General features: G+C 46.2%; 2 protein-coding genes across 2 annotated transcripts in view; both read right to left on the reverse strand.

The window, feature by feature from the left end:
• Positions 1-583: 583 nt before the first annotated feature.
• ERGIC3 (ERGIC and golgi 3) lies at positions 584-35,897 on the reverse strand. The gene is made up of 13 exons (XM_073559374.1): positions 35,738-35,897; positions 22,668-22,738; positions 20,143-20,230; positions 17,302-17,421; positions 16,298-16,394; positions 16,055-16,220; positions 15,427-15,484; positions 9,999-10,030; positions 2,857-2,953; positions 2,541-2,605; positions 1,782-1,918; positions 1,633-1,688; positions 584-1,247 (listed from the first exon to the last, which is right to left on the reverse strand). Exons 1-13 carry the CDS (start codon positions 35,868-35,870, stop codon positions 1,168-1,170), a joined length of 1,200 nt encoding a protein of 399 aa, XP_073415475.1. The 5' UTR covers positions 35,871-35,897; the 3' UTR covers positions 584-1,167.
• A 16,980-nt stretch (positions 35,898-52,877) lies between these two features.
• LOC141069676 (uncharacterized) overlaps positions 52,878-72,089 on the reverse strand; it is a 46,802-nt gene continuing 27,590 nt past the window's right edge. Inside the window, exons 8-13 of the mRNA XM_073559451.1 lie at positions 72,028-72,089; positions 71,022-71,111; positions 65,449-65,508; positions 61,844-61,873; positions 59,505-59,554; positions 52,878-53,025 (exon numbers count right to left, since the gene is read on the reverse strand). The exon at positions 72,028-72,089 is cut by the window's right edge and continues 13 nt beyond it. Of these exons, the coding sequence (XP_073415552.1) occupies positions 59,509-59,554; positions 61,844-61,873; positions 65,449-65,508; positions 71,022-71,111; positions 72,028-72,089 (288 nt within the window). The 3' untranslated portion in view covers positions 52,878-53,025; positions 59,505-59,508. The remainder of the gene's footprint in view (positions 53,026-59,504; positions 59,555-61,843; positions 61,874-65,448; positions 65,509-71,021; positions 71,112-72,027) is intronic.

Below are 72,089 nucleotides of genomic sequence, written 5' to 3' on the forward strand. Positions count from 1 at the left end.
CAGGAAGCACAAGTACGTCAAATGTCGTGAAATTAAATAGAAGGGTATTATACTCGTAAGAAAGCCCCTTTTACAGCTGTAAAAGTGGTCCTCACCAAGTATTTGTAGAGTTCTGCAGAGCAGATCTGTCTAGTTATGTTTGGGAGGCTGCATAACCAAGAGATATTCTATTCAGACACCTAAGAAAGCTGGTTAAAATTCCAAATGTAACCATGTCTTCTAGGAGACTGAATTTGATAGTAACAACTGCTTGGAGCAATGAAGAACATTCAAGCACAATACTATAATCAATATCGAGATCTCCAGTCACACAGGCACACCATGACATTAGCGGTAACGCTTGCAAAATTAAAAAAAAAAGTCTAAGAATTAGCCTGTAGCACGTAACAAATCATAGGCAAAGCTGGAAAAAGATTCCTGATAAGAGGCAAATCAGGAACAAAGTACAGGGCTGGCAACACATTAAAAAGTATAACAATGTTTTGTTGCTGCCCATTTTGTGCAATGTCCAAACACAAGAGAACTAAAGAGCCCCGTTGCAAATATTGTACATGTAAGCAGTAATTTTTTCCATACAACGACATAAAACAATCATTCTGTTAATTTAATGGCTGTACAGTAATGAGATCCACAATCACAGTCACCTCCATGATGCAAGTCATTGGTTTAAAAAAATATGGTACATCTGATTTAGTGAGAAGAACAGACGCTTCTTGTAACCCACTGAGAAATATAGTGGGCGCATAGAGCCATTGCCATAGCTAGGCAGAGGTGGCCATTCTCAGAGTGGAAGGATGAGAACAGCGGTGGAGTCTTCCAGTTACAGATAAAAAAAAAAAAAAAAACCACGAGTACTGTCCACCAAGACATGACTGGAGAGAGCTGCCTTCATCTCCCACCTTAGAGGACCACCGGGGAGGATGAAATTAAAAAGTAGAGCAGACCTCACCAGTGATACAGAATGAACCAGCCGTACGCTGTCCTAGTACACTGCACGTTATGCATAAAATATTTCCGTGGGAAACAATGCAGGCTCCAGCTAAAGGCGTCTTCAATCTGTTTCATGGCGGTTCTTCCCAGAGAGACAACACGTCCCCTTCCCGATGACCATTGTGCAGATATCCCAGTCTCAGTCCTGAAGATGGCAAGAACAGTTTCTCTCCACCATTATGTCGTTTTCCCAAGTTCAATTTTTTTCTGAATGGCACGTGTGGAGTGGTAGATAAGTGAATCAATAAGTCCAGCAACTGTGTCATGAAAGCAAAGAAAGTAAAGTGTAAAGTATACAAGAACATCCATAAGTGCCATAGGGTAGGGAATGGTTTTCACACCCAACTTTTTATTTATTTTTTTTTTAAAGCACATTGTATGGTCTAATAAAATGCATACTCACCAAACAATTCCCCACTCCCACGCTGCCTCACCAGTGATTACCTGTAGCAGTCATATGCCAGGCAGACAAAAGGAACCGTGGACACCATCTGGGATCCACGCGCCAATGAAAGTGGAGTAGGAGGAGACTGGTAATCTACTATGCTTTTATTATTTTATTAGACCATGCTGATTGTGTTTAAGAAGGCGGAAAGCCTTTACCTGGTAACCACCAATGACATGATATATGGCAGCACTTACCTGTGAACACTCCTCCGATAATGGCGCACACTCCAGTTAGAAAGTGGGTAAATGATCTAAAAACAAAACATCATACATGCTTAGCACCAGAACGTACATGTCACATTGCTAGACAGAAAGATCATATGCAGGGCCAGGAGGTCTCTCACCTGTGCTTCTCTGTCAGTTTTACCATCATAGGAGAAAGCTCGTAAAGGACAAACACCCCTGGTAGACCCTGATCACCGATCAAACCGTTTGCAATCTTTTCATGTCTAGTTACTGAAAACTGATTGGTGCGCAATATCTAGGAAAGAAAAATGGGAATATCACAAGTTATCCAGTTATTCATTGAGGGAAGAACAGGATTGTCAAGGCTGCTTAATAAAAAGTATCATTGGTTGATTCCATTCATACATATTAGCTGTCCTCTCCAAGATACCAATATATTGTTCTTGGTGTTATAACAAACAGCCCCATCAGGTGTCACTGATTAATATATTATTTTGGGATTTAGAGCTTAATTTTTCTTTTGCAGTGCACCAAAACCCCAGCTTAGACATTGTTTTAAGTGCACCACTAGAGGGCGCTTATTGCATTCTGCCTACTTATCACATCATGCAGTAAAGCTCCCATTCTCCCTCTAGTGGTGGCTATATTTAAGGCAGTAATCTGTTTAAACCAATCCAAACATTAAAGACACAGATGATTATCTTAATTGTATCTGTCTAGTTCTTCAATAATATAAACAAGCAGACCCCAACAGAAGTCTAAGATTCTCCTTTTCCCTTTATCCATAGTCACCCCACAGACCCAAATGCATGCTCTGAAGCCATACTAAGTGGCAGACAGCATGGCATGAATGCCAACATGCAGAACTAGACCCACAAGTCACCCTTCACAACCACCCTGTAGCCCGCTTTTCTTACCTCTCCATCTACTTTCACGTATACCGTAGGAACAATTTTCACAAAGTACTGGAACATCATAGATGCTATAATATAGAGATAGAATAGATGGTGAGTCAGTAACTCTATTAGGCCCAATATGTTCTTACAAAGTCTTAGTGTGATTGTGAAGAAATAGCGCCATGTACAGTAGAGGTTACATAAAACCCCTCACATCGGACACTATATTGCTCAAGAGCCACAGATCGCAGCCCCTCATTGAATATGTGGGGGCAAATGACAGTTTACGAGTAGCTGCTCTATGTAATGTGCACACCAGAAGGAGCCTGGCACTCACACTGAATGGCAGACACACTGGTCCCATCAAGAGGATTAACGAGACCAGGATAGTCTCTTCCAAAGGAGAGGTGTTTAATATGATGCGTCATATTAATCTGTGAGAAAAAGAAAATACAAATATAAAACATATACGCATGAATCAAGCCAGTCAACGAGCAATACAGGCAACGTCCCCTCACGAGTTGGGCTCGACCCTAAAGGGAGTAAAAATGCCCTGTCACCAATTTACTCATTCCCAGAGGGAAAAACCAGAAGAGTTCAGCCAATAGATGTTATTTGTTGGCGGATCCCAGCAGTGGTATCAAAGAGCGTCCATTAAAGATGGATCTAAGGCTGGTTTCACACTTGCGCTTGCTCCGCATAGATCCGCATGTGTCACGCATACATATCTTTAACATGGTGTACGCAGGGACATGCGTTCGCATGAAAATGCATGCGGCATTTCGCGGTGTCTGCCGAACGCATCATGTTGCATTTTTTGAGGCTTCAAAAATCTGTCAAATATGTGCAGGCATGCACATGCGAATGAGTGCGTAAAAAAACAACAACACATTACTGTCTATGGAAACGCATGCGTACACAAGGAAATGCGTACACATGAGTTCAAAATGCATGCGTTTTTCACATAATTATGCCGGAGAAATGAGACACGCCCATCGGGTGTGGCTTGCGTCAAGGAAATTCTCTGAACGCATGCCCTGAAAACATGGATTTTTGTGAGTACTCACCGTAAAATCCTTTTCTCCGAGACGCTCATTGGGGGACACAGAGACTGTGGGTGTGTGCTTCTGCCGTCTGGAGGCCGACACTAAGTGTACAAAAAAAGAGTTAGCTCCTCCTCCGCCGCATACACCCTCGCCCCTAGGCCGGGCGTAACTCAGTTTAGTGCATAAGCAGTAGGAGAACGCGCCTTAAACTCAGGCAAGAAACTATATGTCTGAAAAAGGGGCCACCCTAAACCCTGTACAAGGATTTGTAAAAACTCAAAATAAGTAAATGCCAACTGGCTGATAGGGTGGGTGCTGTGTCCCCCAATGAGCGTCTCGGAGAAAAGGATTTTACGGTGAGTACTCACAAAAATCCATGTTTCTCCTTCGTCTCATTGGGGGACACAGAGACTGTGGGACGTCCTAAAGCAGTCCTCTGGGCGGGATCTTAGCTCACCCAATCCCTGCTAATTTGCGCCCCTGATTAGAGGTGCGCAACTGCTGCCTGGAGAATCTTTCTTCCCAGGCTTGCATCCGAGGATGCCTGGGTATGTACGTTATAATGTTTGACAAACGTATGTAAACTGGACCAGGTAGCTGCTTTGCATACCTGCTCCGCTGAAGCCTGGTGTCGAAGTGCCCATGAGGCACCCACTGCCCGTGCCGAGTGAGCCTTGATCCCTGCCGGAACCGGCGTGCCACTGATTTGATAAGCTTCTTGGACCGTCAGGCGAACCCATCTGGCCAAAGTCGCTCTGGACGCAGCGAGCCCCTTCCTCCGACCCTCTGGAACCACGAATAGAGCGTCTGTCTGGCGGAATGGCGCCGTCCTTGTCACATACCTCCTAAGAGCTCTTACCAGATCCAGGGTGTGCAAAGCCTTCTCTACCCTGTGCACCGGTGCCGGGCAAAACGAGGGCAAGACGATGTCTTCGTTGATATGAAACGCAGACACAACCTTCGGCAAGAAGGGGGGAGCTGGCCTTAAAACTACCTTATCCTTATAAAAGGTTAGGAACGGTGGTTTACAAGATAAGGCCGCCAATTCCGAAACCCGCCTAATAGACGTTATGGCTACTAGAAAAACGACCTTTCTGGACAGGTAAGGTAAAGAGACCTCTTGCAATGGTTCGAAAGGGGCCTCCTGAAGGGCTCTGAGCACCAAATTCAGGTCCCATGATTCCATCGGCGCCTTATAGGGGGGTACTAAATGTGCGACCCCCTGCATAAACGTCCTAACCTGCCAGACGGAAGCGACTTTTCGTTGGAAAAGTACCGACAGGGCCGAGATTTGCGTTCTGAGGGAACTCGGGGCCAACCCTGCGTCCAGCCCTGCCTGTAGAAAAGCCAGTACGTTGGGGATCGAAAAAACCAGAGGAGCCACTTCACGATCCCTACACCAACGGAAGAAAACTTCCCAAGTCCGATGATACACCCTCGCTGAGGAAGGCTTTCGGGCACTCACCATCGTGGCCGCCACATCGCGTCTGAATCCTGCCTGTGTTAACAGCCAAGATTCAATGGCCACGCCGTCAAACACAGGGCCCCTAAGTTCGGATGGCAGATCGGCCCTTGGGACAGTAAGTCCGGCCGATCTGGAAGACGCCAGGGTACGTCCACCACTAGTTGGACCAGATCTGCGTACCAGGCCCGCCGGGGCCAATCTGGGGCCAGCAGAATTGCTGGAACCTTCTCTCTCCTTATTTTCCTGATAACTCTTGGAAGCAGCGGCAGCGGGGGGAACAAGTACGGGAGACGAAACTGGCTCCACGGGAGCACCAGCGCGTCTGCTGCGATTGCCTGCGGATCGAGGGATCGAGCGACAAACCTTAGTACTTTGGCATTCTCTCTGGATGCCATAAGGTCCACGTCTGGTGTCCCCCACCGTTGGCAGATCTGCTGAAAGATCTCGGGGTGCAGGGACCATTCCCCTGCCGCGACCCCCTGTCGGCTGAGAAAATCTGCCGCCCAGTTTTCGACTCCTGGAATGTGCACCGCTGAAATTACCACGCGGTTCTTCTCCGCCCAACGTAGTACCAGTCCGACCTCGCGCATGGCTGCCTGGCTGCGCGTGCCCCCTTGATGGTTGACATATGCTACTGCTGTCGCATTGTCCGTCTGGATGCGCACCGGCCGGTGTCTCAGGAAACACTGGAAATGTTGTAGGGCCAATCGTATTGCCCGTATCTCCAGAATGTTGATCGGGAGAACTATCTCCTGGACGGACCACCGCCCCTGGGCTATGTGACTCTGGAAAACTGCCCCCCAACCTTGCAGGCTTGCATCGGTTGTCACCACCAACCATTGTTCCGGGGGAAAGGGTTTCCCCTGGACCAGAGACGAGTCACGAGTCCACCACCGGAGCGAACCCCGTACCAGTGGAGACAACTTGCACCGATGACTGAGAGACAGCAGCCTCCGGTCCCATGCTGTCAAGAGCGCATGCTGAAGCGGACGGAGATGGAACTGGGCAAACGGGATTGCTTCTATCGCCGCCACCATTCTGCCCAAAACACTCATGCCATACCGGATGGATCTGGAGCCTGGCTGTAGAAGGTTCCGTATCCCTTGCTTGATTTTTTGCGCCTTGTCCTGAGGGAGGATCACCAGCCCCCGGGAGGTGTCGAAAATCATGCCCAGGAACACGATCTTTTGGGCTGGAACTAAAGACGACTTGTTCCAATTGATCAGCCAGCCCAGACGGGCCAGGGTATCCAGAGTAATACTGACATTGTCCTGGCACTCCTGAAACGACGGCCCCTTTACCAAAAGGTCGTCCAGGTAAGGTAACACCGTTATGCCCCGTGCATGCAGGATGGCCATAACCACCGCCATTATCTTTGTAAAGACTCTGGGGGCAGTGGCCAGACCGAAGGGCAGAGCCACGAATTGGAAGTGACGTCCTCCGATCGCAAATCGCAGGAACCTCTGGTGTGGGGGGAATATCGGAATATGCAGATATGCATCCTGCACATCGATTGAGGCCAGAAATTCCCCTGGATCCATGGCTGCAATGACCGAGCGGAGGGATTCCATCCGGAATCGCCTGACCCTGATGAATCTGTTTAGGATCTTTAGATCCAGAACCGGCCTCACAGTCCCGTCTTTTTTGGGGACCGAAAAAAGATTGGAGTAAAACCCCTGCGACTCTTCGCCCTGCGGCACTGGGGCGATGACCCCTTTGTGCTGTAGCGATGTTACAGCCTGTAACAAACTCTCTGCCTGCGCATCTGTTTTGGAAAGTCGCGAACGGAAGAATCGCTGAGGTGGGCGTCCGACAAACTCTATCTTGTACCCGGACGATACAAGTTCTGCCACCCAAGTGTCGCGAGTCACTGCGACCCAAACGTGGCTGAACCCTAGTAGGCGTCCGCCCACTCTGTCGTCCGTAGGTACGGAGTGCCTCCAGTCATTTAGCTGGAGGCTTTTGGGGCCTGGCCCCCTTCGCTCTGGGTAAATGGCCTCGGCCTCTACCCAGCGGATTGGCCCTGTAAGAGACTTGTTTTTCCCTACTCTGGCCATCGTTTGCGGAGGAGTACGCCCTGGCCGAAGACCCCCCCCAGGGGCTACGAAAGGGGCGAAAACGCCTTTGCGTTTGCCTGAATGCCGGGCAACTTCTCTGCTGCGGAAGGAAACTACTTTTCCCCCCTGTGGCTTCTGAGATAAGCCTATCCAGCTTCTCACCGAACAGTCGATTGCCCTGAAAAGGCAATGAGGTTAAGGATTTTTTAGAGATAGAATCCGCTTTCCACAGTCTCAGCCATAATGCACGCCTAATGGCGATCGCATTCGCCGCCGCCACCGCCGAGCACTCGGCCGCGTCCAGTGAGGCGCTGACAAGATAATCACTTGCTCCCGACATCTGATTTGCCACCTCTAAGACCTCTGCGGGGAGATCCCTGTCCTGGAGGGCCTTATACAGAGCGTCCCCCCACGAAACCATGGCCTTAGCCACCCAAGTCGCCGCAAAGGAGGGGGCCAGAGCCGACCCTGCTGCCTCATATACCGAGCGGGCAAGCCCGTCCATGAGGCGATCAGTTGGGTCCTTTATAGAGGAAACACTGGGTATCGACAATAGCGATCTTGATGCTAAACGTGATACCGGAGGGTCCACTACTGGCGACTCTACCCAAGCCTTATGGAGCTCAGGGGGAAACGGATACTTTGCCTGCAGCGCTTTTTGCATTGCAAAACGCTTATCCGGGTGATCTCTATGTTTCTGGACTAGCTCCTCAAACTCCGGATGCGTGGCAAATCTTCTATGTGGTCGCCTGGATTTCTTAAAAGAGACCTTGTGACCTGAGACTGTGGGCACATCGTCCTCGATCTCTAATGTCTGGTTGACTGCCTCAATGAGACTGTCCACCGAATCCTGGAACCCCAGACTTTCTAGATTCCAGGCCTCTTCCTCCTCTCCTTCATCCTGATCGCTCCCAGAGCTCAGAGACGGGGAACGGGATGCCCTAATACCCGCCGCCGAAGCCCCGGAGGGTCCGGCCGACGGGGAACGAACCCTCTTGATATGAGCTTGCCTGGTACTGGAGCGACCTCTAATGGTTGGAGGATCCTGAGACGAGGACGAGCTCTCTTCCGCTGGCAGACCCCCCTCTCTGTTCCTGCCCGGGCCCTGAAGGGATTCAATTGCCCTTGTAAGGGACAGCATAGATTGCGATAAGGACACTGCCCATTCCGGGGGGTCCTGACCCCTGGGTTCAGAAACAGTGGGGGGCTCCTGGGCGCGCTCCGACTCACAGGCTTCACAATATTTACCCGCCTGTGCCTTTGGCAGCCTGACCCCACAGGACACGCAAACCGCGTAAAGGAAAGAGTGAGCTTTCCCTTTGGCAGACATACTTGCACAGGCTGAAGGCAGAGTAGAAGGAGGAGGAGGGTAACCTCTTCCCTGACAGGCAGCGTGGTTCTCCAAAACGGAGTTACACTCACCCACCGGCTCCTGTCCGCAGTCCCCTGCGTGGATGCGAGGCGTTAGGGGGACTCCGGCACCTATATCGCACGTCTCCGCATTTGCCGCCTGCCCCCGCCGCGTCAGCGGGCGGGACTTCCGGCTACCACCGGACGTCAGCGGGCGGGACTTCCGGCTACCACCGGAAGTCAGCCGGGCGGGACTTCCGGCAACTACCGGAAGTCGGCGCGCGGCCACGCGCGATTGCAGCGCGGCTGCGGCCTCCGGCCGCGCTCCGTGCTTCTGGATACACGCGGCGTGCGGAGCCCGGGTCACCAGCGCCAGCTTGCGGTGTGCTGCTGGGACGGATCGCCCCATATAAAAAAAGGTGAGCAGGACCGCCGGGGGGGAGGGGGGGGGGGGGTGCTCTGTCGGTCTTACTCACGGCCTCTTCCCCCCTTCTATCGCCGCCCCCGCTCCCACCTGCGCCTCCGATTCAGCCCCCTGGACTCACATCAAGGGGTGGACGGGGCCTCCATACTGCTGTAGTAGGAGAGGAACAACGTGGAGGCTGACCACTGGTTCTGCTCACACGCGCCTGATGAAGTTGTGGGGAAACCGAGTCCTCTAATCAGGACGCGTTGCCCCTCTTTCGATAAAAAATAGATGTCTGGAAAAAAGTCCCAGATGTGTCCCTCGGTGCGGGAGAGGACACGTGGAGGGTTACTCACACGTGGTCGCCCGTTGGTGATTTGGGGAGATCGGATCCTCTCTATAGGATCCGTCGCCCCTATCTTATCTTCATAGAAAAAAAGGGAGAAAAAAAAAAAAAAATCTAGTCTGGAACTCCAGACTGCGTGTGCCTCCATCAGACACTAAGCAAAAACTGAGTTACGCCCGGCCTAGGGGCGAGGGTGTATGCGGCGGAGGAGGAGCTAACTCTTTTTTTGTACACTTAGTGTCGGCCTCCAGACGGCAGAAGCACACACCCACAGTCTCTGTGTCCCCCAATGAGACGAAGGAGAAAAATGCATGCAAACGCAGTGTTTTTTTGCCATCAGGTGTAAGCTGATACGGATAAAAATGCGTAAATATGCGTTTGGACATGCGTTCGCGCATGCAGACGATACGCTGCGCACACAATCGCTAATGTGAACCTAGCCTTACAAATGAGATTTTCCTGAATTATTACATATAGACTTGTCAAATACGGGATTACTCACAGACAACGCTGTAACACTACACTTGATTTCTATCAGCATATGCCTCCATTAACCATTCTTGCAGCGATACTGTTTCTACATTATGTTGCCCTCAGTTGGGAAAAAAAAAAAAACCTGCTGCCAGATTCATCTTTAAGAATATGGCTGTTTTATGGCTCTGTATATTTACAGCCTTGGAGGTATTGGCTATAGCTAGGATCACTAAGTACAAGTATCTGTAGGAAACCACAAAAAGGACCACAGCGTGGAAATAATAATCATCAATACAAATGAAAGTCTACAGTCATGCAAATAAATCAGAACTTACACTGTCAAGTCCAAAGCTCTGCAGGTCATGGACTGTAAAAGAAGGGAGAATTACAAATTAGTGACAACATTCAGAAAAGGTGATTTTTTTTTTTTTTTACTGACATCCAGGCTTTTCCACTCAACAGTAAGAAATTGAGTCTTTATCTTTTTGCTATCAAAACCCCTGTGAACAAACGTGTATCTATCAGTATGAGACAGCAATAATAAATTTGCATTTTAGCATCCATATTTTAGACCTGGCGTAGTGCTAGAGTGAAAATGGGGTCACCAGAAATCCAGTGCTGAATAAGAAGTGTATAAGACAGCAGAAAGGCAGGAATATAGATTAAAAATATGAACCCATGTCATAGTGGTCTGACAGTGACCCTACTATATTCACAGGATCAAGGGGAAATTTCCCGTGATCACTTGATCAGTAAGTGAAAGAAAGCAAAGAGGTGACAAGACGACAAGAAATGTTCTCCATGTTTAGACCACATCAAGTGAACAACAACCCAATGAGAAAATCTAAAAAAAAACAACAAAAAAAACAAAAACAAATGTATATGTGTTTAAAGGCTCAATCTGGAGTCTCAAAGCCCCTCAGATAGATTACATTTGCTAAAGACAAGATCAGCCAGCGCCGCAGTTTGGTGATCAACGGAAACCAAGTTGCAGATCCGAACAGAACATAGCGCAGTAACTTTTGCAAAAGAAAAAAAAAAAAAAAAAAAATCTTATGTCAGAGTTTCTTTTCACTAACATGTATTACCAAGTGACAAACTCTACCTATACAAGAAAACCAATCCGATAACGACTCCTTCTGACACAGTTAACTTGTAGACTATGTGGACTGAGAGAATGAGTGCTACAATACAGTGACACACGACAGGCACTGGTGCAATAATGAGGTATGCAAAAGTTAAAAGAAAAAAAACAAACAAAAACACAAACTTACTCTCAACAGCATGTACTGCAAGTGGAGAAGGCGGGAAAAGAAGAGAGAAATGTGTTTTTTTTTATTATACCGCAGCACCTGCTCCTACCCAACACAGCCTCCCCCAAGACACTACTAATTCATTCCCTATGGCACGCCCTAATGAAAACTTTAAGAGGTCCCTTGTAATTTTTTCATCCCCATAGGCAAATGCTGACCACCTCAGCACTCTTTCCATGATGACTCGCATCAGGACACCACATAACCCCCTACCTAGAAAAGGGGAGATAAAACTCTGAGCAGACTGACAAACAAAAAAAATTATTTAATTAAAAAAATAAAGTTGTAATATGCACAAATAAAATAAATAATTATTACAGCACACATATCGACTACTGCTCTGCAGGGCGGAAACACAGCGCTGTCATCGAGGCCCCATGCACATGGCTCTGCTGGGTGCAGGTCACCAGTAGGAGGGGGATCTAATGCTTGCAGTATGCTTCCTTCCATGCATCAGCAGAACACAGTCATCACATTTTAGAGGAGCGGGGGCATTGCTGACAGCATTACCACCAGCATGTACAGCACCAGGGAGGGCAGCTGCGATGAATGCGCTCTGCCCTAATACATGAGGAAGCACCACTTGTACATACTACTAACATACCTCCTGAACTTCAAATTTTTTTATGTGATTTTGGCAGTGACATAATTCTTGCTGCAACTAAGGGTGTGTGCACAAGCTGCGGAATGCTCTGCGGATTTTTCCGCGCGGATTTAGTAAAATCCGTGGGTAAATCTGCAGATCAGAAGACCTGCGGTTTACCTGCGGATTAGGCTGCGGCTTTGCCCTGCGGTTTATCACCACTACAATGGAGGAGATGGTAAACCGCAGCGGAGTCCGCAGAAAAGAAGTGAAATGTCAATTCTTTCTGCCGATTTGAAACCGTGGAAAATTCCGCAGCGTCTGCACTGCGGTTTTCATTTTGCATAGAAAATAAAGGTACTGTACAACACAGCAGAAACCGCTGCGGATCCGCAGAGCCAAATCCGCTGCGGATCCGCAGAGCCAAATCCGCTGCGGATCCGCAGAGCCAAATCCGCTGCGGATCCGCAGAGCCAAATCCGCTGCGGATCCGCAGAGCCAAATCCGCTGCGGATCCGCAGAGCCAAATCCGCTGCGGATCCGCAGAGCCAAATCCGCTGCGGATCCGCAGAGCCAAATCCGCTGCGGATCCGCAGAGCCAAATCCACTGCGGATCCGCAGCAGAATCCGCAGCGTGTGCACACACCCTAACAATCACTATTCTGCCATATTTAGCTTCTTGTCCTTTTTGTTACAAGAACTATATGGTTATAATGGCAGCAGGAATACTTATTATAAAACCAAATACATCAACAAAATATAATGTGATTGTTCCTCTGCTGACAAGCTTGAAAAGGATATCTGGGAATGACAATAGAAAAATCCCTGACATCACATTTATAGGTTTTCCCATAAAAAAAGAACCGTACATTTTAATCATTAGATCTTGAAATAATAATTATTTCCACAATTGGATGTGTTTAAATAAAATGTTCCTGTGCTGCAATAATCTTATAAGTGTGTCCCTGCTGTGTACTGTGTAATGGCTGTATCTGACCGTACAGGAACATGGTCTGATCATATAACTGCTCCTGGGCAGGGAGAATACACAGACAGCACTGCACGTGATCACAGCTGATTCTTATGCGAGATGATACATTTCCCTGCCTGTTTTTAAGCAATATTTTACTTCACAGATCCTCAGCTCAGATCAAGTGCTGTCCTGTCTAAACTGTGTTCCAAATTATTATGCAAAAGAGTTTAGGAGTGATAAGGTTAGAATTTTTTTGCTTGTCATTTAAACTCATTGACGGTGATGTGTGTCAGGGCTCTTTATATCACTGAAAGCAATTGCAGATACCTGTGCAAATTAGTTTGGCAGGTGTGTCCAAATAAAGGCAAGACTACTTAAGAAGGCTGTTCCACATTATTAAGCAGCCTACATTTTTTGCCAAAATGGGAAAGAAAAAGGATGTGTCGGCTGCTGAGAAGCAACAAATTGTGGAGTATTTAGGTCAAGGCATGACTACAATCAACATTGCCAAGACACTTCATCGTGATCATCGCACAATCAAGAAGTATGTAGCTGATTCCCAGCACACACGTGTGCGTGCTGATAAGGAAAAATTGAGGACTCTTTCCAACAGGCAATTGTATCAGGTTAAAAGAGCAGCTGCAAAAATGCCTTGTCATAGCAGCAGACAAGTTTTTGAAGCTGCTGGTGCCTCCAACGTCCCCTGAACAACAAGATGCAGGGTCCTTCAGAGGTTTGCAGCTGTGCGTAAGCCATCCTGTCGACCACCTCTATCCACTGCACACAAGCAGAAACGGCTCCAGTGGGCCAAACGATACATGAAGACTGACTTCCAAACTGTTTTGTTCACCGATGAGTGCCGTGCAACGCTCGATGGTCCAGATGGATGGAGTGGAGGATGGCTGGTTGATGGACACCCCATGAAAACACGGCTAAGGCACCAACGAGGAGGTGGAGTAATGTTTTGGGCTGGAATCATGGGGAGAGAGATTGTCGGCCCCTTTAGAATCTCTGAAGGGGTAAAGATGAACTCCATAATCTATGTGGAGTTTCTAAAACAGCATTTCCTGCCATGGTTCAAGAGGAAGAACCGTGCTTTCCGCAGCAAGATCATTTTCATGCATGATAATGCACCCTCTCATGCTGCAAATAACACATCTGCATCTCTGGCTGCTATGGGAGGACAAACTTATGGTATGGCCACCATCTTCCCCTGACCTCAACCCAATTAAGAACCTCTGAAGCATCATCAAAAGTCGTGTCCTATGATGGCGGGAGGCAGTTCACATCTAAGCAACAGCTCTGTAAGGGTATTCTGTCCACATGCAAAACAATTGAAGCACAAACCATCCAAAAACTGACAAATTCAATGGACGAGAGAGTTCAGAAGCTTCTTTCCAACAAGGGGTCCTATGAGCAAATGTAACATCACCTAGAATAAAGTTTTGACTTGAAAACTGAATTCATTTTGTAATAAGCTGATAATGCTTATAATTTCACAATTGACCATTTTTTTGTTCAAAATAAAAAGTTGAAAACTCTGCTGTGCATAATAATTTGGAACATGCATTTTGAGGGTTTCTTATTTTTAAAAATATACTGTTTTCATAGGCAGTTTGTTCAAAAACACTGCAATTATACTAGAATATTAGATGACTGGAAAATAACAATGACTGCAATTCATATAGGTAATTTAGAGAAAATATGAGGAAATATTTTTTGCATAATAATTTGGAACACAGTGTATATATCGTACTCTTGTGTGTCCTCGTCTACCCAGGAGGTGTGGTATGATTAGACAGTGTCCATGTATGGTCATACACAGCACATTCTATAAAATTCTCTCAGGATGGGAATTTTTTTTTTTTTTTTTTAATACATATCCAATTGTGGAGCTTATTATTTAAAGATCTATTGGTTAATACATTGATTAAAATAAAACGTGTCATGGGAAAACCCCTTTAAGTATGTAAATACTCATAGTGCTAGTAAAATACTTTTCTACTGTACTTGCCCCTGACGACCCATGTCATCTAGGTGGTGTATCAGATGCTGATTGGATCTGCCATACACCATAGGGCAGTACAGCCAGTGAGTGATAACTAGAAAGCAGTACAGGAGAGAGCAAACTATTCTTGTTTTATGGTAGCTGATATTTATATATTTTTTTTAAACCACCTCCGGATTGTCCTACAAAAAAATAAATAAAAAGGCACAAACAAACCCTGCACACAAAATATTGACCAATGAGCTTTGCAAGTTGCACAGAGAGCAAAAAGCAATAGCACAAAATGCAAGTGTGCAAACAGACCGTTCACATTAGATACAATAATCTTTTGGGGCTTGCCAGACAATATTTTTTTTTTTCACTATTAATTTAGAATGTCCCAATTAACAAACAGTTATACTCACCTTAATTATGCCCAGACACACCTGATGACATGTCAAAACGTACAAGTGACTGTTGCAGCCAATCACTGGTTGCAGGAGTGACACTAGCGATGTCTGCATGAATCACATGTCCATACTAAAAACATCACCACTGAAGGCCAGGACACCAGCAGGTGATCCAGGTAGAGGATACAGGAAGGGGCAGATGATCTGGAACGCTAGTAATACTCCAAGTGTAAAATTATAGAAAATAAGCAAGCAAATTCAAGGGGCTGGACATCCCCTTTAATGAAAATGAATACGCTCCCATTCTCCCAGCCCACAGTCTCCTTGTTTAACTTTCTGTTCAGATCCTGTTTAACCTTTACTGTGCGATCGACACTGCAACACGCACCATTATTCTAAGCTTTACAGAAGTGCGAACCAAGACAGAACTGTAATCACATAATATTCACTGGCCTGATGACACTTATTTCTTCCAATGTAGATTATAAAATACTTACCATGAACATGTGACTGTTGGAAGCTTTTTCCAGGTGCAAAATGAAAGTTCCCAGCCACCTAAATGACAAAAAAAAAAAATCAACTAAGGCTGGTTTCACATTAGCGTTTTTTTTTGCGCGGCACATCGCGCATGTCCATGCGCACCTATGTTTAACGTGGCGTGCGCATGGTCTTGCGTTTGCACGCGTTCGCATGCATTTTCATGAGCATGCGTTTTTTCAAGGTGAGCGCCTAGACACGCCAGACGCAACCTGTTGCATTTTTGGGTCCGCTGAAAGACGTAAAAAAACGCATGCGCACGCTTGAGCACGGAATGCGTCAAAATAACGCATTACAGTCTGTGGGCACGCAGGCGTGCGCATGGATATGTGGTCGTCTGTTTTCGTGCGCATGCGTTTTTGGCGTAAAAATGTGTAGACACTGGTTTTAACCCCTAGAGAACAAATGCGCATAAAAACCGCAAACGCATGCAAAATCGCATGATGTGTTTTTTGCATGTGTTTCTATAGCGCACGATGTGCTGCGCAAAAAAACGCTAATGTGAAATTAGCCTAAGAAATTCATTTTCAGATACTAAACTGTTGTGAATAAAGGGAGGCCAAATCAGGACATCTACAAAGTCATTACCTTGTTGACTTCTAAGAATCCGTACACCTTGCATCCCTCATTTTTCTGCTCCTGCATCTTTTGACTGAACCCTTCCCGTTTACACTGTTCTATTGAATCTGGAGTCTTGAACGCCCATCCTTTCCGTCGGTAAGCCTCTCGCACATCATCACATGTGTTACAACACCTGCAGGAATACAAGGGGTGTTATATACACACCCAAAAAAAAAAAAAAAAACTACACCAAAAGTACTTTATAATTACCTAATATCTTCAGATTCCGCCCCGTAGCAGCTTTCACAGCGATTTGGGTCTAACGTTTTGGGATCAAACACTACGTGTTCTTCTGCTTTCCCTAAATCTATAAAAGAGCAAAATAAATGTTGGCTAAAAGACTTAGAAAGATTGTAGAAGTGGGAAATTCATGGTGGGTAGTAGTATACACGCTTGGTTCTCAACCTATGGGTATGGTCACATCCATGCGTTTTTTATGCAAATTCTTGCTACATTTTGCAGTACCAGCTATGTCTGAGATGACAGAAATCTCATACACAGCTTGTTTTGTACTAAGTATTCTATGCAAAACCTAGTACTATTAAAAGTATTGTATTTTGCAAAACCACATTTGTTTAATAATGAGTGCTGAACAAGAAGGTGCACCTCAAAAATTAAATATCATAAAAAGCAAATGAAGACCGTATATAATGCTGCTGCAAGCATGATCTTGGAGGGTACATGTGATAAATTGGTAATATATAGATATATGTCAAAAATGTATCAGAATTAAAATCGCAAAAACCCTGAAGATGATCAAACTCTAAAGAATATAAATCGCAAAGTGCAAAGAAATAGCTGTATCTAGATACAGTATCTAAATGTCAGCACATATGTACTTTATGTTAGTAAAGTGCCCGTGCAATGACTTTATGAATAGGTACATTCCTATAGTCAAGTGCATGTGCAAAACAATACCTCTGCCATACATGTGCACATGCAAACATGTCAAAGTGCTCAGTGTCTATAGATCAGAGACCTATCACAGCTAATGCTGTACCAGATGGAATGAGGAACAGTGCAGCCTGTAGAAGTATGTGCCCACCCCTACACACGTTTCGGCGTAACTTTGTTTGTAATATTCGTGACTAGTAAGGATCCACGTCACCAAAATGATTTTCTAGCAGTTTCATAATGTTTCACAACTCAGTAATCCCAACAATGACAGAATAATAGCAGTGTAAGAAAACCATTCACATTCCTGCTGCATTTACCATGCTTCTCAACTTCAGAAGTCACAGGTTTCCCATCATTATCCAGCCGCTGCTTGAATAAATTATGTTCCACATCCAGCTGCTGCTCCCCAGCCACATCCATGGCATCTATGCTCAGATCTGCCATATAAACAAGTTACAGGATCATTCAAAGAAAGAAAAAACTTGAGTCAAAGTACTAAATATCATATATAGATTGGGGGAGGCGGTAATGCTTATAAAAGCACTGTAATTAATGTACCTTGTGCTTTGAAATAAGCAGGAATGCAAAAGCATATTAAAGTGTCACATTAGGAAAGCGTCACATTAACCTCTTCCCTCCTTCCCAGCCAATTTTTGCACTTTTTTCCTCCCCTTCTTCCGAGTCATAACTTTGTTTATCCTTCTGTCCACAAAGCCGTATGACTTTTTTTGGAAGAGTTGTACATTCATTTTCCCACATAGTGCACAGGAAAACAAACAAAATTCCAAGTGTGGTGAAATTGGAACAAAAATTGCAATTCCGCCCTGGTTTTTTAAGTTCTATTTTTACGGTGTACATTCTCTTTTTAAAAATTACTCCACATTTGGATTCTGCTGGTCATTACGATTACAGCTATTCCAAATTTGTATAGATTTTTTAGGTCACACTTGCATTTTGCTCTCCCCGCTAGAGGTACAGTAGCATGAGGTGGTGTTTACAACCCACAGAAGTTGCTCAGGAAGTGCAGTTCATCCAGGATGGCACATCAATGCGAGCTGTGGCAAGAAGGGTAGCTGTGCCTGTCAGCACTGTATCCAGAGCATGGAGCAGGAATAAAAAATAAAACATTTCCCAAGTACCTTTAATTAGCAAATCACACTCCTTTTGTCTTAAGTGGTAATAACTCTAGTACATATAAATGACCCATGTCTTGTTACACTGACAGAAACCTGCCCTAGAATGTTAATACTAAAGGTAAATGTGAGCATGTGTAAAAAGAAGCTCCGCTCCCTCTTCATATGGATAATCTGATCTCATAATGGAGATAACAGGGGTAATGAGGTAAAAAGAGGCTGCTCACGCTGCTGTCCACCTTATACATCTGATCTATTACTGGAGATATCAGGAGTGCTGAGGTAAGAAGAGGCTGCTCACACTGCTGTCCACCCTATACATCTGATCAAATACTGGAGATTCCAGGAGTGCTGACGTAAAAATGCTATCCATACAGTCTTTCTGAATACTGACAGTACGTGGTATAAGTTCTTTCGACGTGACAGCAGTGAAGTGTCCTACTGCACATTTACAAACAGCTGTCCTGTTAATATTCGTATACATGTTGGTCCTTAAAACCCACAACCAACCATAGGTACATTCCGCAATGACTAAACAACACTAATGCCACAGATGCAAAAAAAAATGGCACAAGGAATATGAGGTACAAAATATAAATAATTTTATTCTTACTAAAATTCATATATCATACAATCACATATAGATGCTTCAGATTATCCAAAAATCGCTGGAAGCCTGGACAGAAAATCACTTCATTGTCCACTATATATATCATTAACCCGTGCTAGGAATGGCATATAGTACCCATACAATCATACATAATGTCGCTAGAAATCCATATTGTAACAATGCCCAAAGTGACAATTTAAATCCTAGACATAGTGCCTGGAGTTCAATACAGCGAACCAAGTTCTAACAGCATGAAGGGTAAACCATAATAGCGCTATTGAATAGAAGATTAGTGATACCTGTATGCGTGTCCAAGCTGCCACAGCAATGTCCTGTTAATATTGTAGGACAGGTTCTTGTCAGTGTAATGAGAATTTAATGTTCAACATTGATTGTGATTTGCTGATTATAGAGGCCGATACTGTAATTTACAAAAGCAAGCACTCACATTCTGTTACACATCAGTCCACTCTGGAAGCGATTATTGCATTGCTCAAATTTCAACATGACTATTGTAGCCTGTGAACAGCTGCAGTGGTAAGGTGACCATAAGAGCACATCATCAAATGTTTCTCTGATGACATCCTCTCTTAGTTACCTGACTGTTGCAGCCAATCATAGGTTTCAGTGGTCCTGGTGACATATGGGTGGGCTGCTGTAGAGGTACTGAGCAACCTACGCTCATGACTTTTTTTTTCTACTCCAGGAGAACCCCGTTGGGTAGTTGAATCTGTGGCTTTACATTACACCAAGCCATGTAAAAGCAAATCCAAATTGCAGAACTACTGGATTAAAATTTTAATGGAAACATATTTTGAGAAGGGTAAATTGGAAGTGATGGAGAAACGATTTGTAAAAATTTGGCCAGATCCGCTGCAACTCTTTATGCAAATGGGAAAGGATCATAAACACAGCATTGTCATTTTTGAAACAAGTCAAGAAAGATTAAGATGTTTCTTCTTGTTCAACATCTTGCAGACAATGGGATAATGTTAACAGTGTCAAGACCACCCATGAGCTGTGAAGCTGAGCATGACACCCCCCCCAACCTCTCAGTGGCACACACTCAATGATATCTGCATTTTCAGGATGCAGTAACTGCTGGATCCAATAGTGGAACAGTAAGTGTCAGTCCCCTGTTCTACGGCTCAGCCTGCTCATCTCAGTCTCAGTGCAGCAGGGGCGATGATATTACTAGATCATGCCTGCTATGTGGAGCCTCAGGAAACACGCTGAATGAATAGAAGAACAGAGCAAGGTGATTTTTTTTTCCACTTATATCCTACATTCTGTGCTTTCTTTTTAAATGTGGGGGGGGCTCAATTAGGACTTTTTCTAGGGCCCTGTGATTTCTATGTACCGCTCCTGCTTTCAGAATTCTCACAACCACCAGCCAGTTAGGAAAGCTTACTCACAGGCACAAGGCATATGTGGAAATAGAATATCGATATTAATCTTTAACTTGTCTCCTCTAGACTTATCAACAAATAATTCTGGATAAACCTGGAGAAAAGAAACAAAGAAAAACAGATAATGGCAAAAATATGGTGGAAACAAAGTTATTTGCACAGGAAAACAGGCTCCATGGATACTTTCAAGCCCTTTCAACACTGTTAAAGGGATCCTATCACCAAAAAAATGCTTACAGATATGGGGTTAATCTGCAGGTTAATAGCATTATTAATGGCCAAAAGAATTTGTAGATAATGTAACGTTATTAACCTGCCCGGCATCCACAGCTAAAAGCTATGAGGAGAAAAATAACTTTACTCCCCAGCAGCGTTCGGCTTTCAGTCCCGGGGGCAGACGCTGGAGTAAGTTCAGTCACCGCTCTGAGTATAAGGGGGAGCAGCGGCTGTAACCATGCCCCCGGCCCTGACTGACAGCAGCTCAAGCGTTCGGCTAAGTGCGGGTGCTGGGCAGGTTCACAACACTCTAAACCGAAAAATTAACTCCATATCTGCAGGTTCACAGCATTTTTTCAGATTACAGGTTCCCTTTAAGAAGGGTTGTCAAAGTAGCAGTCAAACCCTTTAAGAACTATATTTATTTTGCTGATGGAAATGTAACAGGCTCAGTGATGTTGGAACCAGGTCTCCTGATTTTCACATGATTTTGTCATGTCACATGAGCGCTGCAGCCAATCAGCATACTTCCCTTGCATGTCTGAATTTTGTCTAAAAGAAAGTGCAAGAGCCCATAATCGGCTGCTGATTGTTATGCCACGTGAGCGCTGAAGCTAATGCCCATGTGAGCACAGGGAGACCTGGTGCTGAAATTTAAAAAAGGGTTGCCCATGTAGAGGATAACTCCTTTAAGGTTTATGTTTACAGGCCTAGAGTTGGAAACAAGCGACCGTTTCCCAACTATTGGGCTGATTAAACAGATATCCTTAAAATGGATTTTTCTATGTGCATGGAAATGCTATTAAACTTATTAGACAATCAGCTAGCATGTGGCCCACGGGCAGTCGAAGGGCAAAGGTCGGCTGGTGTAAGCCTTCATTCACAAGATCAATATTTTTATGGAATCTGAAGCCAAAAGTCGAGTCAAAAGAAGTCTGATTCTTTTCTTTACAAGTCTCTTCCATTTATGCTCAGTTTTCGCCTTTGACTTCAAAAACTACACAAAAAAAAAAAAAAACACACATGGAATCCCACCTATACATATTAATTACCAACAAATTAAGGCTAGGGCCACACTAAAATAATGGCCAAGATCACACACAAATCGGTTCCCTGATTTTTGCAGCGTTTTTCTGAGACCGCAGCAAGGCCATAGCATTTTTACTGTAATTTCATAAAATCTCAGTAAAACTGTACTTGGACTACAATGTATTAATGCAGTCTTTTTGTAGTGCTACTAATTTTTAACAAAACTCCAGCTGCAGGTCCCCTAATGGAGTGATAAGCAGTAATGTACACGGCAATACACTTTCAATAGGACGTCAGAACTATTGGCAGAGGAACTCTGAAAAGGTGACTACGTGAATATGTAATATTTAACCACATGCAGAAGTTAAATGGAACCTGGCAGAAGGTTTTTGGCCCTTCCGTGCCCAATTGACATATCTGAGAAAAGCGAACATCATCTCAAGCTTAGTCTACCAGGACGTGAATAAAGAGATCTATGGAGGGAATAAGGAATAGACAGCTGGATTTGACTGTAGTGTTGGTAATAGGCCGTAACCCTGCTGCACTACACGCCTTGGTCTTTAATCATGGCAGCCTGCTGCCTCCTGCAGTACATACCGTATATTGCTATTGTGACCAGGTATTGGTATATAGGGTCTATTTTTCTGCAGTGTTTTTGGACTTCATTTCATTTTCACCTTGAATGGATAGACCTATTAACATGTGATAAGTTTGGACATTAAACGTCATTTCTAAGAAAATAACACAATGATTAAGGCTATATCAGGCAGTGGGGCAACATTCTGACAGGTTACCTTTAAAACAGAGTTTTCCAAAAGTAAAGTCAAGAGAGCTTCAAGGGTGCAATATATGCAAGTTTGGCATCAGATTTGTCAGTGACACAATATAATCTACCCTACCAATTAATTTCTAGAGGGATGAAAGTAAGACAAGAAGTTTCTCTGCAGATTTATGATGGGTTGGTCATGTTCCTGCTGTAATCACTTTATAAAATGGTGCAGCTATTCAGATTATCAGAAAGCAAACTGAAACCTGATGGAAAGCGAATTAGGGTACGTTCCCACGGTCAGTAATTGGCAGCGCTTTGGATGCAGCTGTGCATCCAACCCGCAGCATTTACTGACCATGTGCACATACCCTTAGTGCAACAAGCCTTACATTTCACTTTCTGGACTCCAGTGCCAAACTGCAGGCAGGAACACTGTACAATCAGGAAGAGGACCAAAAGAACCATGTGCCTATCAATAAAAGCAGTCAAAGATAGTCACAGAAAGGTTTGCACTTACTTCTTTAGTGAGAAAATACTGAAGCTCAGAGAGAAATAATATCAGCATTATAAATCCACTAATTACCGTAACTAGAAGGGGAGGAAAAAAAAAAGGTTATTTCTGCAAAATACAAAAAGTTTATAGCAACATGCAGTAATAAGAATAATAATCTTTATAGAGCGCCAACATATTCCGCAGCGCTTTACAGTTTAGGAGCAGTTAAAAGGAGCTGTCCTCATCCATATTGGGGACCTATGTGACACCCAGCACCCTCATCAATCAATGAATCTCAGCTCTGGCAGCGAGTTTCTCCCACACTAGCAGATAACAGCTGATCGGTGGAGGTGTACCCGCCATTGCAAGAGAACTGGCAGCAGGATGTGTCTGTCTGCCTCTAGCACCTTCTCCTATCTCTATAGATTGGTACGAGCAAATGGCATCTCTAAGAAATGGTAAAATATGTCCTCAATGAATACAGAAACAGTCCAAGAGGAGAAAGAAAAGGATGTCACTGATATACAGTATTACGAAGTTTCTTATTTTCATATGCATTATTGATGCATTAAAATGACGGTAACCAAGTCCTGAGATACCCCTTTAAATGGGTTGGCCACTAGCATTATTTTAACAGAGGTTTTGAATTTGTATTGAATAATAAACATTTTGTTAGTACACTATGGGGGCATGTGGATAGGCCTGTATAATGGCAGGTGTTGAAATGGTCAGTGAAAGTTAAATGGTGGAAAATCCTACCAGACTATACTCACTGAAGTGTAAAATGAAGTGTGAACAGAAAATCATAATTTTCTTCCATAATTTCTATTTAAGAATATAAAAAAAAAAAAAATCGTATATATGTGCTAAATGGTCATCTTTATAACTGTAGGCATCAGTTAATAATAACAGCGGCTGCTCATCCTTAGCTCCCTCCATACAACAGAAAAACTGAACTACAGGACTATGTGCTATTCACATGTGCTGTTTTTAATCTATTCCAACCATGCCAGAGAACAGTTTAACGCAAATGGTTAACTGCCACGAGTGCAGCAGCGTCACGCTCCACCAATGTTTGCTGAAGCAATTCTGCATGCTATTGCCTTTACCCAAACACATGGAAAACTATGGGGGGGTTTTGGTTGCACCAAGTTTATGTCCTAACCTTCTCTTGAAAAGTAAATTGGCTGTTCTAAGTAACCCTTTAATGGCAATCGTTTGCGATCTGACAAGGATGGCAGCGCTTGCTACTCGGCAGGTATTAATACTGCATACAGGGCTGCCCAGAAATCACAGTTTAAAAATCTCAAACAATTCTTGCTAATGTATCATGAATAATTAAAAAAGGTGGTATCCATTTCCTGTATCGTCCCTTTATAGGGAATCTGTCACCTATTTTTAGCCCTATAAGCTGCAGCCACCGCCATCAGGGGCTTAGCTACAGCATTCTGTAATGCTGTAGATAAGCCCCGATGTAACCTGAGAGATAAGAAAAATGAGTTACATTATACTCACCAGGGGTCAGGTTCGGTCCACTGGGTGTTGCGGTCCGGCGCCTCCCATCTTCTAGCGATGCCATCCTCCTACTTACTTCTGTCACGGCTCCGGCGCAGGAGTACTTTATCTGCCCTGTTGAGGGCAGTAAAGTACTGCAGTGCGCAAGCGCCGGGAAAGGTCAGAGAGGTCCAGCACCTGCGCACTGCAGTACTTTACTCTGCCCTCAACAGAGCAAATAAAGTACTCCTGTGCCGGAGCCGCAGCAGAAGTAGGAGGAGGATGGCATCGCTAGAAGATGGGAGGCGCCGGACCGCAACACCCATTGGACCCCCGGGGTGAGTATAATATACTCATTTTTCTTATCTTTCAGGTTACATCAGGGGCTTATCTACAGCATTACAGAATGCTGTAGATAAGCCCCTGATGGTGGTGGCCGCAGCTTATAGGGCTAAAAATAGGTGACAGATTCCCTTTAATAAAAACACGTGCACTGATAACCCTCATCCTCCATATCTAGCTCCTGAGCTCAGCACCATGCGGTCAGTTAGTAATGGCACGTATGTGCACTGCATAGGTCTGTTACATTTAGATTAGCTTGTCTAACATTTGGATTTCCATTTAAACAATTCTGAAGGTTTGGGGTTTTTTTTTGGTGTTTTCTTCATAAATCTGTTGTGCCAGCCTCGTTTTTTTCTGCTGCAAACTTATGAATGAACTCACAAGTGGGAGTTACCATTCACATTGTCAAAGGGGCGAGTCTGCACTGATTGGGCAATAACAGAACAGTACAAAGCTGCTCTTGTTATTTCAGGTATAACTGCACATTTATTAAAACGTGCCACAAAGATTAATAAAGAATTTAACCCCTTAAAAGGGAATCTCTGTCATTAGCTCATCCCTCCTAAGCTGTGTATATGGGGATATCATAGAATAATAGGATGCTACAGTTGGAAGGGACCTCCTGGGCCATCTGGTCCAACCCCCTGCGCAAAGCAGGATTCACTAAATCATTCCAGAGAGAGGTCTGTCCAGCCTCTGTTTAATAAGAGGTCTGCGATCCGATGTCTTACGCCAGAGAATTCCATGTTTTTCTTTTATGTAAATGAGCTTTTCCATGCTTTGGGCCATACAATGATCTCCCTGAGGATATGCCAGCAGGGATTATAAATAGAAGGAGGAATTACCATTGTGAGACATGTAGATCAGGAGAGCAGAGTGTCAATCGTTACATGTCTCACACTGGTAACGCCTCCTTTCAATTATAAGCAGCTCTGGAGTCTGTGCTTTGTCCTGAGAAAGTGTGAGACTTCGAAACGCATTGACAAACTGCATTTGATCTACACGGGTCTCTGACTCCATCCATTCAACAGTTTGTTCCATCCAGGCAGCGCAGGAATTATAAGTGTAACAAGTGGCTGTAGGTACACAACCCCGACACGTGAGAAATTCTTATCAATTGATTCATTTTTTACCCTGATAAGACCATATTACGCTATTATCTTTCCACTTCTTCCCCAATGTAGTTTAGACTGTCAGTCGTTACATGTTTCACACTGATAAACACCTCCTTTTATATAAAATAACCTCTGGAGGTAGATTTGAGTATATTTATGTCCAGCCCTAAGGGCCCCGTCACACATAGCGATCTCGCTAGCGAGATCGCTGCTGAGTCAGAAGTTTTGTGACACAACAGCGTTCTCACCAGCGAGATCGCTGTGTGTGACAGCGATCGGCCCCCCCTGCCGGTATCGCTGCAGGAAAGCCCAGGACATGTCTTTCGTCGCTGATCTCCCGCTGGCCAGCACGCGTCGCTGCGTGTGACAGGCGGGAGACCAGCGATCAGCTGGTAACTAACGTACACATCGGGTATCTAAGGGACGTGCGTCCCTTAGATACCCGATGTGTACCTTAGCTACCAGCGAGTTACAGGTGCCGCCGCCGCCACACGCTCGGGACCAGGAGGCAGCAGGATGCCGCCCGCAGAGAGGCCGGGATACAGGCGCGCCCTCTGCTGGTGGAGGACTGGATCAGCAGGCGCCTGTATCAGCAGAGCAGTGGGGAGATTCTCCCAGTGCCCTGCGCCAGTCACTCATCCTGATCCCGGCTGCACATCAGCTCCCTCCGCTGCATCAGCGCGCTGGTAAGTAACGAACACAGCGACGCCGCGCACTCGGCGTCGCTGGTCCTGATCGCTGGTGAAGCTGTCTGTTTGACAGCTCACCAGCAATCATGTAACGATTCACCAGCGATCCTGACACGTTGATATCGTTGTCGGGATCGCTGGTGAGTCGCTATGTGTGACGGGGCCTTAAGACTACAACAGCTCATTAGCATTTTAAGAAAAAAGTGGATTTCTCCAGAATAAGTCATCAGATCGCGAATATCAAGGTATCATTTTTTTCCCACTTCCGATGACCTACATGCCCCTATAGACGACTTAGGAGGGTTTATTCTACTGACAAGATTGTCTTTTATGTGACCTCCCATCATAAGCAATTTTAATGTAGAGAGAATCCGGAGATATAATTCATACAGCGCTGGGAGTGTCCATAACAGTGAATGGTTCTGAGAAGCTTTCCATTTAGGGTGCCTGTCGATAAAAATGCTGGGTACACTGCAATTCAGGGCTGTGGAGTCGGAGTCGGAGTCGTGGAGTCGGAGTTAGTTTTGGTTGGAGTCGGAGTCGGTAGAAATGTACCGACTCCAGCTTTAAAAAAAATGTATTAATATTTCATAATTGAACTTTCATATGAATTTTATAAATGTTACTCAAATATATATGTTCTATCAAACTATGAACAACAGTGATAAGCAGTTCTGCTGGAGATAGAGACATTTCTTACTTCTTGTGTGTCACTGTTCTCCACTGCCCTTATCTAATCTTATACTTGGTTAACCTCATGCTGCCCCAACCCCCCTACTTACAATGTATGAAACTGAAAATGTGTTGCAAATTCTTAGTAGTAAAGCTCCTCCTCTAGACTAGATCATACTAGGTGTGCGTCTTCCAAGCATCTCACAGCTGCCTGCTACTCAGAAGAGGAAGACTGTAAGAAGTATTATCCTTTCAACAAACTTTGCATCAGTTAACTGTGAGTACATGAGGAATAATAACAGTATTACTGACCACTATATCAGTTGTACGACCTGGCAATAATTTTGTACAATTGTTTTTAGGAAAAACAATTGTCATTTGGATTGTGAATGCAGAATTAAAAACCTGAGAATGTCAAAGAAGCATCACATTAAATCAGCTGTATTTGAACATTTCACCATCACTCAAGATAGAAAACATTATGTCTGTCAGTGTATGACAAATGATCCAGACGAAAACAAATGCTGTGAAGCCAAGATGAGTGCATATTCAGGCAAAGATAAAAATGCTCCTACCAGAGCTTCTAATCGAAAGAGACATTTACAGCACTTTCATCCAGAAGTACTGAAAGCAGTGGATGAGAAAGACTGCATCCAAACCAATGAACCAGTGCCCAGCTCTTCCAGCCAAACAAAGGAGCAGAGAACTTTGCAGCCATCAGTTGCAAGATATTTTGTCAGTGACAAAGTTACTGTGACAATGACAGTAGATACATTTAAAAAACAGATCATAGAGCTTGTTGTAAAGGATAGTGTGCCTATTTCATTATTTTCACGACCAGCTTTTATGTGTCTGAACGGGGAAATGGCCCGCAAGCTTGGTGTTTCTCTGGAGAGAGAGTATTAGAAAATTAGTAATCGAAGAAGCTTTTAGACAAAAGGAAGAACTTAAAAAAACTCTCAAGGGACGCTTTCTGTTTCTTAAAATGGATGCCTGCACACGTCACAGAGTGAACTATTTTGCCATCAATGTCCGATTTGTTTGTGACAAAAATGAAATAGTTACCAAGACATTGGCAGTAAAAGACACCAAAGCTCATCACACCAGTGAGTTTCTCCAGGTCTTGGTGGAAAAGGTTCTGCAAGACTATGAACTTAAAAAAGAGCAAGTTCTTTCTGTCGTAACTGACAATGGTTCAAATATAAGTACTATTAAGCTAATGAATGAGAGTAATGATGGTGACCAGCATCTAGAAGAACATTCTGGGTCCACAGACACAGAAATGTTTGAAATAGAGGAACACAGTATCGTAACTGAGGAGCAAACTGAAGTTGCTTCAGATGAACAGCAACATGATAGTTTAGATGATCTTGTTGAAACTGTGTCAATATGTTCTTTCATTCATCACATGCGCTGTGTTGTGCATACGCTACAGCTGGCTATAAGAGACAGTCTGCAAGAAGGACATGCTGCTGCACTGATTGGCAAGGTGAGAAAATTGGCTACTGTTGCCAGAACCCCTAAAGTTGACTCAATTTTGAAGAGACGTGCTGGAAAAGGGGCAATTATTGATCAAGCCACACGATGGGGCAGTACTTACTTAATGATTCAGCGCTTGGTTGAACTGAAAACCTTTCTTGTAGACATGGCTAACCCTCAATTGACGCTAAATGAAAGTCAGTGGAATCAGGTGACTGAGCTGGAAAAATTGCTAGAGCACCCATTTACAGTGACTAAAAAATTACAAGCAGAGGACTTAACTCCAGGTATTTTCTTAAAGGAGTGGAAGAACCTGATGTTTCGCCTGTCCCAAAGAGGAGGGTTAATTGCAAGTGGCATTGCTACATCAATGAAACGGAGAGAGGAGCTACTATTACAAAATAACATTCTTTTGGCAGCTGTTTATGTAGACCCAATGCATCGGATTCTTCTAGATGATCAACAGCTAAGTAAAGGAAAAGAAGCTCTGTTTGAAATAGCAGTAAGGATGCTTGCAGAACAGTCAGGAGGAACAAGAAGAATTTGGTCGTCCTGCCACATCTTCACCCTCATCATCAACTGATGAAGAATTTAATTTCGAAAAATATTTGGATCACAAGGACCGTGCAAAGCGTTCCTGCATAGAAGAGTCATCCCCATCAAGGAACACAGCCAGTACATTTCAGCAGAATTTTTCATGTGCACTAAAAGAAATTGAGAAATTTGACCGTTCATCAAAAATAACAGTGCAACAAGCGATTCCTCTGTATCCTGACATTGTCAGAGATGTTGCCTGAGTGGTTACTGCTTTGCCACCAACACAAGTTAGTGTAGAGAGGTTGTTCTCTGCTCTCAAAATAATTAGATCAGATTTGAGGGCATCCATGAAGGAGGATCTGACAGAGGCAATACTTTTTCTGAGGACAAATTTATAGATTTCTTCTTATTAACTGCATAAAAGTGTTTATTGCATATTTACTTACAGTTTAGAAAAGTTTATAAAAGTTATTTGCTATATTCTAATAAATGTAGTTTTTGCTCTAAGTGGTCTGATTACTTATATGATGGTGAGAAACTGAATAAGCACGATGTTTAATATTTTACAACAGTAAATTTGTTGTTATGAATTGGCCATTTATGAAGGAGTCGGAGTCGGAGCCTGATAAAATCCAGGAGTCGGAGTCGCAACTGTGGCTTACCGACTCCACAGCCCTGCTGCAATTACAGGATCAGTTTGAATAATGGGTACATGGCAACTGCACAAGAATATTAGGCACACACTTTCAGTGCGCCTGTCACAAACAATACTTGTTACATGGCACTTGCAGGGCAGCTGTCAGATTGAGTATTAGGTACACAAAAACTGCAGGAAGCCAGTCAGTAAGAATACTAAGTATACAACACATTGCCTATCAGAAAAAATCCTGGATACACAGTAGTTACAGGGCACATATCAGTAAGATTATTAGGTACATTACTAAACACAAGGCCTATACCTGTAGGAATACCAGGTACTCCATTACAAGAGGGTTCACAATCTGCGGCCCTGTTAGCTTGGCGCATTAGAGCAGGGTGAACAGACAAACGTTTTTCTTCTGTAGTGCAGGGAAAGGCAGCTCAGTGCTCGCCAAGTGTGAGCAAAGAGGAAAAGCAAATCCTTCTCCGAGACATCTCCCACCACCACCTGCTCTGTATGTTCATAATGGATGACATTTATACATCACCACTGCTGCTTCAAATCTACCCTCCTCCAGGAAGAGTCGCCAATCAATAATAACCCCGGGCACTGTCACCAATCAGTAATAACCCCGGGTACATACCGTGCACTGTCGCCAGTCAGTAATAACCCCAGGTACACACCGGGCACTGTTGCCAGTCACTAATAACCCCGGGTACACAATGGGCACTGTCGCCAACAATAACCCCGGGTACACACTGGGCACTGTCACCAGTCAACAATAACCCCAGGTACACTCTTGGCAATGTCACCAGTCAGTAATAACCCCGGGCACTCTCACCAGCCAGTAATAACCCCAGGTACACACCGGGCACTGTCACCAGTCAGCAATAACCCCAGGTACACTCGTGGCAATGTCACCAGTCAGTAATAACCCCAGGTACACACCGGCACTGTTGCCAGTCACTAATAACCCCGGGTACAAAATGGGCACTGTCGCCAACAATAACCCCGGGTACATACTGGGCACTGTCACCAGTCAGCAATAACCCCAGGTACACTCCTGGCAATGTCACCAGTCAGTAATAACCCCGGGCACTCTCACCAGTCAGTAATGACCCCGGGTACACACTGAGGACTGTCGCCAGTCAGTAATGACCCCGGGTACACACTGGGCACTGTCGCCAGTCAGTAATAACCCCAGGTACACAATGGGCACTGTTGCCAGTCACTAATAACCCCGGGTACACAATGGGCACTGTCGCCAGCAATAACCCTGGGTACATACTGGGCACTGTCGCCAGTCAGTAATAACCCCAGGTACACACCGGGCACTGTTGCCAGTCACTAATAACCCCGGGTACTCAATGGGCACTGTCGCCAGCAATAACCCTGGGTACATACTGGGCACTGTCACCAGTCAGCAATAACCCCGGGCACTCTCACCAGTCAGTAATAACCCCGGTACACACCAGGGACTGTCGCCAGTCAGTAATGACCCCGGGTACACACTGGGCACTATCGCCAGTCAGTAATAACCCCAGGTACACACTGGGCACTGTCGCCAGTCAGTAATAACCCCGGGTAAACACTAGGCACTGTCGCCAGTCAGTAATAACCCCGGGTAAACACTGGGCACTGTCGCCAGTCAGTAATAACCCCGGAACACACCAGGCACTGTCGCCAGTCAGTAATAACCCCGGAACACAGCAGGCACTGTCGCCAGTCAGTAATAACCCCGGGTACACACCGGGCACTGTCGCCAGTCAGTAATAACCCCGGAACACACCAGGCACTGTCGCCATTCAGTAATAACCCCGGAACACACCAGGCACTGTCACAAGTCAGTAATAATCCCGGGTACACACTGGGCACTGTCGCCAGTCAGTAATAACTCCGGGCACTCTCACCAGTCATTAATAATCCCTGGTACACACTGGGCACTGTCACCAGTCAGTAATAACCCCGAGTACACACCGGGCACTGTCACCAGTCAGTAATAATCCCGAGTACACAACAGGCACTGTCACCAGTCAGTAATATCTCCGGGCACTGTCACCAGTCAGTAATAATCCCGAGTACACACCGGGCACTGTCGCCAGTCAATAATAACCCCGAGTACACACCGAGCACTGTCACCAGTCAGTAATATCTCCGGGTACTGTCATCAGTCAGCAATAATACCGAGTACACACCAGGCACTGTCACCAATCAGTAATAACCCCGGGCACTGTCACCAGTCAGTAATAACCCCGGGTACACATCGGGCACTGTCACTAGTCAGTAATAACCCCGGCCACTGTCAGTCAGTAATAACCCCGGGTACACACCAGGCACTGTCACTAGTCAGTAATAACCCCGGGTACACATCAGGCACTGTCACCAGTCAGTAATAACTCCGGGCACTGTCATCAGTCAGTAATAATCCCGAGTACACACCAGGCACTGTCATCAATCAGTAATAACCCCGGGCACTCTCACCAGTCAGTAATAACCCCAAGTATAACCCAGGCACTGTCACCAGTCAGTAATAACCCCGAGTACACACCGGGCACTGTCACCAGTGAGTAATATCTCCGGGTACTGTCATCAGTCAGTAATAATCCCGAGTACACACCAGGCACTGTCACCAATCAGTAATAACCCCGGGCACTGTCACCAGTCAGTAATAACCCCGGGTACACACCGGGCACTGTCACCAGTCAGTAATAACCCCGGGCACTGTCACCAGTCAGTAATAACCCCAGGCACTGTCACCAATCAGTAATAACCCCGGGCACTGTCACCAGTCAGTAATAACCCCGGGTACACACCGGGCACTGTCACTAGTCAGTAATAACCCCGGGTACACATTGGGCACTGTCACCAGTCAGTAATAACTCCGGGTACACATCAGGCACTGTCACCAGTCAGTAATAACTCCGGGCACTGTCACCAGTCAGTAATAACCCCAGGCACTGTCACCAGTCAGTAATAACCCTGGGCACTGTCACCAGTCAGTAATAACCCCGGGCACTGTCATCAGTCAGTAATAATCCCGAGTAAACACCAGGCACTGTCATCAATCAGTAATAACCCCGGGCACTCTCACCAGTCAGTAATAACCCCGAGTACAACCCAGGCACTGTCACCAGTCAGTAATAACCCCGAGTACACACCGGGCACTGTCACCAGTCAGTAATAACCCCGAGTACACACCGGGCACTGTCACCAGTCAGTAATAACCCCGGGTACTGTCATCAGTCAGTAATAATCCCGAGTACACACCAGGCACTGTCACCAATCAGTAATAACCCCGGGCACTGTCACCAGTCAGTAATAACCCCGGGCACACACCGGGCACTGTCACTAGTCAGTAATAACCCCGGGCACTGTCACCAGTCAGTAATAACCCCGGGCACTGTCACCAGTCAGTAATAACCCCGGGCACTGTCACCAGTCAGTAATAACCCGGGTACACATCGGGCACAGTCACCAGTCAGTAATAACTCCGGGCACTGTCACCAGTCAGTAATAACCCCGGGTACACACCAGGCACTGTCATCAATCAGTAATAACCCCGGGCACTCTCACCAGTCAGTAATAACCCCGAGTACACACCAGGCACTGTCACCAGTCAGTAATATCTCCGGGCACTGTCACCAGTCAGTAATAACCCCGGGCGCTGTCACCAGTCAGTAATAACCCCGGGCACACACCGGGCGCTGTCAGCAGTCGGTAATAGTCCCGGGTACTGTCAGCAGTCGGTAATAGTCCCGGGTACTGTCAGCAGTCGGTAATAGTCCCGGGTACTGTCAGCAGTCGGTAATAGTCCCGGGTACTGTCAGCAGTCGGTAATAGTCCCGGGTACTGTCAGCAGTCGGTAATAGTCCCGGGTACTGTCAGCAGTCGGTAATAGTCCCGGGTACTGTCAGCAGTCGGTAATAGTCCCGGGTACTGTCAGCAGTCGGTAATAGTCCCGGGTACTGTCAGCAGTCGGTAATAGTCCCGGGTACTGTCAGCAGTCGGTAATAGTCCCGGGTACTGTCAGCAGTCGGTAATAGTCCCGGGTACTGTCAGCAGTCGGTAATAGTCCCGGGTACTGTCAGCAGTCGGTAATAGTCCCGGGTACTGTCAGCAGTCGGTAATAGTCCCGGGTACTGTCAGCAGTCGGTAATAGTCCCGGGTACTGTCAGCAGTCGGTAATAGTCCCGGGTACTGTCAGCAGTCGGTAATAGTCCCGGGTACTGTCAGCAGTCGGTAATAGTCCCGGGTACTGTCAGCAGTCGGTAATAGTCCCGGGTACTGTCAGCAGTCGGTAATAGTCCCGGGTACTGTCAGCAGTCGGTAATAGTCCCGGGTACTGTCAGCAGTCGGTAATAGTCCCGGGTACTGTCAGCAGTCGGTAATAGTCCCGGGCACTGTCAGCAGTCGGTAATAGTCCCGGGCACTGTCAGCAGTCGGTAATAGTCCCGGGCACTGTCAGCAGTCGGTAATAGTCCCGGGCACTGTCAGCAGTCGGTAATAGTCCCGGGCACTGTCAGCAGTCGGTAATAGTCCCGGGCACTGTCAGCAGTCGGTAATAGTCCCGGGCACTGTCAGCAGTCGGTAATAGTCCCGGGCACTGTCAGCAGTCGGTAATAGTCCCGGGCACTGTCAGCAGTCGGTAATAGTCCCGGGCACTGTCAGCAGTCGGTAATAACCCCGGGTACACACCGGGTACTGTCAGCAGTCAGTAATAGTCCCGGGTAGACACCGGGCACTGTCAGCAGTCGGTAATAGTCCCGGGCACTGTCAGCAGTCGGTAATAGTCCCGGGTACTGTCAGCAGTCGGTAATAACCCCGGGTACACACCGGGCACTGTCAGAAGTCAGTAATAGTCCCGGGCACACACCGGGCACTGTCAGCAGTCGGTAATAACCCTGGGTACACACCGGGCACTGTCAGCAGTCGGTAATAACCCCGGGTACACACCGGGCACTGTCAGCAGTCGGTAATAACCCCGGGCACACACCGGGCACTGTCAGCAGTCGGTAATAACCCCGGGCACACACCGGGCACTGTCAGCAGTCGGTAATAACCCCGGGTACACACCGGGTACTGTCAGCAGTCGGTAATAGTCCCGGGTACACACCGGGTACTGTCAGCAGTCGGTAATAGTCCCGGGTACACACCGGGTACTGTCAGCAGTCGGTAATAGTCCCGGGCACACACCGGGTACTGTCAGCAGTCGGTAATAACCCCGGGTACACACCGGGCACTGTCAGCAGTCGGTAATAACCCCGGGCACACACCGGGCACTGTCAGCAGTCGGTAATAGTCCTGGGCACACACCAGGTACTGTCAGCAGTCGGTAATAGTCCCGGGCACTGTCAGCAGTCGGTAATAACCCCGGGCACACACCGGGTACTGTCAGCAGTCGGTAATAGTCCCGGGCACTGTCAGCAGTCGGTAATAGTCCCGGGTACTGTCAGCAGTCGGTAATAACCCCGGGTACACACCGGGTACTGTCAGCAGTCGGTAATAGTCCCGGGCACACACCGGGCACTGTCAGCAGTCGGTAATAACCCCGGGCACACACCGGGCACTGTCAGCAGTCGGTAATAACCCCGGGCACACACCGGGTACTGTCAGCAGTCGGTAATAACCCCGGGCACACACCGGGTACTGTCAGCAGTCGGTAATAACCCCGGGCACACACCGGGCCCTGTCAGCAGTCGGTAATAACCCCGGGCACACACCGGGCACTGTCAGCAGTCGGTAATAACCCCGGGCACACACCGGGCACTGTCAGCAGTCGGTAATAACCCCGGGCACACACCGGGCACTGTCAGCAGTCGGTAATAACCCCGGGCACACACCGGGTACTGTCAGCAGTCGGTAATAACCCCGGGCACACACCGGGCACTGTCAGCAGTCGGTAATAACCCCGGGCACACACCGGGCACTGTCAGCAGTCGGTAATAGTCCCGGGCACACACCGGGTACTGTCAGCAGTCGGTAATAGTCCCGGGCACACACCGGGTACTGTCAGCAGTCGGTGTGCTGGAGTGCCCGGAATGACAGCTGGCCGCTGGGGACGGGGGCTCTCACTCTCAGCCCCTCCCGCACGCCTTAGACTCCCCCACGCGTGAGTCCCGTCCTTACCCACTGCTCCGCCGCATGTCTTCACTCTGAAATCTTCCAATGTTTTAGGATAAGCATCAAACTGCCGGAGCCGGTGAAACGTCTCCATCTTTTCAACCGGAAGCAGACAGCCTCCACTACACTTCCGGTTCATTTACGTCCTTATTGCATTGGTCAGACTGACAGCCTATAACACAGCAACTTCCGTATCACGCGTGCGCAGTTGAAAAGAACCATAGGGACAGATCCTAGATTTGAAGTGTCACGCAGTTTCCAGTAATGTTTTCCTAGGTGCCGAACAGCGTGTTTGGAGCGCATGCGCATTTTGGTTTCACTCGTCAGGCTATGGAGGCTATGGTGCCACCTAGCGGCCAATGTCACTTAATTCCTGTGATTTTCCCCATGCAGCTGTTTTTCCATCTGAGACACTGACGCTCAGCGCTGTGATGGTGGCAGGGAGCAGACTAGATGTATGGAGGAGTTAGCTATGGAGTGTTCTTGCTGAGTGCGGGCAGGGGTCTCATCACGGGTCGTCATGTATTCTGTTCCCTTTTCTCTGCATTTTTTCCCTGCCTGCAGCTCTGACATTTTTAGGGTATGTGCGCACGTTGCAGATTTACCTGTGGAATTTTCTGCATCTCTTGGCAAAAAACGCAGGTGAAGATCCACGCGGTTTTAAGGCTATGTGCCCACGATGCGATTTTTAAGCGTTTTTGCCGTGATTTTCGGCGCGAAAACGTTTAAAAATCGTGTACAGAACGCCCCCATGCATTCCTATGGCATTCCGCACATGCTGTGCTAATGCTGCGCTTTTTTCCGCGGCAGAATCGCATCGCAGAAAAAATCACAGCATGCTCATTCTTTTGTGTGGAATCGCAAAGAATTGCCGCGATTCCGCACCCATAGGAATGCATGAGAATCGCTTACTTCCCGCATGTGGCTATGCCCACCATGCGGGAAGTTAAGCGTCTCATGTGCGGATGGTACCCACGGTGTGGAGGAGAGGAGACAGTCCTCCAGGCCCTGGGTACCACACCCCTGTAAAAAAAGAATAAAAAATCGGGGTATATTTACCTTCCGATGTCCCGCGCTGCCATCCCGGCCTAAGCGTTCCCAGTAATGCCTTGCGGCAAGGACCTGTGATGACGTAGTCCCGCGAGATCACTATAGTAACGCGAGACCAACGTCATCACAGGTCTCGCAAGGCATTACTGGGAACGCTGAGGCCCGGGATGGCAGCGCGGGACGCCGGAAGGTAAATATACCCCGATTTTTTATTTTTTTTATCATTTTTAACATTTTATCTTTTACTATTGATGCTGCATAGGCGGCCTCAATAGTAAAAAGCTGCTTACACTTGTCAAACACTATGTTTGACGAGTGTGACCAACCTGTCAATCACTTTCCAAGCGATGCTTCAAATCGCTTGGAAAGTGCTTGAGAAAATCGCGGCAAAATCGCGAACAGAATCGCGGTGAAATCGCGCGGAAAAAAACGTGCGATTTCTGGGAAGGAGTCCGGTTTTTAGTGTGCGTTTTAAAACGCTACGTGGGCCCATAGCCTTTTTATGCGGATTCTCATGCTTTCTTTTCATGAGGATTTGTATGCATTTTGGTAAGCTAAATAAAGCTATATTATTTAAAAAAAAAAAGTGCTGTCATTTCTTTGTCCAACCTCTTATTTTACATACGCCATTGAAGAATAATGTTTACACAGATATAGATAGATCTCTAGATATATACTACCAAGGCCGATATTAATTAACAATATGTTTAATTTTTTTTAAAAAAAGGGGAAAAAATGGCATGGGCTCCCACGCAATTTTCTTTGCCAGATAGGGAAAGCCGACGACATTGGGCAGATATTAATAGCCTAGAAAGGGACCGTGGTTATTGCCCCCTGCACTACAAATATCAGCTTTCAGCCGCCCCAGAAATGGCACATCTCTAAAATGCGCCTATTCCTGCACTTAGCCTCTCTCTTCCCATTCCCCTGTAGTGGTGGCATATGGGGTAATATGGGGTTAATGTCACCTTTGTTTTGTAAGGTGACATTAAGCCCGGTTAGTAATGGAGAGGTGTCAATAAGATACCTATCCATTACAAATCCTAGAGTTGGTAAAGGTTTAAAAAAACACAGTTTCCCATCTTTATTGTATGCCTAATTCCTGCGAAGCCCTCAATCATCTGTAAAAAAAATTAATATACCGACAGTATACTCCCTGTTCTGATGTAATCCAATTAATAACGAGTGTCCAACGATGATCTCCCCTATAGAGCTGTCACATTAGGAGATGTATATAGGGCCTCTAGTAACACTAAAAGGAGATAATGGCTCCTGCAGTGTTATCACTGACGGTTCACTGGAGTTCATGCTCTCGCTTTACAGCATTGCTGCGTGAGAATTTTCCCACACAGTGGTGCCGCAAGTGACAGCCTGAAGTCTGGTGACCTCGGACAGTGGAGTGATATACTGAGGGAGGATACCTGCAGTCATTGTATCATCGAGCTCCTGGGTCCCACACTAGCCTGATGATGGGACTACTACTGTCCCATCATTGGCTAGCTGTCACTGTAGCAGGCATAGCCGGATGAGACTAGTAGTCCCATTGGACGATGCCTGCCTACATACAGACCTGCATACACACACACAGCCCGGCAGATGCCCGCACACACGCACACAGACACCACATACAACCCCGCACACATTCTCCGCACACACAGCTCCGCCCACACACTTCCTCCGTCTGCAGCGTTTCTCGCACCCACATCCCCAGCAAAACCGCAGATCTTTTTAAACCTGCGGTCTTGCTGTGGATTTGCCTGTCTCAATGGAAGTCAATGGGTGCAGAAACACTGCAGATCTGCAAAAAGAATTGACATGTTGCTGTGGCGTCCCTGAGGGTCTAGTCGCCACAGAGGTACTGCACCTCAACCAGAGGTGTAGTATCCCACCTTTCAGGTAAGATGGAGACACCTGACCTGGCTCTGACATCACTGCATCCACCATACACTATAGCAGCAGGTGGTCCTAACTGCTGGCTAGGAAAGGGTGGGTGGAGTTGGAAGGTCAGAGCAGGAGAATAGAGGGAAGTTAGGATGAGTCTTCCCGTAGAGGAAGAAGGGGAAAGACGTGTATAAAGCAACCCTCCCTTAGGGGAAGGTGGGAAGAGATACGATTGTGCAGCAGACCCCTAGTCTGAGGGGCTGCTGGTACGGACTGAAGGGGAAAGGGATTTCCCAGAGGCACGGGTGGAGAGAGTGCTCCCCGTAGGACTCGTTCCACGCTGACGGACGTCAGGTGAGGGAAAATCCAGGTCGCAGAAGGGTCTCGGCCCCTTAGCCTAGTGGAGTGGACATCAGGACTCAGCAAAGCTGACAGCTGTGGCAACTTTAGAGGCCACAGCCAACTGCCACAGATATCTTCTCCAGAAAGGCAGTCAGAAAGGATCAAGGAAACTCTTTGGGTCACGCTATCCGACAGGATCCGCGGCAGCTGGTCTGGGACACTTACTGTCAGGTACTGGAAGGGAAGGAAAGTGGAAATCAGCACTGTGGAGATGGCCAGGGAAGGCACATGCTGACAGGGAGTTCTGGAAAAGGTGTTCTCTACCTGCCTGGAAGTTGTCTGGATCCCTCACCTGGAGGACGTGGCACGAAGCGGGCATCTGTACTGCAAACAGAACTGAGAGTAAAGCTTTGGAACTGCGAGTAAAGCTTTGGAACTGCCTTCAGCTGTGTCTTCTGCCTTCTTCCTGCATCACCTTCTCAGCACTGCTGTATCACTTGCTCCACACTACATCACCATCTATTCCTCAACATCCCTCTTCTGCCCTGGGACAAAGGTCTAACTGTGGGGAGCTCTACCAACTCTGCTGCATCACCATCAGTCCCAGAGGATCTGCACTGCAGTGCTGGTCACTATTAATCAGATACCATGGGTGGCGTCACGAACTCATTACAAAAACTCTTTATTTTTCATTCCCTTGTAAATACTCCCCTTTTATTGGACGCCCAGGGCCATGGACTGGGTCACTGCCGCTGTGCCACTGCCCCTTTAAGAAGCGGCCCAGTACAGAGTATCCCCACTTCCCTGGCAGGTGTTCCAACTTGGCATCACAAACAGGATATTGAAGCCCGGTATCACCGGGTCCTGTGTTCTAGAGATTTGACTGCATTGAGCAATGACAAATCAAAATGTGCAAAGGAGCAGATTTATTGGACTATGATTTTGACTGTAAAGATGGCTGCCATGGTGGTTCCATGAGGTGTGCAGTAAGGTGTGCTGTCGTGGGCGGTACCCAAGAAAGAGCGCGAAGCAGCATGAACCTCCCCTGCAACTGCGTCATGGCCGACAGCGAGAGGGGTCCGGATCCTGGCCTGGAATGGCAACAAAGGAAAAAGACACCGCCCCCAGGGGGTGGAGAAAAGCTCCATGGCGGGAAAGAGAGCCGAGAAGCCAGGATGCCATGATGGAGAGTGGAAGAAGGCCTGTGGAGTGCGGTGGAGAAATGCAACCTTCTCCTGGCTCTGTGGAATCAGGCTCCGGCCCCTTGGAAGACGTCCAGCTGGAGCAGGAAATCGAGGAGCTGAACAGGAGTCTGTGACAGCGGCAGGCTCTGCTCACGCTGAAAAGACAGGCTGCCCAGGAGGAGTCCGCCAGATTGGTACCAACACCACCGGTACCTACTGCCAGTCCCCAGGTACCACCACCACTGGTACCCACCGTCAGTTCCCAGGTACCATCTTTGCCGGTACCTGCTGCACCAGTCTCCCCATCACCAGAGCCTGTAAAAGATGACTGCGGCCCTGGAGGAACAGGTAAGGTCACCGCCCCTGAGACATGGGATGCCCTGCTAGGTCCCATCAGGTTACCACCAACCCCAAAGTCCGGCCAGGTCATCATGAACATCACCTGGGACCGGAAAGTTGCGCCCAGGGGAGGGATTCTGGAACCTGTCCCCATACCGTGGTCACCTCCCCCAGTGGGGATGAACAGGGAGCAGATGTTATGGGGTTCCCCATCTCCACAGAGGAGCTCTGCCGCAGGCAGATTTTGAAATTTGAGCAGGAAAAAAGGGAACGGCAGAGGCGGAAACTGGCCCTGGTGGAGCGGGATCTCAGAGGCAAGATCCAGGCCCGGGGTGAGCGATTGGAGGACTGTAACTCGATGCGTTGGGCAGAGTCCTCTGCTTCGACCTCGACAGGGGATTCGGGTTTATCCAGGACTTCCCGGAAAGTTCCCGACCTGTTTGTGAACAGGCGGGATGTGGAAGCACACCTCATCCAGGGACACTCGGCGCATGACCTGTTCCCTGGGGAATAAGTCTCTATTACCCGTCATCTGGGAGACTGGGGATGGTATGCGCTCCATGTCCGAAGGATCCCTGCCGAGCTGATAGCCCCACAGGAACACCAGGGGGCAACAACAACAACAGCAGCCCTGTCAGTAACCCCAGCTATGGCAAAATCATCAGTGCCACATACAGCAGCAGTGGCATCAGCTGCAGGAAGGCAAATAGTTCCACAGGCTGCAATCACACCTAAACCAGCAGCCATTCCAGTAGGACCAGATGAGACTTTACCGAATGAAGCTCCGCAAGCAGTCTATAAGCAGGCTGCTACAGCAATTATCATGCACCCCAAACACAGAAACCCTGAAGTTCTTCCCTGGAAGCAAGGGAACCAAACAGCTTCCATATGCCCAGGAGGTTGTACCATACAGTCCCATTAAGATGAACAGAACTGAGTTAATAATTGTAAATAGTTAACCCCAGGAGAGTTTTGGCAACTTGTTCCTTTTTGTTTATGATCATTAGGGTAAGAAATAAAGACTGAAGAGATCATGAATGCTGAGTGATCCGGACACTCTATTTGTAAATAGTTCTGCACCTATTAAGGTGCTCCTTCTTCGTTTTACATATGCTTTTTCATCATTGCACAACAACAACAGACCTGAAGAAAAACCCGTTAGGTGTGGCTGAAGATTAGGTCTAAGGAGGTTTTGAGCGGGTCCTCCATACAGCACAAGGACTTTAGAAGATACCCCGGCTGGGACAATATCTGCCATTTACCACAGATAATTACAGCTTTTTGATTGTGATCAATAAAAATGTAAATATGACTGTAAATATTATGCCATGTTTAGGAAAATGTATATTGATAGTGTATAGAATTATTATTGTGAAAATGTAGGATAACATTGGTAGGATATAAGAAGTTGTAGGTAGCAGATACAGTCATGTTACACCTCAGAAGGTAAGAATTAAAAGGACTTTTTGTAGGATATGTTATAGGAATAGTAATGTCTAATAAAAGTATCGTTTTAGGGACAAAGTGTCCAAAGCAAGGTGGCGAACCAAAAAGAAACTGTTGTCACCCAAGGGGTTTGATATTGTATAGGAAGGTGTGAAATGTAAAGAATAATGATAGCATTTTTGCAGGGATATTGTGCCCTGACTTGGTAGCAAACCCCACAGTTTGTAACAGTTGCTACCAGTAGCACTTCAGAATATAAGACGGACAATTGTATAGGATGTAATATAGCATTAGTGTATTATCGACAAAATAAGGTACTGTTATTATGTAACATTAAAAGTAAAAGTGCCTCTCCCTAGGAGAAGATGTTTTATATTAATATATATTAACTGCTGGCCTGAGACACTGACTGTGAGGTGCTGGAAGGGAAGGAAAGTGGAAATCAGCATAAAGCTCTGCCCGTGGGAGCTCTACCAACTCTGCTGCATCACCATCAGTCCCAGCGGATCTGCACTGCAGCACTGGTCACTATTGATCAGATACCACGGGTGGCGTCACAAACTCATTACAAAAACTCTTTATTTCTCATTCCCTTGTAAATACTCATCTTTTTTTGGATGCCCAGGGCCACGGACCAGGTCACTGCCGCTTTGACACTGCCCCTTTAAGAAGCGGCCCGGTACCGAGTATCCCCACTGCCCTGGCGAGCGCTGCACTGCGGAAAATAAAATGCTGTAAATCCGCGCGGATTTTTCAGCAGCATGTGCACAACAAATCTCCATTTCCCATAGATTAACATTGGTGATGCACTACACTGCGGATTTGATGCAATGCCGCGCATCCAAAAACGCTGTGGAAACGCACCAAAATCCGAAACGTGTGCACATAACCTTAGGCTTTTTTTGCCTTCTGCACTTTAGATTGCCATCTGTGTTACCTTTTTATTTTGTTAGGACGTTATAAGGGTTAAAAGTTGACCAGAGAATTCTCAATTTTCCAACAAAATTCACCAAACCATTATTTTTAGGGACTCCTCACATTTGAAGTGACTTTGAGGGGCCAATACCCAAAAGTGACACCATTCTAAAAACTGCAGCCCTGAAGCTGCTCAAAACCACATTCAAGAAGTTTATTAACCCTTCAGGTGCTTCACAGGAATTTTTGGAATGTGGAAGAAAAAAATGAACGTTTAACTTTTTGTCACTAAAATTTTACTTTAAACCCAAAATCTATTACCGCAAGGGTAACAGGAAAAAATGGACCCCAGGATTTGTTGTGCAATATCTCTTGAACATCACGATACTTCATATGTGGAAGAAAACCTCTGATTGGGCACATGGCAGGGCTCAGAAGGGAAAGAGCTTCATTTGACTTTTTGAATATAAGATTTCCTGGAATAATTAGCAGATACCATGTCGCGTTTGGAGAGCCCCTGGTGTGCCTAAACAGTGGCAATGCCCCCACAAGTGACACCATGTTAGAAGCTAGACTCATCAGGGAACTAATTTAGATGAGTATTGAGCACTTTGAACTCCCAAGTGCTCCACAGAAGTTTATAGCATTGAGCCATGAAAATAAAACAATTAAATTTTCCCCACAAAATTGTCTTTTAGCTTCAAATTTTGAATTTGCACAAGAGTAACAAGAGAATTTGCACCATACAATTTGTTGTGCAATTTTTCCAGAGTACGCAGATATCCCATATGTGGGGGCGGTAAAATACTGTTCAAGCTCACAGCACAAGCCTAAAGGAGTGACTTTTTGAAATGCAGACATTGTTGGAATGGTCAGCCATGACATGTCTCGTTTTGAGTGTCCCTGATGTGCCTAAACAGTGGAGAACCTCAACAAGTGATCCCATTTTGGAAGCTAGGCCCATCAAGGAATGTATGTAGATTGAACCCCAAGCTGCTTCACAGAAGTTTATATCGCAGAGCCGTGAACATTAAAAAAAAAAAATCACATTTTTTCCACAAGAATGTTATTTTAGGTCCAATTTTTTTCACAAGGATAGTAGGAGAAAATGAACCCCAAAATTTGTTGTGCAATTTCTCCTGAGCCCTGCCTGTGTGAATACTACCTAATGCACTCATAGAAATATAGATCTATCACTAGAAGTATCCTAAAGAAAGCAGCACTCTACAAAACTGATATTGCAAACGAGTGCAAGCTTCAGAGTATCGACCCAGTATCCTTCATATATACATGGCCCATCCTTTGTCACACTGGAGGGATGAGAGACCCATAGATGGGTGTCTGTCAATTTGGTAGATGGCACTAAATTATAATACATATAATGGGTGAGAGATACAGACAACCATCTGGATACTAACTGGTAGTCTGCCACGAATGGCACCCATTTCTTCTTATACCAGAAACAGACTGAATAGATTCAATGTATTTGCAGTTTCCATCTCCTATGTGGCCATTGCCCTTGGTTCACATAGGTCCCTGTTCAAACAATGTGGTTCTTCTTCCTATACTCTTATTTATTACTACCATGCCTTCCTTTTTTATATACTAGATATATCTGTAATTCCGCTTATTTTGTCTATATTTTACTATTGAGAAACCAGAGAAATCTTCAAATTATCTACAAGCTTATACAGCCTGTGCGGGAGTGTGGGCATTCCCCACTCCAATATGGCAGCTACATATAACTGAGTGCAGTAGACATGCACAGATTGAGGGCAGCTCCCTGATCTAATATGGCGTCACACAACTTGATGGAGAGAAGAGAGAATGTGCAAATCAGTCAGTTAGTGCCGGGGTGTACACTAAGAGCTTGGGGCCCCTGTGCAAAAAAATGTTTGGGCCCCCCCTATGCTAACGGCAACCAAGCTACAGATATTTGTCTCCTCTCAATATGAATATTACTGTCCCCTATTACATGATGCCCTCTTATGTACAGCACCATCCCCTACATATCGGAATCTCGTTATTTAGAGCATCCTGTTTTTATTATAGTATCCACTCTTGTTATATAAAACCTGAAATGATTGCTGATGGAATCTGGTAAAGCTACTTTTATGATGGCAGAATATAATGGACTGGTCAGATGTTGCTCCATCATCAGTCATGTTATATCTAACAAGAGAGGACACTGTAGTAAAGAGAAAGCGCGGTGATTAACAAAAATAACGAGGAAGCAATATGTAAAGGACGGCGCTATATATAAGAAGACATAATACTTTGTAATAATGGGACAATAATGTACATAAAAACAGAGAATGCTACATAATAGGGGACAGTCCCATACATAACTAGAGAGGATGGTACGTAATAAGGGATGCCCCTTCCTGGGATAATGTCCCCCATACTAGGATCATTCCTGGGATAGTGTGCTCCTTACTGGGATAGTGTGCTCTGTTCTCCAATACATTAAAAAAATATACTACTCATCTTCCCCTACGCTGCGTGGTGATCACTTCTACAGCCGCTGCAGTTGACTTCAGCATCCTCGCCATGGTGCATGATGTCAGTGCCATGTGTCACCAGTCACGGGCATGCCGACATCAGCTGCCAGTCTCTGATAGGCCACTGGCATGTATTGCAGCTCAGGGAGCCGGCGGGTCCCCTGCACCACAACATATTTCAGCAGAATGTGGCTCCAAGGACTTGCATCCAGCTGATATAGTTGCTGGTGTTGGCGTGCCCCCTCCACCTCTGGGCCCCTGGTGTAGTGAGTAGCAGGGATCACTGACATCACAGTTGAGCCTAGAGCACATACTATGTATATTACTGTCAGCAGTTATGTGACCAGTCTTTAATTATAACACGTGTTATCACATTTTCTTTATCAAGGAATTAAGGTTTTTTAATATTATATGCACAATACCTGTGAACTGGCACAGAATGAAAATGAATTATTGTTATATGCATAATGACTCATGAGGAGATTCATATTATTGCACTGTATACATATGCAGGGCCAGTGTCCGCATCCAGGCAAGCGTCAGGGCCCTGAGCAGGCTGGGGGGCCCACTCGCCGTCGGGGACACAGGCACGCTATGGGGGGCCTAGTGCCAGCGCCTGCAAGTGGGCACCCCCTGCTTTCTCAGGGCCCCGTTACTTGCAATACTCCCTGTTCATCATGCAGCGTCTTACACGTCTTCTCACACGGTGATGTTTCAGGTCAGATGGGGCGATGACGTGACTAGTGTGTGTCCTCTGCTCTGAACAGTCAGTGCAAAAAGCCGGACGACTGCGACACTGAGGAGCCTGGAGCAGAGCAGCGGTCAGCGAGGAGAAGTGATCATTTCATTTCATTTCTTTTTTTTTTTTTTTTACGCTTGGCACAATAGGAGACTCATCATTTACTGGAGCATTATATGGGGCCCATCATATACTGGAGTATTATATGTTGCCCATCATATAGTGTAGCATTATATGGGACTCATCATATACTGGAGTATTATATGGGGCACATCATACTGTATGTAGAGCTATGTGCAGCCCATAATACTGTGTAGAGGACTAAACTGTCCGGTTTCTGAGCTTAATAGATATCATTCATGTAATATAAGAAGTGAAATCTTTGGCATTGTCCTATACATATATTTCTCTGCCGTACCTGTGCATCATGTATCGTGGTATATCTTAAAGTAGCCCACTGAGACTCTTTCGCCCGGGGCCAACGAAAACATGGAGCCGGCCCTGTACATATGCACTATTCTTTCCTGATAGAATCATAGAATCGTAGAGTTGGAAGGGACCTCCTGGGCCATCTGGTCCAACCCCCTGCTCAAAGCAGGATTCGCTAAATCATCCCAGTCAGATGTCTGTCCAGCCTCTGTTTGAAGACTTCCATTGAAGGAGAACTCACCACTTCTCGTGGCAGCCTGTTCCACTCATTGATCACTCTAACTGTCAAAAAGTTTTTTCTAATATCTAATCTGTGTCTCCTCCCATTCAGTTTCATCCCATTGCTTCTAGTCTTTCCTTGTGCAAATGAGAATAAAGATGATCCTTCTACAATGTGACAGCCCTTGAGATATTTGTAGACAGCTATGATGTATATTGATTAATCACTGATTAAACTATATATGCCGTGTTTATACACTGTGAATGTTGATGGCTTGAGAAAGGTTCACAGTTGGAAAAGCTAAAATGTTGCGCATATCTGGATGAATAAAGACCATTTTTTTTCATTATCTCATGCCTGGAGTGCAACTATTGTTTTTTGCCTTATATCACTATAATTAAATGTGTATCTACATCAATCTCTATTCATATGGTTACATTTCTATATGTGAAACCATAGCTGCATACATGTGTCCATATATATATATCAGTGTATAATACACAGACTCGATTATTCTGATACAAGCATCCTGGCTGAATATGGCATGTAATACAAGAGTGTACTATTTCTTGACCAAATGTGTAACTTTGCATGACCCGAATGGGATTCCCATGGACTCCTGAATCTTTTTATTTGGCTTTACAGTACACTGTATTATATACTGATTCTGGGTTACACAATGATTTTGGCCATGGCACAGGTTGTGCAGCATAAAATCATTGTAAGCTGCTGCTACATGACATAGCAGCAGAAATAAAGTGATTAAGGTCACAAACCAACCCCTGGGTACCATGACAAGCAGATTTAAAAAAAAATTCAGATATTGTCACACCATTGCAGGGGTCGCTGTTATGATTGAGTCACCGTAGGAGGCAAAAACAGAAATGCTAGCTAAGTCCAGAAAACCAGAGAGGTTGGCAACTATCTGATTGCAGACCCCTGATCCTATCCACAACAACTAACAGTAGCCGTGGGGGGTTCCTACGATGCCCTAGACCCCTCGATCACAGCCAGAGAATTAAATAGGCCTAAAGAAAGAAAGGGGAAATCTAAACTGCCCCAGAGCAGACCCCAAAGCAATAGGCAGCCCCCAACATATAATGACGGTGAAGCAAGATGAAAACGCTAACACAGACAGAAAGATAGACTGAGCAAAGACGGGGCCCAAGCTAACTAGATAGGAAAGGACAGGAAGGCTGCTGTCTGCAATCCGTGAAAAACCCTATAAAAATAAGAGCCAACAGACTGACAGTGAAAAAGGCCCTGAAGATGCTAGGCTTCAAAAAAGCTATGTCAGTACTCAGGAATATTCTGAAGGCAGAGCAACCGGCAAAAGGAGATTCCGCTCACCCCAGCAGGGAATGGCAGAATCCAGAAAAGCAAGCAAAACAAAAACACAAATGCTAACAGGTAAAGCAGAAAACTTAGCTTTAGAGGAGCAGGAATCAGACTGGTGTCCTAGAAGTCCACAGAGAAATCACCCGCAGGGCAGAAGGGCGTCGGCAGCCTTATATCCAGTCCGTGACTCCACTCAGCCAGTCATCCTCATTAGGCTCAGGTGCCTGATAATCAGGCTTATTACCTTCCTTTACCAGAATAGGGAGTTCACCAGACCTCAGTGACGAAGGGGAAAATGAACTCACAACAGTACCTCCCCCTTGAGGAGGGGTCACCGAACCCTCAACCACGCCACCAGGGCGATCAGGGTGAGCCCGATGAAAGGCACGCACCAATCTTTTGGCATGAATATCAGAGGCAGAGACCCAGGAATTATCCTCCTGACCATAACCCTTCCACTTAACCAAATACTGGAGTCTCCGTCTAGCCAGACGGGAATCCAGTATTTTCTCTACCTCATATTCCATGTTACCTTCAACCAATACAGGGTCTGGAGGTGCCACCTCAGGAACAACTGGTTCAACAAACCTCTTCAACAAGGACTTATGGAACACATTATGGATTTTAAATGTGACAGGAAGAGCCAAACGAAAAGAGACCGGATTAATAATCTCCAAAATCTTGTAAGGTCCAATAAATCTAGGCTTAAATTTAGGAGAAGCCACCTTCATAGCAATATTTTTTGATGATAACCACACCATATCACCAATCTTAAACTGGGGACCAATGGTCCTATGTCGATTGGAAAACCGCTGGGCCTTTTCCTGGGAGAGAGATAACTTATCCACCACTTGGTCCCAGATCTGGTGCATTCTCTCCACCACAGTGTCAACACCTGGGCAGGCAGAAGGCTTCACCTGCCCTGAAGAAAATCGAGGATGAAACCCAAAGTTACAAAAAAAAGGTGACATCAAAGTGGCAGAACTAGCTCTATTATTTAAAGCAAATTCGGCCAAGGGCAAAAATGAAACCCAATCATCCTGATCAGCGGAAATAAAACATCTCAAATACGACTCCAAGGTCTGGTTTGTTCTCTCTGTGTGCCCATTGGTCTGAGGGTGAAAAGCAGAGGAGAAGGACAACTGAATTCCCAGCTTGGAACAGAAAGTCCTTCAAAATCTAGACACAAACTGAACTCCTCTGTCAGATACAATGTTCTCAGGAATCCCGTGTAAGCGAACCACCTGTTGCAAAAACAGGGGCACCAACTCAGAGGAAGATGGCAACTTAGGGAGTGGTACAAGATGAACTATCTTAGAGAACCTATCACAAATCACCCAAATGACAGTCATTCTTTGAGAAACCGGCATATCAGAGATGAAATCCATTGAAATATGGGTCCATGGCCTCCTGGGGACCGCCAAAGGCATCAACAACCCACTAGAGCGAGAACAAGATTTAGACCGGGAGCAAGTCCCACAGGACTGCACAAAATTCCTGACATCATGAGACAAGGTGGGCCACCAAAAAGAGCGAGTCACCAGATCTCTAGTACCAAAAATACCTGGATGACCAGTCAATGCAGAGCAATGAACTTCAGACATCACTCTCTTCTTCCACTGGTCAGGAACATACAACTTTCCACTGGGACAACGCTCAAGTTTGTCCTCCTGGAACTCTTGCAGAGCAAGTCTCAAATCGGGCGAGATGGCAGAAAGAACTACCCCTTCGCCTAAGATGGTAGTAGGCTTGGTCACCACAGGAGAATCAGCAAAGAAACTCCTAGAGAGGGCGTCTGCCTTGACATTCTTAGTTCCAGGAAGAAAAGAGACCACAAAATCAAAACGTGTAAAAAACAAGGCCCACCTAGCCTGTCTAGGGTTCAAGCGTTTAGCCGACTCTAGGTAAATCAAATTCTTGTGGTCAGTGAGGACCACAACTTGATGTTTAGCTCCCTCCAACCAATGTCTCCACTCCTCAAATGCCCATATCATGGCCAACAGTTCCCGATTCCCCACATCATAGTTACGTTCAGATGGAGAGAACTTTCGGGAAAAGAAAGCACAGGGATTCATTTTAGATGTTACAGGATCCTTTTGGGACAAAACAGCTCCTGCACCAATCTCAGAAGCATCCACCTCTACCTGGAACGGGAGTGAGACATCAGGTTGCCGCAAAACCGGGGCGGAGGTAAATCTTCGCTTCAGCTCCTGAAAGGAAGCAACAGCCTCCGGAGACCAATTTAATACATCAGCCAGTCATCCTCATTAGGCTCAGGTGCCTGATAATCAGGCTCATTACCTTCCTTTACCAGAATAGGGAGTTCACCAGTCCTCAGTGACGAAGGGGAAAATGAACTCACAACAGGTCGCACTGTGATCCTCCTCACCTGTAACAGCGACATGAAGAGAAGTTTTGCAGCGTGTTCTATGTTGTGACCAAACATCATGTTGCCTCAGCATGTTTTTAAGGGGTGTACCAGGACCGTGTGATGCTCACCCCTTATATATATATATATATATATATATATTGCCTTGTATGCAAAGTTGTATATGCATTTATCTATGCTGCTATATGTTCGTATGCATTGTATATGTAAATATAGATGTTGTAGGGAAAGTGTAGTACCTAAGTTAGTCCACTAGATTGGGGGACACCTTAGCATACACGGTATAGTAACTAGATAACATAGGAGGGGTCACTGTAGATAAGGCAGAGGATTTCCTGATTTGTAGGAATTAGGGCCAGAGTGCCCAGACAGCTCGGGTGGGCTTAGAGCCTGGGCTACCCAGTGACCACACAACATTTAAGCTGAGCCCAGACGTCCAGAACCAGTGGTGGCCAGCAGCTTGGGGACAGGCTACAGCAGAAGTTGCAGAAGAAGTGCAATAGAACAGAAACGCAGGTCACTCCAATATGTGGCAGCTTACTACGTGTGCAGATGCCCTCTAGTGAAGCTGAACAGGGAGGACGCTGCAGTATGGGTCGAGACAGGATGACACGGGTACCTACTGAAGGACATAGGGAAGCGCACAGGGAAAATGAAGGATGTGAACTGTGCAGAACTCTGTGTTGATGGTGTAACTGATGTGGACATGCTGCGATTGGAAACAAGTAAAGTTTTACATTTTGTGTTGAAATTGGACTCTGTCTCTTTATGTGCCAGATCAAAGGAAGAAGTGTCTCTGCATCTAATGGAGGCCTCTGAGAACCAGACAAGTGAGACAGTGAGACTTTAAGTATGTGATGCGGGTGACCAGGGCGCGCTACAACAGACATCTTTGCTGGCCATGACTACGGCCCTGGCTGCCGCTAACATGTTTTTAGGATAAAGTTCCTGCCGTGCAACGACAATACCATGCACGTCGATGTCAGCTGCTGTCCTGATTAGCAGTATGCATTGCAATTCTGGGACCCGGTGCGTCTCCGCGCTGCAACACACTTGGATGCACATACAGCTGAAGTGGGGGTCCCCCTCCAGTAAGGACCCTATTGCACCCTCTGTGATTGCAATCATTACGTCCATGGGTAATAGAGGACATGTGACAGCGCTATCACCATTGTGGTGTGAGGTGTAGTGATTGGTGCTGCACTGCCTCAGATGGAAGCACAGGATCACTGCTCAGTCAGTTCCAATGCTTGAATGAATTATAGTATCTGCCCCAGCACTGATCTCTAACAGCCAATGATTGCACAGTGGGTGGGAAAAGAACAGTGCTGGACAATTAGGCCAGGCAGTGCTAGCTCTGGTTGAGAATTTAGGAATAAAAGCATAGGGAGTTGCCTAGTGTGGAGAGCAATATGTAATCAAACTCTGTGCGGGCAATGAAGTGAAATTCAGGGTGTCATAAATTAAATAGAACATAAACTAGCTTTATTAAAAACAGAATTGTTTTAAATCAGTATCAGGTGGATGCTGCCAAGGTGGAAACAGGTGGATGCTGCCAAGGTGGTATCAGGTGGATGCTGCCAAGGTGGTATCAGGTGGATGCTGCCAAGGTGGTATCAGGTGGATGCTGCCAAGGTGGTATCAGGTGGATGCTGCCAAGGTGGTATCAGGTGGATGCCGCCAAGGTGGTATCAAGTGGATGCTGCTAGGTGGTATCAGGTGGATGCTGCCAAGGTGGTATCAGGTGGATGCTGCCAAGGTCGTTTCAAGTGGATGCTGCCAAGGTGGTATCAGGTGGATGCTGCTAGGTGGTATCAGGTGGATGCTGCCAATGTGGTATCAGGTGGATGCTGCCAAGGTGGTATCAAGTGGATGCTGCCAAGGTGGTATCAGGTGGATGCTGCTAGGTGGTATCAGGTGGATGCTGCCGAGGTGGTATCAGGTGGATGCTGCTGAGGTGGTATCAGGTGGATGCTGCTGAGGTGGTATCAGGTGGATGCTGCCAAGATGTTATCAGGTGGATGCTGCCAAGGTGGTATCAGGTGGATGCTGCCAAGATGGTATCAGGTGGATGCTGCCAAGGTGGTATCAGGTGGATGCTGCCAAGGTGGTATCAGGTGGATGCTGCCAAGGTGGTATCAGGTGGATGCTGCCAAGGTGGTATCAGGTGGATGCTGCCAAGGTGGTATCAGGTGGATGCTGCCAAGGTGGTATCAGGTGGATGCTGCCAAGGTGGTATCAGGTGGATGCTGCCAAGGTGGTATCAGGTGGATGCTGCCAAGGTGGTATCAGGTGGATGCTGCCAAGGTGGTATCAGGTGGATGCTGCCAAGGTGGTATCAGGTGGATGCTGCCAAGGTGGTATCAGGTGGATGCTGCCAAGGTGTTATCAGGTGGATGCTGCCAAGGTGGTATCAGGTGGATGCTGACAAGGTGGTATCAGGTGGATGCTGCCAAGGTGGTATCAGGTGGATGCTGCCAAGGTGGTATCAGGTGGATGCTGCCAAGGTGGTAGATTTTTCCTATATTGAGTGGAGATATAACAAACAATGTTAAAGCGCATTACAGCTACAAGATATTGATGTGCTATCCTCAGGATTTTTAGTATATCACAAAATTGAGTACATCCCTCACATTTTTGTAAATACTTTGTTTTCATGGGACAACACTGTATCAAGGTGTCACATCTTCAAAGTAAATTAGTACAGCTTGTATAAATGTGGTATTTCCTCTACATAACTCAACAGGCAGCCTTTAATATCTAAATTGCTGTCAACAAAACTGAGTACGCCCCTAAGTGAGATGACTAAGTTGGGCCAATTTTAGTATTTTCCCTCCCCGGTTTCACGTGACTTATTAGTGTTACAAGATCTCAGGTGTGAATGGAGAGCAGGTGGGTTAAATTTGGTGTTATCACTCTCACATTCTCTCATACTAGCAAATGGAAGTTCAACATGGCTCCTCAGAGCAAAGAACTCTCTGAGGATCTGTAAAAAAGAATTGTTGCTGTACATAAAGTTGGCCTAGGCTGTAAGAAGATTGCCAACACCCTGAAACTGAGCTGCAGCATCGTGGGCAAAACCATACAGCGGTTTCACAAGATAGGTTCCACTCAGAACTGTCCTCGCCATAGTTGGCCAAACTAGTTGAGTACGCGTGCACAACGTCATATTCAGAGGTTGTCCTTTCAAAATAGACATATTAGTGCTGCCAGCATTACTGCAGAGTTTACAGGGGTGGGAGGTCAGCCGGTCAGAGCTCAAACCATATGAAGCACACTGCATCAAATTGTTCTGCATTGCTGTCAACCAATAAGAAAGCCTTAAGATGATGCACAGAAAGCATGCAAACACTTTGCTAAAGACAAGCAGACTAAGAACATGGATTACTGGAACTAAGTCCTGCGGGCTGAGTCCAAAATAAACATATTTGGTTCAGATGGTGTCAAGTGTGTGAATGTCAGCAACCAGGTGAGTACAAAGACAAGTTGGCCTTACCTACAGTCAAGCATGGTGGTAGGAGAGTCATGGTTTGGGGCTGCATGAGTGCTGCCAGGTATGGGCAGCTACAGTTCATTGAGCAAACCATGAATGCCAACATAGTCACATAGTCTGCTTCAGTATGTCACAGTACATGATTCCCTCTCTTTGGAAAATGGGCCGTTGGGCAGTATTTCAACATGATAATGACCCTAAACACACCTCTAACACGACCACTGCCTCTGCCTTGCTAAAAGAAACTGAGGGTAAAGGAGCTGGACTGGCCAAGCATGACACCAGACCAAAACCCTATTGAACATCTGCGTGGCATCTTCAAATGGATGGCGGAGGAGCGCAAGGTCTCCAACATCCACCAGTTCCGTTATGTCGTCATGAAGGAGTGGAAGAGGATTCCAGTGACAACCTGTGAAGGTCTTCTGAACTCCATGCTCAAGAGAGTAAAGGCAGTGCTTGAAAATAATGGTGGCCACACAAAATATTGATACTTTGGGCACAATTTGGCCATTTTCACTTAGAGCTGTACTCACTATTGTTGTCAGCGGTTTAGACATAAATGGCTGTGTGTTGTTATTTAGAGGGCACCAAATTGACACTCTTATACAAGCTGTACCCTGACTACTGTACATTGTATCAAAGTGTCACATCTTCGGTGTTGTCCCATGAAAAGATTTAATAAAATATTTACTCACTTTTGTGAGTAAAAGATCAGCTGTTATAAGCTTTTCTAGGACCTGATCTGCATTGTCTGGTGATGACCACTATACAGTGACTGGTATGACATATTGGAACTCTGTTTATATTAAGCCGGAGCTTGTAATAGCTGATCAGTGGTGGTGCTGGGTGTTGGACCCCCCACACTAATCTAATATTTATTGCCTATGCTTGATATCAATATCTTGTGACATGACAGGACAACCCCTGTAAAAGACAAGCTAAATTTGTATGTTTTTTAACATTTAACCATCCTGGTTAAGAATAAATAAATTATTCACTATATAATTTATTAGAACTACAAGGATGTCATTTAATGTTGAAATCATTCCTGCATGTGATGGCTTAGTGCTGCATGATTTTGCAGAAAAAAATTAAGGAAATGCATTTAAAATTACTGTATATTTTTTTGTGCAGAAAATGCCTCCGACGACTTATACATGAGTCAATTGTCCCAGAAAGCTGGCGGGGGAGGGGGAGAAGCGGAGCAACGGGTCACAGAGGCAGGAGTCAGCATAGCAGGGGGAGCAGTGGTTCACAGAGGCAGGAGCCGGCTGTGGCTAAAGCCTGTGCCACTGCTAAAAATAAATAAATATTCATTTCTCTTATAGCAACCACAGTTACAGCCGCAGCCTCCAACTTCAAGCACAATGGCACACATTCTACTCACCCTCCTGCACGCCCTCGCTGCATCTCGTTCGTTCTGGCACCAGCATCATTTCGGTTCGAAAGATCACGTGGCCCCACTCATTAACATAAAGAATATGCACGCCTCTCCACTCCCATAGGCGTGGAGTGCATATTCAATACCTTAATGAGCGGGGCCACGTGATCGCTCGACCGCAGGAGCTGCTGACGCCGTAACGAGATGTTGCGAGGGTGCGTAAGAAGGTGAGTAGGATGTTTTTTTTAATAGGAACCATGCATACAAGGAAAGGGGATAAGGAGACATGCATACAAGGACAGCGATGGGGGAGCCACGCATACAAGGACAGGGACGGGGGAGCCATGCATACAACAACAGGGATGGGAGAGCCATGAATACAAGGATAGGGGATAAGGAGCCATGCATACAAGGACAGGGACCAGGGAGCCATGTATACCAGGATAAGGATGAGGGGGGACAATGTAAATCCGGCTTATACGCAAGTCAATAAGTTTACCCAGTATTTTGTGGCAAAAGTTGGTGCATCGGCTTATACTCGAGTATATACGATATGTGGTCATTAGTATCTGCATTCACTGTAAAAACATTTATATGTTTTAATAACCATTCACTTAAAAGCACACTCCCAAAATGATAATACAGTGGGGAAAAAAAGTATTTAGTCAGCCACCAATTGTGCAAGTTCTCCCACTTAAAAAGATGACAGAGGCCTGTAATTGACATCATAGGTAGACCACAACTATGAGAGTCAAAATGAGAAAACAAATCCAGAAAATCACCATGTCTGATCTGGCAAGATTTATTTTGCAACTTATGGTGGAAAATAAGTACCGTATATACTTGAGTATAAGCCGAGATTTTCAGCCCATTTTTTAAGGCTGAAAGTGCCCCTCTAGGCTTATACTTGAGTCATATATGCCAGGGGGTCGGCGGGGGAGGGAGAGCGGGGGTGTCAGATCATACTTACCCTTTCCTGGTGCGGTCTCTGCAGCCCCTGCTTCTCCCAAGGTCTCCAGCACCTGTGTTCAGCGATCACGTGGTACCGCTCATTAAAGTCATGAATATGCACATATTCATGACTTTAATGAGCGGTACCATGTGACCGCTGAAGGAAGGAAGAGCTGCCTGAGACTGTGAGAGAATATGCAATATTCACCTGTCCCTGTTCCACCACCGCGCACCACTCTGTCCTCCGCATCCTCTGGCTGTGATATTCAGGTCAGAGGGCGTAATAATGTAGTTAGTGCACGCTGCACCCTCTGCCTGAACAGTCACTGACAGAGGACCCGGGAGACAGAGCTGCGTGTGGCAGTGGAACGGGGACAGGTGAATATCGCAGGTGCCGGGGCCCTGAGCCAGCGACGACAATGGCACCTGGCCCCCATTGCGCCAGTGTCTCCGCCTGCTCATGACACCGGCACCTGGCCCCCAGCGACGAGAGGTGAGTATGCCTTTTTTTATTCACAGCAGCATATGGGGCAAATAACCTTTATGGAGCAACATATGGGGCATATTCTATGGAGCAGCGTATGGGGCATAATCTATGAAGCATCTTATGGGGCAGCATATGGGGCATAATCTATGGAGCATCTTATGGGGCCATAACCTTTATGGATCAGCATATGGGGCATAATCTATGGAGCATCTTATGGGGCAGCATATGGGGCATAATCTATGGAGTAGCTTATGGGGCAGCATATGGGGCATAATCTATGGAGCATTTTATGGGGCAGCATATGGGGCATAATCTATGGAGCATCTTATGGGGCCATTATTAACCTTTGTGCAGCACTATATGGGGTATATATTGTATGGAGCATCTTATGGGGCCATTATTAACCTTTGTGCAGCATTATATGGGGTATATATTGTATGGAGCATCTTATGGGGCCATCATGAACTGTATGGAGCATTATATGGGGCTCCTGATTCAATATGGATATTAAAAAACATTTAACCTACTCATGTCTCAATTAATTTTACTTTTATTGGTATCTATTTTTATTTTCAAAATTTACCAGTAGCTGCTGCATTTTGCACTCTAGGCTTATGATCGAGTAAATAAGTTTTCCCAGCTTTTTGTGGCAAAATTAGGGGGGTCGGCTTATACTCGGGTCAGCTTATACTCGAGTATATACGGTATTTGGTCATTAGTAAAAGTTCATTTCAATATTTTGTTATATAACCTTTGTTGGCAATGACAGAAGTCAAACGGTTTTCGTAAGTCTTCACAAGGTTAGCACACCCTGTTGGTAGCATGTTGGCCCATTCCTCCATGCAATTCTCCTCTAGAGCAGTGATGTTTTGAGCCTGTCACTGGGCAACATTGACTTTCAATTCCCTCAAAAGGTTTTCTATGGGGTTGAGATCTGGAGACTGGCTAGGTCACTATAGGACCTTCATATGCTTCTTAAGAAGCCACTTCTTCATTGCCATGGCGGTGTGCTTGGGGTCATTATCATGCTGAAAGACCCATCCACATTTCATCTTCAATGCCCTTGCTGATAGAAGGAGGTTTGCACTGAAAATCTCACAATACATGGCCCCATTGATTCTTTCATGTACACAGATCAGTCGTCCTGGTCCCTTTGCAGAGAAACTGCCCCAAAGTATGATGTTGCCACCCCCATGCTTCACAGTAGGTATGTGTTCTTTGGATGCAACTCGGCATTCTGTCGCATCCAAACACGACAAGTTTTTTTTCTACCAAACAATTCTACTTCGGTTTCATCAGACCATATGATATTCTCCCAATATTCTTCTGGATAATCCAAATGCTCTCTAGCAAACTTCAGAGGGTCCATACTGGCTTAAGCAGGGAGCACGTCTGGCACTGCAGTATCTGAGTCCCTGGCAGCGTAATGTGTTACTGATAGTAGCCTTTGTTACGGTGGTCCCAGCTCTATGCAGGTCATTCACTAGGTCCCCCCGTGTGGTTCTGCGATTTCTGCTCACCATTCTTCTGATCATTTTAACCCCACAGGGCGAGATCTTGCGTGGAGCCCCAGATCGAGGGAGATTATCAGTGGTCTTGTATGTCTTCCATTTTCTTATTATTCCCCCACAGTTGATTTCATCACACCAAGCTGCTTGCCTATTGTAGATTTGGTCTTCTCAGCCTGGTGAAGGGCTACGGTTTTGTTTCTGGTGTCTTTCGACAGCTCTTTGGTCTTCACCATAGTGGAGTTTGGAGTGTGACTGTTTGAGGTTGTGGACAGGTGTCTTTTATACTGATAACAAGTTCAAACAGGTACCATTACTGCAGGTAATGACTGGAGGACAGATGAGCCTCTTAAAAAAGAAGTTACAGGTCTGTGACAGCCAGAAATCTTGCATGTTTTTAGGTGACCAAATACTTATTTTACACCATAATATGCAAAATAATTATTGCAAAATCAGACAAGGTGATTTTCTGGATTTGTTTTCTCAATTTTGACATAATTGTGGTCTACTTATGATGTCAATTACACACCTCTCTCATCTTTTTAAGTGGGAGAACTTGGATAATTGGTGGCTGACTAAATACTATTTTTTGCTCACTGTATGTACGCACAAAATTAATATATTTGTGCATACAAATACAACTCCTATTTAAATCCCCCTTTGGTAAATCCCCTCTCATGTTGCCATCCCATAGCTCCTATGCTGTCATTTGAGCATGCCCCCTGTTGTCTCTTTATTTCTCCATAGGCTCTTTGGCGCAGAATGAATATTGGACTGGCCTGAAGCACCAAGGAGAAGCCGTGTGCTTCCGGGAAATTAAACTTCGGAAGAATAGGATGGTCGGCTCAGCCCTGCTAAGCTGGATACACAGAGGGGCCAAAGGAGAATATAAAGATGCAAAAGATGTAAAAAAGAAATTTCTTGTTAGGCTGATCGGTATATTAACGTTTATTATACAAATTTGAAGTTTTTTGTCATTGGCAAATTATATTTTAAATGCCCAAATGCAAATAACTGCAGACATAAAGAAAACCTGTTTGATTTTATATTGAATGCCATGAATTATACCAGCTAGTAATAAGTTAGTAAAAACAGCGTACTGGAAATTTCAATCGTGACGCTAGAGGCAGCACATTACAGAATGACAGTGACATGTGCAAAAAGGATCTTGTATACTCACTGTTTTAGTTTTTATTGAAGAAATGGAAGCAGGAGAAGAAGGATAGAAGCCTAAAAAATAGATAGAAACAAGGTACCGTGAGTGTTAACAAAAGACAATCCTCCATTTCCTGAGATACCATGATATTGCGTACACTCGCTTACTCTACAAATGTCCAGAAGACTCATGGAATATGAGAAGGTCTCCTAAACGCCTGGTAGAGTAGGCCAGTAGCACAGTTTATAGTCTGTCCTGAAGATTATTTAGAATTAAGAGTCTTCAGTGGTTTATACGGTTAACATGGTACAAAGATATATATCATAGTCTGTCCTGGTCACTGTCCAAATGAATGGAAGTGCTGGCACTGAGCTCGCACCATTCAAGGGAATAAAACTGTCATGGATTAACACTTTACCGACATCCACAATATGTACGGTGCATGGAGAGGGTTGACAGGGAGAGCCTACCCCATATGTTACGTGTATGCAGCTAGATTCAGATAGGGGCGGAACAGGTCTCATGAATTCTTTGGAACTCTGGGGAAACCGTTACTCCCGAGATCTCGGGACGAGATCTGAACCCAGGCATGTGCCGTCCCCGGACCGGCGGCCATCTTCCCGGCGTCCATGTTCCCGGAGGCCACCGCAACATGGCGGCAGCCATCAACGGATGTGCGGGGGCCTCCGGGCTGCGAGGAAATGCCGGCGGAGCCGCCACTTCTGCACCGAAGCACAGCCCGCTGCCACCACCGCACCGCAGAGCCCCGCCCGCTGACCCAGCCCAGCACAACCCACTTGCCCCAGCCCAGTACAGCCCACTTGCCCCAGCTGCCCCAGCCCAGCACAGCCCACCTGCCCCAGCACAGCCCACCTGCCCCAGGACAGTTGCCCCCGCACAGCCCACTTGCCCCAGCACAGCCCACTTGCCCCAGCACAGCCCAGCTGCCCCAGCCCAGCACAGCTGCCCCAGCACAGCCCAGCTGCCCCAGCCCAGCACCGCTGCCCCAGCACAGCCCACCTGCCCCAGCACAGCCCACCTGCCCCAGCACAGCTGCCCCAGCACAGCCCACTTGCCCCAGCACAGCTGCCCCAGCACAGAGCCGCCACCACCGCACCAGCCTGGAGCACTGAATGACCTCTGTGACCACTCCTCCACCTGTGATGGATCCCTTCCCAGGTAAGCTGAATTCGGACTGTAAGACGGACCCCCATTTGACACATTATTATTTTTTTCCCTATTTTCCTTCTTAAAATTGGGGTGCGTCTTATGGTCCGGTGCGTCTTATAGTCCGAAAAATACGGTAGCAGTTTTCCAATACAGTCAGGAAAAAAAAAAAACGATGCATGTGCATGAATTTTCTGAAATCTCATAGCTTTTGCTGGTATTGTAAAATGCAGCTTTAAATTTGCATTTAAAAACGTAGCAAAGAAATGCAGCAAATACGTAACGACACACACTTCTTTAAGCAAGATTTTTTCTTGCAAAAAAGTGCATCTTATAGTCCAGAAAAATACAGTATATGTCTTATATGTCTTAACCCCTTATCGACCAGAGGTATTTTTGGTTTTGCATTTTCATTTTTTGCTTCCCATCTTCCCAGCTCCATAACTGTCCCTACTGTGAAACATGGAGGAGGTTCTGTTATGTCCTGGGGCTGCTTTGCTGCATCTGGCACAGGGTGTCTAGAATCTATGCAGGGTACAATGAAATCTAAAGACTATCAAGGGATTCTAGAGAGAAATGTGGTGCCCAGTGTCAAAAAGCTTGGTCTCAGACGCAGGTCATGGGTCTTGCAACAGGATAATGACCCAAAACACACATCTAAAGACACCCAAGAATGGCTAAAAGGAAAACATTGGACTATTCTGAAGTGGCCTTTTATGAGCCCTGACCTAAATCCTATTGAGCATCTTTGGAAAGAGCTGAAATATGCCATCTGGAAAAGGCAACCATCAAACATGAAACAGTTGGAACAGTTTGCTCTTGAGGAGTGGGCCAAAATACCTGTCGAGAGGTTACAGGAATCGTTTGATTGCAGTAATTGCCTCAAAAGGTTGTCCAACAAAATATTAAGTTAAGGGTACCATCATTTCTGCCCAGACCTATTTCATGGGTTTCATTTTTAAAAAAGTACTGTGGAAGCATGGTTGAAAAGCAATTTTATCAGATTCAAGTTATTTCTGTGACCATTGTGGGTTTTTCTGTCATTAAACGAGGGGTACCAACAATTTTAACCATGTGTGTATGTATCTTGCGTTCTTAAATATGTTATGGAAAGATCTGCAGATCGTCACTGACTCATAAAAACTAAAGGGCCTGTTATACGGGGCGATTATAGTCATTCCTACACTTGCATTTACCTTGATGGACGCTTCTCACTCCTTGTTTTTCTGCAAAGAAATAAAATCAAATAAATAGGAGTCCAAATAATCACAGAAACCTGTCTCAACCTGCAAGATTCTATAATGAAGTCTTGTTTATCAGAGGAGCTGTGTCTCATTGTGAGATATTGGCCCTCTAACTTTCAAGAAAGTGATATCTCAGAAATAGAAAAGAATCATGGATACTAGGCACGCAGATATCAGGACACTTTATCCTTCTCCCAGTCCCATTCCTTTTTCCACTGGTACAAATATCCCAGAGAGCTGTCTTTTGCTAAGAAACCTCAATCACTGAAGGACAGAACAGAGAGGTGGTTATCTGACACCTCAGTGACTGGCTGAAAGAACACAGAGGCTGACATCTGACACATCAATGACTGAAGGACAGAAGAGCAAGGTGATCATCTGACACCTCAGTGACTGGCGGACAAAACATAGAGGCTGACATCTGGACAACTCAGTGACTGAAAGACAGAACAGTGAGGTTGACAGCTCTGTTTATTATCTGCAGGATATGTATGTGGATCCAAAAGGAAACCTCCAAAGATTGCACTGTCCAATTAGATGGCAGCAAACAAAGCTTCAGGAAAAAACAAAACTTTTCCAATACCTCTTAAAAGTCAAATATATAAGATGCATGACTGATGGCACCCATCTATTGGTTATCTATGCCACCTAGTGTCCAGTGCCAAACCCCAAACACAGACTTCTTACTGTACATCCGTTTTACTGCTCGGATTCGACAGACTACTAAAGCTTTTTGAAAGGCTGCAGCGCAGCCTATCAGTAAGTTTTAAGGCTGTGGGCACTTCTAGCCTCATCACAGCCATGCCAAGTAATTGTATGACTATGATTGGCCTATGATTGGCCGACGCACCACGTGATCCGGCATGACAGTATAAAAAAAATAAATAATTAATTACTAAAACAAAACTGATGTGCCATTCCCCCTATTTTTAATAACCAGCCAAGGGAAATCAGACAGCTGTCAGCTGGTCTTATTTTTCTGGTAACAGGCCATGGCACTTCCCTGCTTATTAATATCATCCCCCAGCTGTCTTTTTTGCGTTAGCTCATTAATAAAAATGGGGGGACCATAAAAAAGTGGGGTACCCCCACCCTATTTTTAATAACCAGCTAAGACAAAACAGACAGCTGGAAGATGATATTAATAGGCTGGGAAGGGCATGGATATCGACCTGTTCCCAGCATAATAAGACCGACTCACAGCTGTCTGCTTTCCCTTGGCTGATTATGAAAAATAGGAGGCACTGCACTTCATTTTCTTTAATGTGTTAATTAATTTTACACTGTCTGGCCAGGTCACGTGGTGCGTTGGCCAATCACAGTCATTTTCCTATCCATATTGTTTGCAGAGCAATTTTGCTTCCTTTTTCAGCCCCCAACCCTTAATACAAACATTTTACAGCCCCAAAGACTGGGTCCAGGGTCAAGTTCTGGTTCCTGAACCGAACTTTGGACTTATGTTTGTCCACACCTGACAAACCCGAACTTCCATGGGTACGCACATCCTTACTCATAAGCAAATATGAGACTGTAGAAACAGTAACATTTTCAGGAGGATTTGTATGATTCGAACAAAATGGATAAAATAGTGTAAAATAAAAATAACCATTGCTCACATGATAAATCCTGTATGGTAGCAATGACCTTAGTGACTACCCACATGAGCACTGCAGTTAATCACTCTCCTTGCACCTGTAGTAAGGCGGCCCAGCTTGGGGGTGGTCCCTTGTTTACCGCGAACAGACGACAGAGACACGAGACGGAGGCAGATTTCGGGTACAACAGGTCCAAGTTTATTGACCGTCCTCCTGACGACCTCAGCAATACACCACAGCACTTCCACAGCTCTTCGTATTCACGCCCGGATACACACACCTTTCTTCTGTCGTAGTGACGTTTCTCACGGCTCTGTCACTGGGGGCCGCCCTAGGCCTATCTACCACCAGCACTTCACCGGTCAGAGGTCGTCGTCAATTCGGTACCCCTGGGGCCTCGTCTGTTCTGCGGTTCTTTGTGTCGGGGCCACCCCCCTGAGTTCTTTTCTCCTCAGTCCCCTAGTTGAGCTCTCCACACTGTCCGTACTCCTTCACTGACTCCTCTCCTTCTGAGCTCCCCCGGGACTGGAACTTTCTGGAACCCTCCTGTCCTATTTATAACCTTCCCAGTTCCCTGTAACCCCGCCCCCATGACTAACGGTTTCTAGAGCCATAAGCTGCTGTCAAGTCCTGTACTCACACTCCCCCCTGCCATCTTGTGGTCAAACCAGGGTACTGAACCCATTCTACACTTTTTCCCAGCTGTTTCCCTTCTGTCATTACTAACATCTATCTAAAGTGCACAAACCGTCCCTTCTTCCTTCTGTCAAGTCCGTTCGTCCGGTCACCTTCCCCACACACCATTTCCCATATTTGGTCCAATTTTTTATATTTGTGTAGGGGAGTGGGTTCAGAAAAATTGGACCGACTGTGTTTCTGGGCCGGAACTAAGAGGGCTGTCACCCCTGTTCCCGGGGGGTATGATTGCAGGCCAGGATTGATCTTTGACCAGGCAGAAAGGGGCGGGTCAACTATAAGACAAGTTGTGCGGGTAAACAAGAGACACTGGGCGGGAAGAGAGACGAGACATAGGAGGGAGAAGCCGACGGACCTCTCCCCTCAGACGTGAGTCAGCACTTTAAAGGGAGGGGAGACAGCACTCTTCCCGATACGCTGCAGAACGCGGCCCACGGTGCACCCTCAGGCACGGCACCCCCGTGGATTGGACGGCACTTCTCCGTGTGCAGTCCGCCCGCTGCCATCGACCCCGTCACCGGGACCCACGGCCGCCTCTGCTCTACTCCACACCATGGCTGCGGCCTCCACACCAGGACCCATGGCCGCTTCCGCTCTGCTCCACACCGCAGTTGTGGCCTCCACGCTGGGACCCCCGGCCGCCTCTGCTCTGCTCAACACCGTGGCTGCGGCCTCCTCACCAGAACCCGCGGCCTCCCCGTCTCCGTGCCCCATTGCGGAAGGCCCGGCATCAGGAGGGTTACGCGGGGCCCGTGTACACCCTGCGGTACCGGAGCACAAGGACTTCCAGACCCTCCTGCAATGCTTCCTCGGCAGGACACATTGACTGAGGCGCCACCAGGACATTCCTCGTATACCAACTCTGCAGGATGTCAGAGACCGATAAGTGACTCTCCGTTGTTCGTTCTCCCATTTAGCCCCCAAGAGTCTTTAGCTGCCCAGACCGTGGCCACATAACGGTCACCTCCCACCCCGTATTGTTTATTCTGTGTGAGATCGTGTATTTGTGTTTTACTTCCCTGAGTGGAAAACTCGTTGTCAGCTTTAACCTATATCTACATATAAAACTTGAATTTAACCCTTGTTCTGCCTCCTGCTCGTCACTGCATCCTGCGTACCTTCTAGTTACCACATTTGAAAACCACATGAATGTGACTAGCATGGGTTATGGAAAGGATGAGAATAAATGATGTTGGCAACTAGGTTCCATTTCTCTTATAGGAACACATATATTTCCTTATATTAACTGTAAATATCTGCACTTACATAACTATGATGTTCTCATTTGTTGTGTCTTCCTCCTTTTTCCCTTTGGGAGTCTCTGTCCTAGAGTACATGAAACAGATATCATCTTGTATGTTAAGCGAGAGCTTCACAGAGACTGATTGATTTTAACTACTGTATATACTGCACAATATACATACTATATATATATATATACAGTATATATATATATATATATATATATATATATATATACACACTGTATATATTGTGATGCAGTGACCCCTGTTAGGCCTCTTTCACACTACCGTTGGCGGCGGTCAGTTGAAATCCGCCAAAGGTGAAAAAAAACTGATCCGGCACCATTCAGTGATGTACAGATGACAGCGGACCACGGATCCGTGGAAGGTGGAAAGCGGCGTCATTTAAAGTGACCGCGGCCTTCATTATAGCGATCTCTTGGGCTTCAATCTATCGCCGCGATATCGCGGTCGTCCATGAAAGAGATCGCCGCGATCTCACGGGCTTCAATCAATGGGCGCAATCTCGCGGGCTTCCATGAAGGAGATGGCTCGCGGGCTTCAATCTATCGCCGCGATATCGCGGTCATCCATGAAAGAGATCGCCGCGATCTCACGGGCTTCAATCAATGGGCGCAATCTCGCGAGCTTCCATGAAGGAGATGGCTCGCGGGCTTCAATCTATCGCCGCGACCTCGCCGGTTCCCATGTCGCGAGAGAGAGAGATTTTAGCGGCTCCCGGAACGGCATTTATGGGTTAAAATGCTTCCCGGAGTGATTCCCGTAACGTGCAGTTCAAAACAGCAGACCGTCAAAGAAAAAAAACGTTGCAAGGTCCGTCTCATCCGCCCGGGAGCCGCTAAAATCTTGGCGGATCCGTAAAAAAACGGGTGGAACGGACGACCGTCAGTCAAGATCCGCCAATAATGTAAGTCTATGGGGGAAAAAAACGGATCCGCCTCTTTTTTGGTGGATCCGTTTTTTAAAAAAATTGGCGGATTTTGACTGACGGGAAAAACGGAAGTGTGAAACAGGCCTTACAGATAGGGGGCGCTGTATGTTCTCCCCAGGAGGTGAATGGAGGCCTACGAAGTCCATAGGTGTGCATGGCAGTCACGGGTGTATCAGTGACTGCAATGCAGACAAGAAATTATAGAAATAATTGTAATCTTGGACATGCTATTGTCCAAGACAGATTTAGGGAAACCTGCTCTGTATTTTGCAGTATGATAGTGCTGCAGTCTGTTCCACTCCAGACCCAGGTTTTCAATGTGACTGAAAGCCACAGGATTCTGTGATAAAAGCCCTGCAGGAAAGGGTTAAGCGGGAGTCACACATAGCAATCTCGCTAGCGAGATCGCTGCTGAGTCACAACTTTTGTGACACAACAGCGATCTCACCAGCGAGATCGCTGTGTGTGACAGCGATCAGCGAGCGGCCCCCCTGCCGGTATCGCTGATCGCTGCAAGAAACCTCTGGACATATTTTTCGTCGCTGGTCTCCCGCTGGCCAGCACGCATCGCTGTGTGTGACAGGCGGGAGCCCAGCGATCAGCTGTAAAAAATAATAAAAAAATAAAAAATATAGTTATTCTCACCTTCCGACGTCCCGCGCAGCCATCCTGCCTCTCTCCACGCTCCGGTCCCAGTGATCCTTTGCACGAATGACGGCGAGACGTCGCGCTGCCGCGAGACCGTGACATCTCGCGGTCATTCTCGCAAAGGATCACTGGGACTGGAGCGTGGAGAGAGGCAGGATGGCTGAATGGGATGTCGGAAGGTGAGAATAACTATATTTTTTATTTTAATTCTATTTTTTTTTACAGGGATATGGCATCAGCGGGCGCTCGGCATCGCTGTGCTGATCGCTGGTGAAGCTATCTGTGTGACAGCTCACCAGCGATCACATAGCGACTCACCAGCGATCCTGACACATTGATATCATTGTCAGGATCGCTGGTAAGTCGCTATGTGTGACTCCAGCTTTAGTGAGTGCTGAGTAAGTCTGAGGAGGCTCAGGTGTGACAGGGCCAGAGTGAGTTGGTGCCTGTTGCTGTGCAGAGCAGTTGGTGTGCAGAGCACAGGACAGAGCAGGGCCAATAGGCCTGGAACCCTCAGCGTGTTTAACGGCTGCAACCAGATGGATATGGTGCCTGGCTGTGACCCGGAGGATATCGAGGACTGTGTACAGCTGTGAATAGAGACTTTGATACAGCGGTGCAGGACTCCCACGGGAACTAGTCAGTGGAGGACTAGCGTGTGTAGTGACTGCAATCTAAAGGACGCCATGTACTATATAGTGCTATGAACTGGTGTGAAGTGAACACTGATAAGATGCACTGAAGTTATATGCATTTGTGTGGATTGGAACCTTTTCTGTGTGAAGATAACACATTAAAGAGACTTTTATCTTGAATTTTGTGGGTCACTGCCTCATCATTGTATATGGTGCTACCGCTGCCTTACAAAATATATATATAATATACATACATACACACATTATATGCTATATATATATATATATATATATACAGTACGTACTTTATATAATGTATACCTATGTACTCTACATACTGTTTACTTACACATCCCATATATATATTACATATACACAATAGTCTAGACATATACACACTATGCATGGCCATCCTCATCGCCATCCTGGTATGCATGGCCCCCCTCATCCCTATTCTGATATGCATGGCCCCTCCCATTCATATCCTGGTATGCATGACATCCCCATCCTGGTTTCCATGGCCACCATCAGAAAAACAGAAATTTGGAGGAAAATGGGGGTGCATCTTATAGTCTGGATGTACCTGCTGTGGATGGGGAGGTGGGAGAGCGGCAGCAGCGGATGAGCTGGTGACAGCTGTCAAGAGTCGGCAGCTGCGTCTAACCCCTGCTCACCACGCCCATAGTCCTGTCCACCTCTATGCGCTGGAGCTGAGAGATGGGAGGGACTATGGGAGTGGGGAGAAGTGAATATTCATTTGTTTTTAATAGCAGGCACAGTGTTAGCTGCAGAGGCTGGGCTATCAGGTGTTCCGGCTACTAAAGAGAATGAATATTCACTGCTCTCCACTTTCATAGGTGTGGGGAGCAATGAATATTCATTGATTTTTAAAGGGAATCTGTCATCTATTTTTTCGTCTATAAGATGCAGCCACCGTCATCAGGGGCTTATCTATAGCATTACAGAATTACGGTACCTCCCATCTTCTAGCGTCCTCTTCCTTGCTGCCTGTCGTGGTTCTTGGGCAGTTGTACTTTATCTGCTCTGTTAAGGGCAGAGCAAAGTACTGCAGGGCACAGGCGCCGGGAAAGGTCATAGAGGCCAGGCGCCTGCGCACTGCAGTACTTTGCTCTGCCCTCAACAGGGCAGATAAAGTACGCCTGCGCAGGAGCAGCGACAGGCAGCAAGGAGGAGGACATCATCGCTAGAAGATGTGAGTCACAGGACCCAGACCGTGACACCCATCGGACCCGGACCGCCCCTAGGTGAGCATAATCTAACTTGTTCTTCCTTCTCTTTCAGGTTACATCGGGGGCTTATCTACAGCATTCTGTAATGCTGTAGATAAGCCCCTGATGGTGGTGGCCGCATCTTATAGATGAAAAATAGGTGACAGATTCCCTTTAATAGCGCGAACAGTAGCTGCAGCTGACTGCTTTTGCTGCTGCCGGGTGATCAAGTGTGCCCGCTATTAAACAAGATTAATATTCACTGCTCCCACACCTATGAAAGGGGAGAACAGTGAATATTCATTCTTTTTAGTAGTGGGCACACGTCATCGTCTGGCAGCTGCAGGAGCCGCTAGCTGCTGCCAACACTGTGTCTGCTATTAAAGAAGATAAACATTTACTGCTCCACACGCCCATAGTCCCAGGCGGGGAGCAGCGAGTATTCTGGCAGCTGTTCAATGCCTGTAAGCAGCGCATGATGTCACCGCCATGTGCTGCTTACAAGCATAAATCAGCTGCTGGCATCAGAACAGGACACTGTGCGTTAGCGCAGGGAAGGTAAGTAGAATGGTTTATGGGTTTTTTTTTTATGATGGTGGCCATGTAAACCAGGATGGGGATGGGGGTGCCATGCATACCAGGATAGGGATGAGGGGGCCATTGATAACAGGATGGGGATGAGGAGGGCCATGCATACCAGAATAGGTATAAGGGAGCCATGCTTACACGGATAGGGATAATGAAACCATGCCTACCCTGATAGGGATGAGGGGACCATGTCTACCAGGATAGGAACGAGGGGACCATGCCTACCAGGATAGGGATGAGGGGACCATGCCTACCAGGGATGATGAGGCCCTGCTGGCCAGGATGGGGATGAGGGGGGCCATGCAGACCAGGATGAGGGTGCTGTGCTGACCAGGATGACGATGAGGGGACTGTGCAGACCAGGATGGGGATGAGGGGGTCGTGCAGACCAGGATGACGATGAGGGGACTGTGCAGACCAGGATGGGGATGAGGGGGTAGTGCAGACCAGTATGGGGATGAGGGGGCCGTGCAGACCAGGATGGGGATGAGGGTGCTGTGCTGACCAGGATGACGATGAGGGGACTGTGCAGACCAGGATGACGATGATGGGACCGTGCAGACCAGGATGGGGATTAGGGGGTAGTGCAGACCAGGATGGGGATGAGGGGGCCGTGCAGACCAGGATGGGGATGAGGGGGCCGTGCAGACCAGGATGGGGATGAGAGGGCCGTGCAGACCAGGATGGGGATGAGAGGGCCGTGCAGACCAGGATGGGGATGAGAGGGTCGTGCAGACCAGGATGACTATGAGGGGACCGTGCAGACCAGGATGGGGATGAGGGGGTAGTGCAGACCAGTATGGGGATGAGGGGGCCGTGCAGACCAGGATGGGGATGAGGGGGCCGTGCAGACCAGGAAGGGGATGAGGGGGCCGTGCAGACCAGGAAGGGGATGAGGGGGCCGTGCAGACCAGGATGGGGATGGGTTTGAGGGGACCATGAAGGAGAAGGAAGCTGAGAGTGATGTGACAAGACAATGGAGAATGCACAGTATAAACTGTAAGTAATGCTGTGCATCCTCTGTTCACTTCATGGAGCAGATGCAGATTTTTGAACACCTTAACGCTGACCCTAAATAATAATAAGTAGAATTAATTTCAGCCTATTGGTTTAACCCTCCACAACAGTCAACGGTGTCTCATGTGGACCCTCTGGAAATGTAATTGTCCACCCTGGAATAAAGTATTTAAAACGATTGATATAGAAGAGTACATATTCCAGATGAATGACATATCCCAGTCATCTTTACACACAGTTGGAAGTGTTTTTTTTTACAATGCAGGCCCTTTAATATAAATTCCTGAGAAACCAGGTATGCTATTATTAAGCTGAGCCTCTAGAAATAGGTGGGTTACCTGTGGTGGTAAAACAACTACTAGATAACTCGGGAGCAATAGAAAGCAATGGACAAGTGAGTATGAGCAATAAATAGCAGGATCACTACAACTACTGTACTCCACCACTGGGTCAAGCGGAAACACAACCTTGTATATTATATCAGGCTGGTCATATAGTATTATATTTCCTGAAGTCAACTACGTACTGGATAGATTCAGTGGATGGGTTCCAGATTCTTTTTTTCATCCTATATGGCCTGAATGTTGGTGGTGTAATCCGGATTTTGTTGATCCATCTGAAGGAGAAGAGAAGAAAAGAAAAGTAATGACAAAGATTTCACAGCAGCGAATGTATCACAGCGACCTCAGACCCACAGTGACCCAACAAAGGTGACATATTGGAGAGATCGCACCACCCAGCAGCTAATCTCCATGCAGCTTCTTTCATCAGTTCAAGATGATGGAGGGTTAATTAATCTGTTTGGTTTTTTTACTGGACTTTTTAATTTTTGATACAGTTTAAGGCCTGAATTTATCAAAGTAAGAGAACCAGAATTCTGGCATAAACTACTCTTAATTGGAACAACTTGGAGTTGCGCAAAAATGTTGCGACTTCTGGCATTTTCATATCAGTTTCTTCCAGCTCCGCCAAAATGGATAGGGCTGTGACGGGATGGACAGACTGGAGTAAGATTTCTGGTGTGGTGCACAGGGGTCCACACTACTCGTCAGGCGCTCCTGATTCATGAAGAGGCGCACACTTCTTCATGGATCGGGGTCTTCACCACACCCCCTCATCAAGATCGGTGAGAAATTCACTGGTCTTGCTGTATTGGGGTTTATTTTTTATTTCTTAATATAACTCTGATCCAGTTTTTGTTCTACTAAAAAATGAAACTTGTTATTAAAGTTAAAATTAATTACGTCATTAAGGGGTTCAAATGAACCTAAGGCTGCAGAGAATTCTAAACAGGATGTATGCTATGGAAAATATACATACGTCTACATATAGCCAGTGTCTTTCTAAAGGAGCCATATAAATGCTCTATTTTTCCCGGTACCCAATTTAAACAGTCAAATAAATAGACTTAATCTAATTCATGTGTCCTATAAACTCCTAATCTGAGAAATGACTGTCACACACTGACACCGTAGACAGATATAGTGCAGACAGGCTTAATAATATCTCTAAATAGGAAAAAAAACACTTACAAAGTCTCCTCTATTGTGTCCAGGTCTTTCCACAGCTCTTCTATTTCATTTTCTACCATTTG

This window comes from Dendrobates tinctorius, unplaced genomic scaffold (genome assembly GCF_039654945.1).
Source record: "Dendrobates tinctorius isolate UK_male_01 unplaced genomic scaffold, ASM3965494v1 ptg000270l, whole genome shotgun sequence".
In the NCBI taxonomy this organism is placed as follows: Eukaryota; Metazoa; Chordata; class Amphibia; order Anura; family Dendrobatidae; genus Dendrobates; species Dendrobates tinctorius.

Excerpts from the sequence above, each read along its gene's own strand:
- ERGIC3 (XM_073559374.1), bottom strand. The coding sequence starts at position 35,870 with ATGAACCGGAAGTGTAGTGGAGGCTGTCTGCTTCCGGTTGAAAAGATG. Across the intron at positions 16,221-16,297 it reads GCGGAATCTGAAGATATTAG|GTGTTGTAACACATGTGATG; the intron begins GTAATTATAAAG and ends GTATTCCTGCAG. Across the intron at positions 1,689-1,781 it reads AAACTGACAGAGAAGCACAG|ATCATTTACCCACTTTCTAA; the intron begins GTGAGAGACCTC and ends TTTTGTTTTTAG.